Here is a 72,089-nt window from a genome sequence, read left to right on the forward strand (position 1 = left end):
CTCTCCAGGGACATACGAAAGTGGAAAGAGTTCATTCGGCCTCATCATCATCCACATAGATGATGGAAGAGAGAAGAAGAAGAAGACGAAGAAGATAATTTGAATAAAAAAGCTAAAGTCATACATGGAAGAAGTTACGATACTATTAATGGATGTTTCTGATCAAAGTGGTATTCGATTATTATTTACAGCTTTACTTACTCATATTTTTGTTGGGTGTGAAGAGGGCTTTTAGAGAAGATTCACTAAGGGCATGGAGGTAGTGTGTCGTGATAGGGGGGGACAAAAATACTGTTCGTTTTTTACTGTTAGGTTTGAAACTATGCGAAATGGCTCCAGCAACGTGCAAAAAAGCAAAATTATTACAACAGGAAACTTATTTGTTTCATTCATTGCAAGCAAACCTTTATGGTTCCAATAACTCAAAGTGAATTACGGAAGTGAAATATTTATATCATTTCTTCTTCTTGGTGGCTCTTATTGATATCGTCACATTGACAAATCGACAACAAGAACTATATCTATATGCACACATTACGCATCCGACCACCTCACCAACCTGGATGGCTGAGTGGTTGGCTCTACTATCCGCTTTCCAACAGTTCGACGCCGGAATCACGGCGTGGACATGGATGTTTTTCAATGTTTTAGGTGGCAGATGAATTTTATTCTTCCCGTGTGACACCACCGAACCGGTGATTGGAAGCTGAAGTGGCTTGGAAATTTTCAATTCAATTTTTGTTTCTGCAGAAGAGTTTCTGGATAGGGTAATAAATTAAAAATACCAAAACGTACATAAAATGAATAAAATTAGAAAAAAATACTGATACTGTACTATACGTTCACAAATAAAACTTTCGTAGGTGGGATCCATACAAAATAATAATAATAAACTCGTAATACTTCTAAAATAGCGAGGTACAGCATACCTTTTTACGTTCTGATCCACTAAAACGATATATATGGAAATTAATAAGAAATTGGTACACAACTGAAAGAACGAAACCAAACTACTACAATACCAGGAATTATGAGTTGTTAGTATTAAAAGAATGTCCACACAAAATGTCTTTCCAAACACAGACCTGTGGCCAAACGGCTGAGATAACTTGGAATAAGTGAACAATTTTATTTTTTATTTTGTATAAATGCATAAGACGATTTTAAAGAAAATCGTCTTATGCATTTATAAAAAGACTTTGGGCTGCAGGATAGCCTGTTTTCAATAAATGAAACAAAATGGAAAATCCTGATAATTATTATCCGATGATTAATTAAACATGAATAACAACTCTCCTAGATTTTCTGTTCTGTAAAATATCTTACACAACTATAATAACATATTCTAAGAAAACTACGTGCTTCAAGAAATTTCGTTTTGAGATATTAAGAAACTTTGAATTCTATTTGTTCATTTCCTGATATTTTTCAAAGTTACCATTAAAGATAATATAATCAATTCATATTCTAATTATATTCGTTACGCTAATTAGTTGACTCTGTTATTATTACAAACGACTTCCATTAAGTTAGCAAAAATACTGCTTTATCACGTTTTCGGATCAAATTCTTTAATCTGTAGGAGGAAGGAATAATTAATCATGTTAATAAAATTAGCAGAGTAAACTTCCTTAATAAGACTCAGTTTGCATGAGCATGTCATCCTTGAGGCCACAGGAGAGAAAGAAAAAATTTATTTTTCTGCAGCTAAAAAGATAAAAGTTTTCAAAGATACGTCATTAGATTTACTAATAGTCTGAAACGTATTAATTAAATTAATGGACTGCATCGGTGTGCGTGTGTGGTTCCCAGCTCTTATTCCATTAGCTGATATAAAGAGAGGTTTAGCAAAGGGGCATATTAACCATAGAAATTAGCTACTTTGTCTGGTTATTCTAATAATAGAATTGTATTAAGATATTTTGGTCTTTGAGAGAGAGAGAGAGAGAGAGAGAGAGAGAGAGAAAGAGCAAATGAGTAGTTGTAGGGCATAACATATTCTTACGTAATTCAAAGACAGAAGTTTTTCAAGACTTTTCAGATTCTGACAAGCAGGGTCAGTCAAGACTGTCAATATACCTATATCAATAAGCAAAATGATTGTGATGCCAGTAGAATTCTATACCAGCTTTTGTCTTTAACACCACTTGGAAAATCAATTGAATATGGAGGAGGAGGGCGCTCGAAAACCAAACCTGTAGTTCTTTCTAAACAGGAGCAAGAAATAATTAAAATGTTTTAAATGTTCGTAAAGGTGAAGTAATATTTGTATTTAATATAAGTATAGAATTAATAAAGCGTATTGTGTTCGTTTTAAATCTCTCTTTTGGTTTACGTGGTTTTGTTAAACTTTAATGTCTATAGGAGTATAATAGAAACATACATCGAAATAACAGAATTAAGACATTCTTTATAACGATCTTCGCTTATTTTAAAGAGTGAAAGAAATGCAGACCTGGCATGTCAATCAAATCAAATGAAAACTTATTAGGCCAAAAAGTACCTACCAATAATTATTTCTTCTTCTTTTTTATTTTAATAATTAAATATAAAAGAAAATATCTTGTTCGCTTTCACACATATGAATTATGTGTAAACTGCAATACGTGGTGCTTATAATTTCTGCTGCACAAAAAAGTCTGCAGCTGGAGTATGTTTTGAGTAAATTTGACCTTTTCACATAAATGACTTTCCTTCCTCCTGGTTCAAGTAATTTACAAAACAGTTGTATAAGCATAATGACAAAAAAAAAATGTTTCTGAATATCTCATATCGCGTCATTTTCCTTTTTATACTATGCATGCAGTTTAATTTTGTTAATAAAGAACAACACGCTGGTTGTTTTTTCTTGTGCTTGACTCCGGTTTCTAGATAAAAATTACCTTTCCTGCTTCCAAAAGCCATAAAATATTTCTTTACTCTTCCTTTACTCAATACTTGTTCTTTGAAGGTATTACTCTGTTCGTTTAATTGGCTGTGCTTGGCAAGGTTGCTTTGAATTATTGTACTTGGGAGTGCTGATATTTTATTATCTATAGTTTTCTAGATGACTGTTTAATTGTCTATTTAATTTCTTATTTTTGATACAGTATACTGTTATAAACTTTGCACATTAATACATTGCAAGTTTGTTCGGTTCAAAGAATTCGGTAGCAAGTGCTAAGTAAATAACAGTAATGACAACCTTAATAAAATGCTAATTTTAATTAAATCAAGGTATGTTGATGCGGTCTAATCCCACCGACATCGAATCTAAGGTTAGACCTTTTATGAAGAGAGTGTGATTAGCATGGATTGGGTTATGTTGTCTGGTACTTTGTTTGGAGTGTAGGCGTTGAGTGTTGCAGTCTCTGTGATGCATAGTGTTATCAGTTTTACTAAGTTGATAAAAATTCCACAGTTCGTGTTTCAGGATTCTGTACTTGTTTATATTATTATTATTTCGGGCAAATAACAATAATAATATTGTATTATTATTGTTATTTCGTCGACTTGGTCGACAGACTCGATGAGTCTGTCGATCAAGGAGTCGACAGACACATCGAGTGAGGCCCTAACATCATGTCAAGAACAACCATTCGACATTCGCACAGTATCTATCATACCTCGCCTTGAACTCAATCACAGTCACACCACCCATAACAGACTCTGGCAGCTTATTCCACTCATTCACCACTCTCCAAGTAAAAAACCTAGCTCTAACACCCTTGCTAACCACATTCATGCCCAGATTCCATGTATGGCCCCTAGTCCTCCCACCACCAGTCCTATTCTTAAAAATATCTTCTGAATTAATCTTATAGAAACCCTTCAGTAATTTGAATGTCTCAATCATATCACCCCTTTTCCGCCTATCAACCAATTTTTGCAACCCACAAATCTTCAATCTCTTCTCATAAGGTTCATTCCACAGACCTGCTATCATCTTGGTCACTCGCCTCTGGATCCTCTCCACCTCCTCCCCATCAAGAAGAAACTCTGGCTCCCATATCTGGGCACAGTAGTCTGGATGGGGTCTTATCAAGGCTCGATACAGAGGAACAATAACTTGTTTGTCTCTACTTGTTAAAGTATTTTTCATCAACCAAGTGATTTGATGAGCTGATTTAGCCATTTTTGCGATGTTCCCCCTAAACTTCAACTCTCTATCCACCAAAACTCCCAAATCACTCTCCTCATCAATCTCCGGGAGTACGGTTACACCAATGTGATATACTGCTGTTAATCTTTTCACCCCAAAATGCATAACTTACACTTTGCCACATTAAATCTACATCCATTTTCCTTAGCCCATTCCTCCAGACTATCCAAATCATCTTGCAAAATTTTGACATCCTGTACACTCACCATTGCTCTACCCAACTTTGCATCATCAGCAAACACTTCCTCTCAGATCCTTTCCTATATCGTTAATGAACAAATTGAAAAGTAGTCGTTCAAGAACAGAACCCTGAGGCACACCACTATTCACAAGCCGTCTTTTGGACTCTACTCCTGAATAAACCACTCTCTGATATCTCGCCATCAACCACCCTCTTACCCATCTCATCAACCCTATATTCATCCCCATATGCTGCAGTTTACTGATTAGAATTCCATGCGGTGTCCTGTCAAACTAGATGTGATTCTACTGGACCACTTCCAGTAGAATCACTGTAAACCCATTACCCTTATCCAGTTCAGCCGTCACTGTGTTATAAAACGTGAGCAAATTACTGAGGCATGATCTACCCTTCAAAAAACCATGTTGTCCCCCATACAGTATCAAATTTTTAACTATCCAATCCTGTATTTTTTTCTTGACTAATTTTTAGTAATTTCTCTGAGACCTTGACAACGATTCCTGATATGCTAATCGGTCGGTAATTTACAACAGCATTCTTGGAACCTCCTTTATGCAGTAGAACTATTTTCCCCTCTTTCCAACCCCTCGGCACTAACCCAGACCCGAGACTCAAATGAAATAAAATGGCCAAGGGCACTGACAATTCTTTAGACGCTTCACGTATGACACGAGCTGGTATACCATCCAATCCCACAGATGTATTGTCACTGAGATTTTGGAAAATAGACTACTCACCTCCACTTCATTCACCACAATTCCCGTATAATCTATTGGTTCATTCATTCCTGCAATGTCACTACCTGGATGATATATTCTTGCAAAATGCTCGCTCAGTAATTCAACTGTATCAACTGATTCGGTTGCCTCCCTACCATCGACATTCTTTAAAATCATCTGCCATATACATTTTTTCTTTTACTTGCAACATATCGAAAAAACTGTTTGGGATTCTCTTTAGCTAGCATGGCTAATGTTCTTTCATAATCCGTTTATGCTTTTTTTTTTACCACACTCGTTACCCTTCTGGCCTGCGCTTTATACCGTTCATGCGCCTGCCAGTCACCTTTCTCCTTAAATTCCCTCCATAGTTGTTTCCTTTTTTTTTTGCAGCTTAAGCTTAATGGTGTTATTCATCAATTTAACCAGTACTTGATTTATTATTCGGACTTTAGGTATGCAGTCAGCCATTGCTTCATGCAAACACTTCCTAATCGCCTCCCATGCACTATCAACATCTAGCCCTTGCAGTTTTACATGGCATGGCACTGATCCAATCAAACTCCTAAGCTTGTCATACTTACCAGCACGATAATTCCACATGTACCCTGTCTTAATTGTAAATTACACACCTTTAGCCACCTCCCAAGTCAAGACCCTATGATCGCTCTCACCAATTGGTGGCAACGTGGTCATATTCGTTAGAACCTTCATATCACGCAATTTGTTTCGCAAATTGCGTGATATGAAGTGTTTTTTTACGTTTTAGTTGGAATCATGCCTTTCATTTGGAAGAGATTTACTGGAATAATGCGGAATATGAAATGGTATCCATGACGGTGTAGTACGAGTTGTACAGGACATATGATTTGAGGTTAATTAATAAACAGTATCCGCGTTTCGTTGTTCTTTATTACAATTGAATTATGGCTTTAATCGTGATCGTGATTTGATCATGATTTTGATCTTTGATCTAACACCAGATTGAATCGATCTTTTACTAGAGAGCAGCATTGATATCTGTCTGTGTGTCCTGCTAGAAATGCGATATTATCTGAATATATATTGATATATTTGTATTCGTGTGGCCAATGCCGATGGCGTATGTGATGAACAGTGTAGGTGACTTAAAAACGCCTTCTCAGACTCAAAGTTTTATCTGTACATCCTGGATACGGTTTGTGTCTATTTTGATTATTTGTATTTTGCTTGAGAGAGAGTTTATGAACCAGGTATTTTATTTTCTCTGATTTCGAATGAGTATAATTTGGTCAGCAGTATGTAATGGAATGGTCAATTGTGTCAAAAAAGCTTTGATTAAGTCAAGAAGTATAACGATAGCGAATATATATATACGAGAGTGGCATGTAAAGTTCTCGGTCTCGACCGTAGATGGAAACACTATCGGCAAGATTTTTTTCTAAGTTTGTACATCTGTCATAAGCATACATGTGATATTGCAAGTCATTCTATCAAGTAGTTTGTTTTATACAGCTGTCTGAAGCAAAAGTGTTGTGTGTATCCCGTGAAATGGATAAAACTGAGTATCGGATGGTTACACAATTCTTTGTAAAAGAAGGTTTAACGCCTAGAGAAATTCATTCGAAGTTCATAAAAGTTTATTGGCACTCTTCTCCTTCGTTTTTGACAATTAAGAAATGGGCTGCCGAGTTTAAACGTGGTTGTTCCAGCCTTGAAGATGATCCACGTGAAGGACGTCCAAAAAGTGTAACAATGCCAGAAATAATTGATCAAGTGTACGATATGGTATTGGATGGCCGGCGAGTCAAAGTGCCTGCAATTTCTGCGATTATAAGCATTTCTAAAGAACGTCTAGTATATATTTTTCATAAAGAATCTCAAATGAAAAAGCATTCCGCAATATGAGTGCCGCACTAGCTCACAGCAGATCAAACACGCACTCGCATGAAAATCTCTGAACAATGCTAGGAGCGTTTTAACAAGAATAAAACTGATTTTGTGTGTCGAATTATTACTATGGATGAGACATGGATTCACCATGACATATCAGAATCCAAACAACAGTGAAACCAGTTGACAGAAGCTGTTGTTCAGCGCCAAAGAAGACAAAATCGGTTCCAAGAGCAGAAAAGGTCATGGCATCGGTGTTTTGGGATTCTAATTATCTTGAAAATGTTAAAACATTACGCTGGAATATTATTCCGATCTTTTAACCAGACCAGACGAAACAATTCGTGAGAAAAGACCCGGTTTACTGAAGAAAAAAACCGTCTTTCATCAGGAAAATTCACCTGCCCACAAAGGTGTTTTGCCAATGGAAAAATTAAGGTATATGCTCTATGAATTGTTGGAACATCCACCGTATTCCCCAGATTTGGCTCCCTCAGACTTCTGTCTCTTTCCAAAACTAACACTCTTCCTCGCTGGTCAGCGTTTTCTTCGAATCAAGAGGTGATTGCAACTGTAAAGGGGAATTTTGCAGATTTTAATGAGAATCACTACATGGGCAGGATAATGCCGCTGGAGCATCGCTGGTATAAATATATTTATAATAAATATTTTATTATAAATAAAAATAATTTTTAAAATATATATTCCTTTTTTCACTATTAGGCCAAGAACATTTCAGACTACTCTCGTATATGCACACCTACACACACAGAATATATAAAAAAAACTTTTGTTTATGATTTTGAAGATATCTTCCAATAACATAATGGTGCTTTCTATTTTCTAAAATCCATCTTCATTTTATGAGATCGTGTTGTATTTCTGTAAGTAGTTCTTGAATATATTGTGTGCTATCTTTCCAAGAGTTTTGGAGATAACTCTCAGTCTGGTATTCTATTATAGCAGTTTTAGTTGTTGTGAAATGATACTAGTCAAATATCATATTCATCCACCTCAGAAGGATAGGATGTATTTGTTCAAAGTGTATAAAAAGGTTTGGGAGTCTTATTTCGTTTATTCCTAGAATGGTATTTGGTTTAGTTACGAGAGAGCATCTTTCAGTTTCGTTTGGTTACGGGAGGAAAACTCATAGTTTGCTGTTGACTTTGTTTTAGTAATTTTGATGTTGCTGTTGGGAAATTATCTTTACTGAAGTTTTAATGTTTGTGATGGCATAGTTGAATGAATCTCAAAAATCTTGCGAAGTTTTTTTTTTTTTCGAGTTAAGATTTGTTCAGTGTAGAATATGTTTGCCTCCTATTAACCTGTGTTCTGTGAATTAAAAAAATAGTAGGCTTTTTGTGTTACGAATTTTTATTCTATTTATTGGTTTATGTGTATTTACTTAGTGTTTGTACAGATTGTTGCTGGCAACTTTTTTTAGTCTCTTCGAGAGAGAGAGAAAGAAAGAGAGAGAAAGAGAGAGAGAGAGAGAGAGAGAGAGAGAGAGAGAGAGAGAGAGAGAGAGAGAGAGAGAGAGAGAGAGAGAGTCTTTTTACTTGCTTCACAAACTAGGAAATGGGGAAATCTGAGGCTATTCTGAAGAAACGGTGAGTTTCTTGGACACTGATGATGGAACTATTATTGACCACTTGGGATGGAATGTAATCTTTGATATCATTTCAGAAATCGATGACCATCATAAATGGAAAATGATTTTACTGATATTTCTTGTAGACGCGTTCTAAGCTGAATTCCAAATAATTCGTTTTCTATTATTTTTTTCCTAAAGGAATAGCACCGGCTGATGTTTATAGGAAGGAGTTATACTGTGTGTACTATTTGCATAAATAACAGGGATTACTGCTGGTCAGTTCAGGTGCCCTAGATACGAAGCAAGAGATATTTAGGAAGAATTTCAACCTTTAACATCTTGTTAAATATGAAGAAAGGAAGTTGTTTTTTTTTTATTTCTATGGGGTTTCCTCCGTTCCTCAACAGTTCCATAGGATTGGTTGAGCCCTCCTAGTGAGGGATCAGTATGTATTTATGACTGTAAATCCGTATGTGTTCACTGGCCGGTTTGCCTGTTCTGAGAGACGAAAAATCCGAGTTTCCGGATAAAGAAATCCTCTACCTCCGTATGAGACCGGCTAACTCACTTTGTCGAAAGACACCATGTAAAGGTTCCTCACGTCATGGACGGGAATCGAACCCAGGTGTTTCCAACTAAAGGACTTCGTTTATACCTACTGAACTACAGAGGCTCTAAGAGAAAAAGATACTGACTATATACCGTATTTCTGCAGGTGCAGAGATGGTTTTTTTTTTAATCAATCTAACACAAGAATTGTTGTATGGGAGGAAGGATTGTTGGGAAGTCTGTTTCAGATCTAACGGCTTTCTGCACGAAATATCGAACAAAGTGGTTACACAATTACTTCTGATAGATAATCTGTTATCCCTCAGAAGTAATCATTCCTAAAGATATTTTTACTATATTTTTGAGTAATTTTGAGCTGGGTTATTCTGATACCATCATCTCGAATGCGCGTTCTCTGGTTAAAGTTAAATGCCTAAACAGATAGATGATATGCATTTGATTATCATTAATCGTATCCATCTACTCTTTCTAAGTTTATAATTCCTTGTTCATTCGCATTCAGAGCATCGTCTGTAGTTGTGATGCTGTTGGTGGGCGTTACTATATGTACATACAAAATGCAATAAAAGCATGAAATGACAATGTCTTCACTATTTACATGTAGAAAAGTATATAAAAAATTCTTTTGCGCTAAACATTTGTTTTCGTACTTTTTGATGTAAAGGTGCTTCTTCTTCTTCTTCTTCTTCTTCTTCTTCTTCTTCTTCTGCAGCTTCTCCCACTTAAGTGGGGTCACTGTTTGTTATGAGTCTCCTCCACACCTTCCTGTCTTGGGCTGTCACCACATCCAAGTTCTTCATCTTGAAGTCCTCTTCTACCAGCTCCCTCCATCTCTTCTTTGGCCGCCCACGCTTCCGCCTTCCTTGCACATCCATCTGCATGACCCTTCTTCCCACATATTCGTCCTCCCTCCTCATCACATGACCAAACCATCTCAACCTTGCCTCCTGTATTTTCGCTCCTAAGTTCGTAACTTTCACTGTTCCCCTGACATAGTCATTTCTCAGATGATCCTTTCTGGTCACACCGCACATCCACCTAAACATTCTCATCTCTGCTACTTCCATCCTGCTGATGTTATTTTTCCTCAGGGCCACAGTTTCTATAGCATATGTCATAGCTGGCCTCACTACTGTCCTATAAATTTTGCCTTTCAGATTGATCGGCACCCTCTTATCACATAACACTCCAGCCATCTCCCTCCAGTTCCTCCAACCTGCTTGTATCCTGCATCCCACTTCCTTCTCACCTCCTCCATCTTCTTCCACTGTCGAACCTAAGTATCTAAAGTCTCTCACCTTCCTGATGACATTTCCTTCCAGCTCCAGGTCTGTCTCCTTGCCACCGCCCACTGCGCAACACATACTGTATACTCTGTCTTACTTCTGCTCAGTCTCATACCTCTCTTCCAGTACTTTTCTCCATCTTTCCAGTTTAGTTTCCGCTTCTTCTCTTGTATCTACACACAGCAAGATGTCATCTGCATACAACATTGTCCAAGGTGCATCTTCTCTCACCTCCTCTGTTACCACCTCCATCACAATATTAAACAGAAACGGACTTAATGCTGACCCTTGATGCAAGCCAACTGTTACTTGAAAACTTTCTGTCTGTCCCAAACAGGTCCGAACACTTGTCTTCACATTTCTGTACATTTCCTGCACCAACCTGACATATTTCTCCGGCACCTTCTTCTCTCTCAGACACCTCCAGACTTCTTGCCTTGGCACTCTATCGTATGCTTTCTCCAGATCAATAAATACCAGATGTAGCTCCCTTTGTTTCTCTCGATATTTTTCCATCATCTGTCGTAACCCAAAGATAGCATCTGTTGTTGATCTACCAGGCATGAAGCCAAATTGTTCCTTTGCAATCTCCACCTCCTCCCTCAATCTACTATCAAGAACCCTTTCTAGGATCTTCATTGTGTGGGACATCAACTTTATTCCTCTGTAATTTTTACAGTCTTGTGCATCCCCTTTACCCTTGTAGATGGGAACAAGAGTACTCTCCCTCCATTCCTCGGGTATATTTTCCTGTTGGCAAACTTTCATGAACAGGTCCCACAGCAGGTCAATTCCCTCTTCCCCCAGTGCCTTCCATGCCTCCACTGGAATTCTGTCGGGGCCCACCGCTTTTCCATTCCTCATCCTCTTCATGGCCTCCGTCACTTCCATTCTACTGATGTTCTGCACCATCCCCTCAGAAGGCTGCCCATCTCCTCTGTGAGTCCTTGCATTTTCCTCATTCAGAAGTCCCTCAAAGTATATTTTCCATCTGTTTCTTATGTCCACATCCGTCCATAATACACTTCCTTCAGCATCTTTGATCTGCCTCACATGTAAGATGTCCTTAGCTGCTTTATTTCTACATTTCGCTAGTTGGTAAATTTTTCTCTGTCCTTCCTTTGTTTCTAATTGATCATACAGATCTTGATATGCCATGGCCTTCGCCTGTGCCACAACTCTCTTGGCTTCTTGCTTTCTCTCTTTGTACACCTCTCTGTCCTCTTCCACTCTTGACTCATCCCACTTCTGCTTTGCCTTCCTCTTAGCTGTCACTGCCACTTGTACATCATTATTCCACCACCAACCCTCCTTCTGCTCTCTAATCTTTCCAGATGCCTCACCAAGCACCTCGATTGCACAGCTCAGGATTACTTTTGAATTATGTTTCCACCAATCTTGTACACTTTCCAGTCCATCCGAAATCCTCTCTAACACTCTCTCCCTAAAACGATTCCTCACACTCTCTTCTTTTAAGCGAAACTACTTAATTGTCTTCATCCCATGGCAACCAGAAGTTCTTATCTTCGATCTTAATTTAAAGTCTGCGCACAGCAGTCGGTGTTGTTGTGCTACTTGATCTGTTGGAATTACCTTACAATTTGTCACAACCTTAAGATGTTTTCTTCTAGTCAAAATGTAGTCAATTTTTGAGCTGTTGTTACCACTTCTAAATGTTATCAAATGTTCTTCCCTCTTGAAGAAAAACGAGTTCACAATTGCCAGATCAAACGCTACTGCAAAGTCCACAACCCTCTCTCCTTCCTGGTTCATCATTCCCACTCCGTGGCCACCCTGCACCCTTTCGCAGTCTCTATTCTGTCTTCCTATGTGCCCGTTCAAGTCTCCTCCGACAATCACCATCTCATTTTAGGTAAAGGTGCTTCTAAAAACAATATAAACAATAATCTAAAACACATATACACCAAATGACGTAAAGGTACATTTGGTGTATATGAAATAAGCTGGTTTGGAAGAATGTGCTACGCCCTAATGTCTTTCAATATATCAAGAAAAAACAAATAGATGGAATTATAATATATGACTTTACTTAGAGTTCTAAATATTTGAGATGAAAACTTCTCATTTTTGACCTTTTTGTCGCAGTTATTATGCAGATTCAAAATCCGCATCCCTTTGAAAAATACGTATATTTTATGTTGACATATACATAAAGGCGCGTCACCTTACTATTTTTCTTCTGACGACAAAGGGTATTAAGCTACAAAATATGATTTCTGAATAATTTATCAGCTGGCATCTGTTCGAGGACATTCTTTGTTGTCGATGTCACAAACCTGACAGAGATGGATAGACAGAGTATAGAAAACCTTGACGCAAGTGGTCTACTAGAAAATTATCTTTCAAAAGTTTTTAATTTTTGAGTTTTCAAATGTATGATGCTAATATATCGTTAAATACTTTTAACTGCTTAAAGAGTCAAATAGATTTCGAACAATAATAATTTCCATGAGGTTCACATCGAATAACGTACCATACTTCTGCAACTACTTTATATTAAAACCGGTATAAAATATTATATTTTAATAGTGAATTCCCAGCATTTCAGTATTTTAAATAAATAATAAAAAATAATAATGTTTTAACAAATAAAATTCGTTAAAACGGTATTAATATTGTTCGAATTACCTAAGAAAATGAATTGGTATCATATATAAAATCTGTGAAAAGGTCAACAAATGTTTCTTAATTCAAAGCTAAAGCATTAAGAGCTTTACATAGAAAGCGTGAAGAAAAGGTTATCATTGCAAGATTTTAAAGATCTCTTTTTCAAAGAAATAAATAGGGTTCATTGTAGCACAAAGCTTTCCTTACCCATTACTTCTCGCATATTTCTTAAAATATGTTTGTAGCATTTTAGTTCATTACTTAATTTATTAATATTCAGCCTTTTCAATCTCTTACCACATTTCCTATTTTTTAGTTAAGGAAAACTATTCTGGACAGTTTGTAGAATACATGAAATTTTCGTTCCTATTTCCATTCTAAATTGATTTTGTTTTTGAACTGACGATACAATATAACATGAAATTATCTATAAACGGTCTCACTTTCTATAGTTTCTGATGTCATTAAATTCAACTGATATGATATGACATCCACTGAAGAATTACAGCATTTGTAATGAAGCAACAAAAATCTTTTTGTGTAGGATTTCTTCTCGGGATTGTTAAACTGAGTCTACAATTCCTACCAACAATATATCAGAGTGGGAGTTCATCGTTATTACTGTGGTTCCACTTTTCCACTGATTAAATTTCTTCTGTGAGTAGGTTTCGATTCCGTAGGTGAAATGAGATCTCGATGAACCTATAAGAAGTTTTGTCTTAGATTTTCTAATGAATTATTCAAATGTAACATTTGTGAAGTCTCCAAGGAGACATCTGTCATTCAGAAGTCTACAGGAGAAAATCCATTTCCGTGCTTCGCCTGAAATCAGAAATCATGTCGCTGATGCTGATTTTGCGCATTGATTGATTATATTCTTTCTCTCCCTTCTTCTACGATTCATTTCTTAACGCCTTCAGAAAATGCTACTAAATATTTGCAATAAGAGCTTTTCTGTGCTGGCAAACACATCATCTGATAAATGCTCAAAGCCAAAATAATTCACCAACTACATTCAGCGTAATACATTATTAGAGTCTTTCTTTTTCTTTTATCTGTTGGAATATGAGATATATGAAAGAACTAAGAATATGTGATAATCATACCTGCTATAAAAGTATCTCGTTAATCTGAGGTGTTAAAAAATACACAGTGAACGCAAATGATATGAACGGTTTCAAAAACATTTCAACAAAAATTAACATCATGAAGCAATTTTATGTGCCAGATTTTGTACATCTGAAAGTGTATTTGAGCTAAGCTTCCACGCATTTCCTGGGAATAATATTAACCAAATTGCCACGCCTGTGTAAAGCAGATAGAAAGCTTTCTTCTGTCTTAAGAAATTGTTTCGATTTTCTTATTATTTTTACAATTTAGTTCATTTTTTCAATAAGCAACTAACAAGCTCTTAAAAAAGCATATATTTGTTATTGAAATTCACGGTTTTTTTTTTCTTTTTTTTTGTTGTTGTTCTTGTTTATCTGAAAAAAGTGAATTTCAGGCAGTTTAATGTAAAAATAGTAATTAAAGATTAAGATAATAATAAGATGATAATAATAAGAATTAATCTAATTAATCTAATTAAAGATTAAGATAATAATAAGATGATAATAATAAGAATTTATCTAATTAATCTAATTAAAGATTAAGATAATAAGAAGATAATAATAAGAGCAGTATTTAAGGAAACATGAAATCGCCTATTTTTACGGGGACAGGAGATTCAGGAATGTTATGCGGCATTCCTCTGACTGTTATGATTGTATTGGTCATAACAGTCAGATAGGTCATCAGGGTGCAAAAGCAGAGTCCGATAATGGAAAAACGGAAATTTATATATAGAGAGGAATCTGATCATATTACAGTTTTGGAGAAACGAATGAAACTCGAACTAAATGAGTATAACAAATAGTAGAACCCAAGGAATTAAACAAATAAACGATTAAGATTTACTTCCTGGAATTCTTGCTAAGGAGGAAATAGCTCATGTTTTGATAGCCCTGTTGTCTTAAGAATAAGCTAACTAAACTCTACATATTTACAAGGTGTTACTTTCATTAATACTTATTTTAATAACACGCAAGCAAAGCGGAATTCTGTGTATCCTCTATTCAGTAATGCTATTTTATTTCTCTAAATACACGATAAATCATTTTTTCCATCTTGTCTTGTTTCCACTAATGTCTATATGAAGTCTACATTTTACAAATTAGTAAAGCAATAAATGCATTATTAATCAAAATCTTTGTTTTTGGACAAATTACCTCGCTGTGCTCCTTTGTTATTATCTATATCAGTAGACTGTGAAGTTGGTACAAAAGCTTAAGTAAATTTATTTGCGAAATTTTGATTTCAAGAATGGAGTTCAACATATTCTCTACTCCTTATTACTTACTATTATAATAACGGAATTAACTCACGTAAAATATTCTTTATTAGTAGAATTTTCGCGTGAGTATCACAGGCATCATTAGTTCAAGTACAAAGGTTAATTAGAGAATAACTGATATATTCACAAAGCGCCACCTAAGTAGCTAAGATTAAATTTCTTAAATTTATTAAAAAAAAAAAATAATAATAAATATATATATATGTGTGTGTGTGTGTATGTGTGTGTGTGTGTACAATACAAAAGTTAGGAAAGATTTGCTGATATATAGAGTACTACTCCCACAAGGGGGAAAGACGTAGATCATCGGATCTATTTAGGTTAGGAAAGCGAACTAACTTTTCACATGTTTCTTTGTAAAACTGTTCCATGAGGAACCGACTTTTGTGAGTGAGTTTTGTCATTCACAAAAGTCGGTTCTATATATATATATATATATATATATATATATATCCATTAGTTCTCACTGACTTTTTGGATTGGAAACATTGACCAAAGTTGATGAATAAGCTGGTTTATTTTATTCAAAATAAAATATACTTTAATTTACGATTAGTCTCGGAATTGCTGGTATTTTATTATTCTGAAAATTACTTCCTGTACTAAATTCGTATCCTGAAGACATTTAAATGAATATTTCAATTTAAACAAAACCAAAAGGAAAATAATATTGTACACTTTTTGCTTACCTTTAGTTCACTATTTGTACATCAGTCTTACAGCTAAATCAGTCTTTTACAGCCAACCGCCAATGGGATGATCGAATTGCATTCTAATCATACTGTCGATTATACAAAGAGACATGCATTAAAAGCATTCTGTTTGTGACAGAACAGATGTTGCTTACACCGCAAAGTTTCGCTGTTCATAGAAAAGCGATAATAGCTGGTTTATTTTTATATTTTTACTGCATGAAGATTATCAGCGAACATCTTCATGCAGTACAACAGACTATCATTGAGAAGGAAGCAATTCCAACCTGATTTTAAAATCAATATGCACACTTTCATATGAATTGGCGATTAAAAGTTCTCTTGTCAGATTTTAAAGCAAAAATTAAGTAGAACTATTGTCTAGTTTAGTAATAATAATAATAATAATAATAATAATAATAATAATAATAATAATAATAATAATAATAATAATAATTTTTTTTCTCAGATAAATTACATACGTTATATGAACATAAATGTGCATAATAAATACTTCCTAGTACATAAAGTTTTTTTTAAATAATAATAATATTTTTATATAAAGTTTTTTTTTATATAACAATCATAATAATAATTTACAATTATATTGTTCAGAGTTACATAAGTTGTATAATATTACATGTTGTGGTTTACTATTTTTTTTTTCAAGTTTGAAAAGGTGTGATTATACAACAGTATTTACACATATGCAATCTGAATATTATGTGTCCTTATTTTCACATTTGTTACAGTTATTATATACATTACATACATTTGTTACAATTATTATATACATTACATTCATTTGTTTACATATGATACATTACTTTACATTTGTTTACATGTGATATTTACATTACGTACATTGGTTTACATATAATACATACATTTTTTTTCTTGTGATACGTACATTACATGCATTTCGTCACATATGATACATCTTGGATGAGAACTAATTTTTTTCCCTTTCATCTTGGAAGCTTAAATGTAAGCTTATCTGAGGATGACACCAGTTGGTTATTATGAATTGTTTTTTTTTTTTGCTGTGTTAGGATGCTACGGAATCTATGAATGAGAAATTCGCGCGCGCGCACTCACACGCACACGCACGCACGCACAGACACATGCGCGCGCGCACCTCCCCCCCCCCCCCCACAATAAATTGGAATGTAATGATGCATCGCTGAACTGGAAGCCTGAGCGAATATATTGTGTTTCATTAAGTTTGTATGGTATTTTGGGTGCGTGTTTCTTGTTCGTAGTATGTCCTTAGAGCTCTTTTCAGGCTATTGTATTTGTAAGGTTTCTGTATTCAAAAGGTAATTTGTTTATCATGTCTGGGATGTAGAAGTTTCGCGTGGCCTTTCCGTAGTGATTATTGTATTTATATGTGATATAATTAGTAGTCTGAGGTCTTGTTATACGGTATGTATTTCTAACTGTCCTGTAGTTGGCATCGAAATAATGTTTTAGCAAGGCTGCATAGTGACATAAATGTTTTGCTGTCAGTATTTTGTGTTCTGACATTGCAATGTTTATAAGGTCGTAATTTTCTCTTTGTTCCCAAAAGATCAGTTTTGTCATTTTGTACTGTAGCGACATTAATCTATTTAATTTGTAGGGTGCACAGAAAGCATACGTTGTTATAGCGTATCTTAGTATATTTTGGCATAGTGCTTTGTATATTAGTGTTTTTAGGCGTATGAGAACTATGTCCTTTAATCTGTAGAGTTTGCCACTTATTGTTCGGAGTTTGTGTAGATGGTTTATGTGGCTATTCCAGTTCATATCTGCATCGAGGTAAATTCCAAGGTATCGTATTGTTTCAACCTGAGTGATTGTAGTGGTTTTGCTGTTCTGTGTGTTTTTTGTGTTGGAAAGTGGATGTTGGATGGTTATATATTTGTTATCAACTGGTCGAGTCGCAGCAATTTCAAACACTTTGAGTCGCCGGTCATCCGTTATCATATCGTGCACTTTTCAAGGCTAATCATATGTGACATTCGCAGTGAAATTGATACGAACAACGCAATTGACTCGATTCGCATGCAGAACGAAAAACTCTTCAGTGGCGATACAAAGATGACACGGAAATTTATCATGACAAATAAAAAAACGAACAAGAGAAAGCTGATTATAGAAGTCTATCCAATAGTGAGGAAACAATTGTTGAGAATCAGTGTAAAAATGCTGTGGAGAATTTGCCATTGTGCAGACTATGTAAGCATTCTGAGGCTTTAAATGCAATAAATTTCATCACCACACACGAGACTGCAGGGGGAAAAAACCACCTCTCCATTCTGCTCTAAAGTATATAAGTTCAGCGAGTGTCCACGAAATAAGACCGAAATGAACTGCATAAATTGCCAAAATCACAACAAGAATGCCAAAACCAAAAACAAACACATGGCACTAAGCAAAGACTGCCTATAGACAGCTGAAAATTCGAAATACAGTATAGATTATGGAAAGCAACAATAAAGCTAGCAGAAACAGCACTACTTTCCTGCCATGCCTTCAAATAAATCTTCAACGCTCTACAAAGGCTGTAAATAACTTAACAGAACTCATAAATAGAAAAAATATAGGGCTAGCATTAATTCAAGAGCCCTACAATATCAACAACAAAATATGCGGCTTTACAAATTTTCCAAAGGAAAGAAAGAGAGCTGCAATACTCGTGGTCAACCCTGAAGTTGAGGCAATATTAATTTCTTAGCACAGCAACAAGCACTTGGTACTTATCGAAATTACGTACAAAGGAATTAAAACTTTTGCTGCATATATCTAAACTATCACACTGACATAAAATACGATTTATAGAAAATGGGCAACATCTTGGATTTTACCATAAAACACGACCTAATTCTTGGAATAGATAGCAACGCCCATTCAGTTTTATGGTTTAACGAAAGCACAAACAATAGCGGTAAATTTTTGGAAGAGTTCATAGCATCAAATTCCCTACACATACTAAACGACGACAGTAACACTCCGTCATTTGAAAACGCCAGAGGAAGCAGATTCATCGATCTAACAATGGCAAATAACGCTACTTTACCACGGGATTCTGAATGGAAATACGAAGGGGAAAGCTGTTCTGGCCACTGCATAATAATTTTCATTATCAGTAACAAAAATGTAAACGGAATAGATAACACAAACCATCGCATTAACATCAAGTACTTCACCAATAAAACCAACCTAGATATATTTATAAAAGCATTAAAAAGAGAATTATCACGCCTAATCTCAGAAAATCACTTTAATGCGAACAGCAGCTCAGTTTTGACAAAGACCTAGCCATCTGGGCATCAGCACAAATCGATATAGACTTCCTTGCTTCTGCGCTTTCATCAGGTCTGATAAAATCCAACAACCAAGAAGCTAAACATCGATGGAAGAAAATCAGTAACTTGGTGTAACGACGAACTAACAGTCTTAAGAAACCGTATAACGCACTCAGACGACTATATCAAAGAACATACACTAAACTCAAAGATAAACCGACAAAAACTAAATTCAACACCTTAGAATCATACGTATAATTAAAGAATACAGGACAATATCTTCGAAGCAGGTTGCGTTATTGCAGCTCTAACACCGCTTTGCCTGAAAATACAATAATTATCTCTTATATATGACGTCACTTCCGGAAGATATAATGAAAGTTACAACATCGATCCAAATTGCTACGAACGCCCGCTTTACTGCAGTAGGTGGCCTCACCCGGCAAAGAGAACATATATTAAGGAGAAGGAAAGTTCCGAAAGCGACGATTTTCAAATATACACTGACGGCAGCAAAACCGAAGGGAACATTGGTTGTTCTTTTATTGCATACAAGAGACAGTCCATTATACATGACAGTTGCTGTAGGCTGCATCCTCTCTGTTCCAACAACCAAGCAGAACAACTTGCTATAGTTCAGTCACTTACATATCTCCGGGAATTAGAAATCAACACCTCTCATCAAAAGACAGCAACAATTTACAGTGATAGTAGAAGCACTATAGACGGCATAAAAAACCAAGACAACTATATAGCATTAAGAAAACAGGCAAGAATTGTGGTTCGAATCTCACTCTAGAGGGATGGGAAATCAAGTTCTGCTGGGTGAATGACCATACTGGGTAGCAGTAAACGAGAGAGAGGATCAGCTGGCTAAAGTGGATCCAAAAACCTTAGTTCGAAAAGGGCGAATAAACAAAAATGCTGTGTATACAGGATTATATATGTTATTCACTACCGTGGTAAACTTAACGAGAAAAATGCTGGGGAAGAAGTGATTGATGTTGTGGATGAAAGAAAAGAAAACACTCAAACTTATTTATTTTTATTTTTTTTTAATATTTATGAAGTTATAAAACTTCCCAACATCCCAATGATTACATTTTAAACGGACCAACGGCGAATGAATCGTGGGAAACCGCTGGTTACAATGTTCAGATAACTTTTTTTATACATATATACAAACGAAATGCGTGGGACATTTCGTTTGTTTTATTGCGTATATATAACAGGGTACCCCACTATACACCTCGGCAGAACGAAATTCATAACCAGAGAAAAACTTGCTCTTTTGGCAGGATATGAAAAAATTGTAAAGAGGGAAAACACGATCCAGCACAAATGGTGGCTGGGGTAATTGCATATCGTGTTTCCTCTATGATATTTTTTTAAATAATGGATAAGCCACTACATCAATCTATTATTTTATCAATAATAAATTTGGTAACATCATCGTAACTTTTATATCAAGAGTCTAATGGATGATCTGCAACAATAATTGTAATGTCTAATGTGATGATCTGTACCAAAAGAACGTGGCGGAGAGAAATAATACTCTCCGCCACGTTCTTTCAAGCAATCGTTGTCATATTTCTATTCATGACATTCTACATTTTTATTCATTTAAATAAATGATCTAACTGAATAACAAACTGAAGACAACCACTACATTATCTGCTCACTAGAAAATCTCAGCAACACAAAGAAAATTCAAATTCTTATGCTCAACTATAGAGAAAGGTTAACTTTTAATTTCCATCCCTGGGAAACGTCTTCTCAGAGGGTAATCTTGAGATTAATGGTGCAGTGAAAGGCGATATGGCGGTTCACATGCGTGGACTCAGGAAACTTTCAACGAGTAATTTCCTTCTGAAACTAAAATTTATTACCGGTTACATTTTTTGCGTTATGCAGGAATGAATTCTGAATACTTTCCTTACGAAACTGGAAATATCGTGTCAATTGGTAACTTTTTCCCCCAATAAAAAAAAAAAAAAAAATAAATAAATAAAACGTTTTAATGGTTTTGCAGATTAAAAACGCAACACAGATTATTTATTATCTTAGATAATTGAATATCATTCAAAGCATTGTGCATAAGCTACTAAATACGAACAGAATCCAGTTGTTGACATTTTTTTTTTCAAGAGTGTCTTTCCACATTTAAATGACGTGCAGAAAAATCTAATCTGTTATTTCTCACATAACCACAAGTGACACCATTAACACTTCACTAGCTGCATCTGCACGATTTCTTCCTTAAGAAGGACATTTGGTCAAACTGATTTGCATTTGACACATGACAAATATTCCTAATTCTAGAATTTCCCACGTTATGATCTATTCTTTGCCGAAATTCTCCTACCATAATTGTTGCTTCCATTTTGTCTCTTTCTACTGTCTTTAACATAAATTATATGTAATTAAACCAGATTACTCTCCACGGGCTGAATGCATGAAATTTGCCAACTATATTCAAATAACACACTAGTTAAGTCTTCTATGCTTCTACCTCTCGCGTTACATTTGATGAAATGTAACGCGAGAGGCAGAAGGTTTACCTCCAAGATTTACCTCCTGCATTGATCTTTTCTGTCTCCTTTTCACAGTAATGTATAGATGATTAAAGAAAATCACCTCCAACTATACTACGAACAGCCCACTTTATGTCTCCAGAAAGACAGAAATCAGCCTTCGATATCAGGCCTTTTGGTTCAGAAAGTATCTTTCAAAAGACTCTTCTCATAATTTCCACTCAAAAATTAGCAACCATTGTACATTGAATAGTCAATGATACACACAACATCATGGAAACTCCGAATGTATCCAGTCTAAATATGAAAACAAAAATGAGATACGTTGTTCATCAAACTATCGCCCTGTTAACCTCCACGAAATCATGTAAAATAATGGAGAACATTCATCACAACCACCTTCTTTCTATCTGGAAGCAGACCAATTAATTAGTAATAGCAGATATGAATCCTGCCATTTTCGTTCCCCAGTTGACTTCCTGGGATCCTTTTACACATCTGTAGACACAAGTCACACAAAGTACTGAAGAAACTCATGAAGAAACGCAGGGAGCGAGTACTCATGTACTCACTTCCTGCCTCAATTCCAGGTTATTTCAGGCACCATCCCAGGGCATTTAATCTTGTTTGATATACAGACCTTCTTGCCAAGCTACTGTCTTATGGTTTATTTTCATTCTTCCGTGATAGGGTCTCCAATTTTCTTATTGATCATTCATTACGAGTCATGAAGGATGGTTCTTCTTTTCTAATTCCTCTATCATTGTTGGGGGGCTCCAGATCCATGTGCTTGCGTTCTCAGTCTTCCTACTACTACTACTACACATTACCGATCGTTCCTCACTGACAGTCTGATCCATAATTTTTGCTAATTACAGTATGCCCTATTCATCTTTTTCATTTGATTAGTTGTGAGGTTCTGAAATTATTCAGTCTTCATGATAGTAGAACGAGGCCAATCTAATTAATTCCAAACCTGCATCACATAGTCTTGCATATGTTTTATAATAAAGGTCTCACTTCACTCCCCCATTATTTACATATAATTTCTCATCTTTATATTTCACTTTTTCTGTCTCTGTTCATTTCAGCAACTTCCACAAACCACTTTCTCCGTTGAATTAGGGATAGGAGACGCTATGCAAATTCTGTACTGCAACTCCCTTATTTTCTGCATGGGTAGCCGAAACTGTGGTTATATTTAACGAGAGTTTCGTTGGTTAAATATATCTGCCAGCGTTGGCTTCCCCAAGCATTCGAAGAGAGAAAAGTATTGGAAAAGGCGCTGGATTTAGATGCATTTGACAGAAGATAGTTCGTGGGTACCCGACAGATGGCTCACTCGAACTCCAAAATTGTTAGTGAACTTGGAATTTCTCGTACGACAATTTCAAGAGTGTTCCGGGATTACGAAAAAAAAAAAAAAAAGCACATGTACAAACTGTAAAGGGCAACCAGTCTTTGATCGTGTAACGGTACGATATCGGACAGTACGCCTTTCCTAGGCTAATGAACATAGAAATTGGACGATTGAAAATTGAGGACGTGTGATCTGCAGCGATGAATCGCGATTTAAACTTCATAGCCAATGATCATAGGCTTCGCCGTCTGACTCGTATCGTACGAACCGATAGCGGTCAGACATTATAGCAGATATATCAGATCATCTCCTATCTGAACGTGGGTTCCAGCCGGAAATCATTGCTAGGACCTTGCAACGTTCACTTCACCGTCTCGACTTCGGGAGCCGAGCCCTATGAAAGACCCAAGTGTAACAGTACGATAGCGGACTGAACGACGTGCCTAGGCTGGTGAACATCGAAACTTGACAATTGAAAATTGGCGACGTGTAGTCTGGAGTGAAGAATTGCAATTTATTCTTCATAGCGCCGATGGGAAGACTAAGGATATGGCACCAATGTACAAGCTGGTGGTGGCTTAGTGATAGCTTGGAGTGTATTCAGTTGGACGTCTTTGAGAAATTGCGGCTACCAGCAAGACAGCTGTTCATCTCACAGGTCCAGGCAGGCTACTGCTTGCTTCCAGGAGCATTCTGTTGACTTTAAAATAATGAAGTGCCCACCTAGAAGCCATTATTTAAATACCATCGAAATTCTTTGGGATACCGTCGAGCAGAGTGTTCGGGTCCCTGTCCTATCACCGCCGAACTTGAGTGAATTCCAGACAGCTCTGGAGGATGCATGGGGTCGCCGAAACATTTTTGCAAGCCTGTGGATTCCTTTTCTCGTCGTGTGGCGGCCGTTATCGGGGTCCGAGGGAGGGGGGGTTCCACACATTACTAGCTATTCTTAATTCAATGGCACTTAAGTGTATTAAACAAAAATTAACAAAGATAAACAGAAGAAAAATCGATATTTTATGACTAAGTAAAGCCAGACTAAAGTTTGAAAAAAAAAGCAAACAGTTTTTTCTAATAATAGTATACGCTACATCGCTTATGATGAGTTATCATGCACTGTAACTCAATCAGTTATTAGGCTTATGCACCCTACCCTTATTTGCATGTACTCATTCAGTTATTATCGAAAACAAGGAAAACCCAATACCTCTCCTTGCAAAATCTCTAACGGAACTCCATACCAGGAAGATACTGATAAAGGATGTCCGAACCACATCCTTCTTCAGGCATGACGAAGCTTTCCCTATTTTGAAGTCACATTGAATGCTTTGGATATTTCTTAAAGTCCACTGTTTGATACGCTGTTGCTGAATTTTTGAAATAATGCACTAAGGTGGTTAAACATTGCAGGCTTTTATCTAATCGTAATATATAATTCAAGGGGTTACGAAGATTCCCGAAGTTACTCAAACATCTGATTTCCCTTCTCATACGGTAAAAAAGAATAAAAAAGAATAATACCGAGCGCTAGGTAACTTTGCTGCTTCTGCTTCCCTAAAGAGCAACTTGGCGATGGGAAATGCACAGCAGGTTTGCCCTTATGGCCGAGAGAAAAGCAATAAACTGAATCTGCCTTCCTGCCTTGGGAGTCGTTATCGCACGAAATGAGATAGCAGGGATAAAAGAGGAGAAAATCGAGGGTTATTGTTATTCTAGGTCTAACAATTCGTACACGAAATTGCATTAAACATTACTTCAGCTTACTTTATAATATAAATCCAGTAAAAGCTTTTTATAGAAATAATCAGGGATTACTGAAAGGAACAGCAAAATTGTATATCAGCTTTCTTGATTCAGTTATGTTTCTTTAGGAGACATGGAAAGGAAGGCCACTAGCTTATATTCAATATCGAAGGTGTGCTCTTGTCCATTGCAAGAGGGATGTAAATATTAGGCGCTTCTAGAAATGTGTCAATTCGAGAGAAATATCAAGCATATCGCAACTGCCTTTCATCGAAACCTCAGTCTTCTTTTTCTGACAGTACATTTCTGCATGAAATACAAGCAAATTATCAGCACACCTTAAAAACTGATTTCCAAAAGAGCTATAAATACAAAAGGTGAAATACACTATGAAGAAATCGCATTCTGGCCCTTTGTCGTAGTTACAAAAGACATTGGCTAAAACATTGCCCACCTGTTTTCATCCTTTTGAATGAAAATAGGTGTGCAATGTTGTCATGCATTTGAATGATTCTCTTAGATCGTAACTCTCTCTCTCCCTCTTTCACACACACACACACACACACACACACACACACACACACACACACACACACACACACACACACACACACACACACACACACACACACACACACACACACACACACACACACACACACACACACACACACACACACACACACACACACACACACACACACACAAACACACACACACACACACACACACAAAATCAATCTTGTGATTCTTATTTCTTTCTCTTTGTATCTTGCGTTGTTGAGGTTGGTGAATCGATTCCTCACATTCTACTTTCAAACAGTCAATGCCTCCTTTAATATTTCTTCACAAGGAAATCAAAAATATCTCATTTAATATGAATAAAAAATTCTCCAGTTCCGAATGAGATTTCTCCCAGTATTCTCCCAGTGTTCAATATCGGATTTCATTCTTGTTTTCTGTCAACCTGTTTTCGTTCAAACGTAGGTTGTGCCTGTACTAAAAATTAAACACTGATTACTTTCGTTATTTTTTCACCTTTTTATTCATAAATATTTGCTCATCGTGTCGAGTCGTGAGCTACTTCGCTATGATTATTAAAAAAAAAAAAAAGGAACCACAACGTAAATGACGAAAGTATTTCCAACAGATATGATATTCAAGGAGAACAGCATTGTATAATTATGACTATATATCTGGCAATGCTTAATAAAAAGTATACAAAAGAAATCCTTAATAGTAAGTGTTAAGTAAAACACTCGTAAACAATGTTAATTTTTGAATTATATACGCATGCCATTTACTTCCCACAATGGGAATAAATTTAATATATCATATCTGTTTAGATTTGGATCATGTGAAACAGAATAAACTCTTACATGACAGCATATTCTTCATGGAAAGCAAGACTTTGTGACTCTCTCTCTCTCTCTCTTTCTATTGCGCGCGCACGCACGCACGCACGCACGCACGCGCGCGCGCACACACACACACACACACACACACACATAGTATCTGTACGCAAAAATATTAACCATATTAAACATATGTTTGCGTATAGATACTCCTAATTAATTTAAAATTAATTACGAGTATCTCACGCATTTATACGAGTATGTATATCAAATAGCATGTCTTCAAATGCAATGTGTAAATCTATGACTCAGAGATTGTCAGAAATACTTCAGTTTCGTTGATTTCGCTGAATATTTTGCAATTTTTCATGATTATTATCGAAAATGTTATTTCAATCTCTGCCATTTATGAGGTTATTTGGTTTCATCAACTTTAGAACTTGTTACGCAGGAGGAGACAGTCTCTTTTAAATTATAATTTAGGATAATTCCATTGCGAGTGCAGTTAATTAACTTTAATCCGTTCAGATCAACAGGTGACTGAAGAAATCGTTTGAAAACGATCTCCTTTAAATAAAAACAATGCATTGTGTAACTACCGAGAGTCAGCGAGGCCTGTCCTTTGAGATCAGAAGCAAATTTGACTGCCGTGTTATGATTTGTACATTTTTTGGGTGAAATTATTCAGTAAATAATAATAATAATAATAATAATAATAATAATAATAATAATAATAAAGCATATTGTTTTTAAATGTATTTCTCTGGAATTCGACACAAGCTCCAGCTATCTTTTTTTTTTTTTTGAGAAAATCAAAAGAAAAATATTCTTGCAACGTTTGAGATATTTTAATAGTTTCTGAGATAAATGTCGCATCGATTTCTTAACCTTAGAAATCTGCTGTTTGAAACTGCATTCAGATTATTTATGAATTTTTATTTATTTTTTACTCTCACTGATTTGACATTTATTTATTTTTATATATCCTTATTTTTAGTTTTGCAGTCAAATATTGGGCATTATTTTGATAAAAAAATCCATTACAAGCTTTAATACTTACTGCAATAACTCTTTCCGAAAGGTAAGAAGCTTAGCAAATGTAAAAAAATCAGTAACTTCATTTGGCATGTGGTATTACATAGTACATACAGCTCTTTTTTTTTTCTTTTTTTAAAGAATTACATTTCTTTAATTTGAATTTCTTTTTCCCCCTTCCTATTTCTGTTTTCTTATGATTCATGTTTCGCTTCCATAGAATACAGTTCATTTGGAGAGGACATTAATAACAATATAGTTCATTTAGTTGATATCTGCAATAGAAATAGTGAGCTTAAAGATACATTATTAGCTCTGCCATTTTCACTTTAATAAAATTGTATTTGAATGACAATCTGATTCTTTCTCATATAATAAAGTATATTTCGGGTATTTTTTAAATTATTTACTTGTTCTAATATTTTATTATCTAAAATCGGAATACAGCAAACCTATTAGCATTATGACTGCTTTATACGATGCCATTGACCATTGTGTTAACTTTATAGAACATATAATAAATTGTTTGAAATAACAACTGGAGTAAGTCCAGGGTGTGTGTCTCTCCTATCACCTTTTCTATTTGAGATTCTATTATTTTTAGTTTTATGTTACAGATAGTCTTTAAATAATTTTTGATTATCAAAACTCAGCAAGGGAAGAATTAAGGATTAAAACGGTCTGGAATTTTATGATTCTACTTAGAATAATGTGAAAGAAATGAATTCTTTATTGTTGCAACGGATGATGTTGAGAGTCAAATAGGTTTAATTATCAATAATGAGAAAATAAAAGTAATAAAAATAGGCTATAAAGATGAATCCTCTGCCTTTCTTAAAGATTGTGCTGTAGAGCAAGTTTTTCCCTTCAATTATCTTGGTAGCTGATATCGGGGAAGTGAGAAATAAAGAAGGCGTAGATTAAGGATTGCTTAAGGAGTGTTCAAAATTATGGAAAGTTTGGAAAGACAGAATAATATCAATAAATACAAATTCTAAAATATACAATAGTCTGGCTATTTCTGTTTTGTGTTGTTAAGCTGAACCCTGGACAATGTGTAAGCTATAATAGGATAGACTTGATGCTATTGATGCACAATATTTAAGGAGTATTTTGTAAGATGGTTTGTCTTCTTGAATAATGATGAGATACGTGTAGCAGCGGTCATCCACTTCTTAGCTCTATATAAACTAATGGATACACGACATTCATTTGGTCAACAATATTACATTGTCTGATCCAGAAGGTGTTAAGAAAAGCAATAGGCCTTCAAATAGATGGCTTGACAACATCAAACAAGATCTGAACAGAATTGGCATTCAGCAGCATAAAGCGGCAATAGACCCAAGGCAGACACATATTAAGTAAAAAGATGTTCAATCAGGTCAGTCCTCCATGAATGCTGGTTGCTTGACAAACTTGTATGATCCATGTATATATACATTTGCGTTTTGCTTCTTTTATTATTAATTGAAGATGACAGTTTGGTCATCTGCAATGGAAAATATGTCTATCTTTGTGTGTGTGTGTGTGTGTGTGTGTGTGTGTGTGTGTGTGTGTGTGTGTGTGTGTGTGTGTGTGTGTGTGTGTGTGTGTGTGTGTGTGTGTGTGTGTGTGTGTGTGTGTGTGTGTGTGTGTGTGTGTGTGTGTGTCCGATTACTTCTATTGGATTACAAGTAGTTCTGTGGTTTTCATATGTCTTATTATATAAAAGTCTTCTTCCTACGCATTAGGCTTTACTGGCATGATGAAAAACCCACACAACTACTTGTAATCCAATAGAAGTAATCGAACACACACACACACACACACACACACACACACACACACACACACACACACACACACACACACACACACACACACACACACACACACACACACACACACACACACACACGCACGCACGCACGCACGCACGCGCACGCACGCACGCACGCGCACGCACGCACGCACGCACGCACGCACGCACACACACACGAGATAGACATTTGAACGTTTTCCCCGGATTTTCATATTTGTGATCTTTTATTAATTTACCTAACTCAGCATTTTAATTTTTATACTGTTTTATAAACGCTTGGATTAGAGTTTTGGAAACTTTTTTCTACTAGTTCTACATACTATCGTTTCCCATTCTATTATTCATTAAAAACTGCCTAAAAAGCTGAAGTGGGTTACTTGTTTTTAGATTTCCTATATCCCTGTATAGTTTCGTTGTATGTTTTTTTCTTTTCATAGCTGACTTACATCCCAGTAAATTCATCATTCTTATATTATTATAAGTTACAACATGTAGTAATTTGCACCCACTTCTAGCTTCTTCGAATTTGCCTATGTCTGATTTGAACTTTGCATCCTATTCCAGAATTCAAATCTCCTGCAAGCAATAAATAATCACACTTATTTTATTTCTTCTTCTTCTTTACCCTCTTCATTGCATTAAATACCGTTTGGTGTTATGTTGATTATAGTTTATACTTTGGTTCATATATTTTCATTACAACAATTTACTATCATTATTTTGCTTTATACTTAGTGTACGATAACGATATATTTAAAAATAATTGTCCTCTTGTTTCCTCCATTTTTATTCCATTTAGGTTTGTGTAAAGTTGACGTTTCTTTGTCGCCTTCTTGCTTATCTTCATTTCATGTCACTGTACATTTCTTTATATTTAGCTTTATTTAGTTGTTTATGCAGTTTATTTATCCTTTTGCACGATACTTCTTATGTTGCATTTTGCAATTTTCTTCATATATTCCTTTTCCAACTCCGTTTACATTTTCTCCCTAAGTCATGATCGTTTTGACGCTAATCTGTCAAACGTTTTTGGATTGTGCCTCGCGATTAATGAAAATTTCCACAAATTTGCAACAAATTTTATACAAGCAAGAGGTAACTAATACTGAATTCATAAGAGACTAATGATACTGCGAAACTGCGTACGATTCACGTCATTTTACGAATATGGGATAACCTAACTGTTATGAGATGTCATGCATTAAATATCCAAGATCTGCTTGCGCCAGGTTTTAACGAAACACGACCAAACCTGATGTAAAATTATGTTTTCTTCCTTCTCAACTGATTAGGATTTTTGTTTCTAAATATTTCTGCTAATTCTTTGACGAATAAAGTTGTAATAATATAGACTATTTCTGTACGCTGCCGTGGTACTTGATTGTTCTATATATACCATTGGTCTTTTTTTTTTTTTTTAACTTCCATTATATCTAAAAATACGCGAATTTCTCGTAACTGGTTTGTGTCTTCATAACAAATTCCACATGAACTATTGTTTCATGAATTCCCACCGTTTTTAGGTAGTAAAGCGTGAGGAGCCTTTTATTTTTTTTAATTTATACATAATGTATCTGATGTGTTAAGTACAACTGCATACTTACTAATATCGCACAGAGAAGAAAACAACTGTACAGGTGAAAACTCAGAGTGACGCAAGGGATTAGTTAATACATCTACAGTTGAAGCCGAAGTGGTAGATAATGAACCATCATTAATGTATTTTTCATCATCACACTGGAAATAAATAAATAAATAAATAAATAAATAAACTTTCTCCGGATGAATTTCAGGAATCGAAATATCATTCATATACAGAGATGCCAATCCATTGTCTGGAAATCTAGAATTGCATAAAAATTCTATCTAAAAAAATCAGAAACATAAGTAATTAAAAATACAAAATGAAAACTTTCTGTTCTCATTTTGTATTTTGTAATTTCATTTCCTTGAAAAGAAATGCAGCTCTGTGATCATCCACTATATTCTTGTCTACTTGCTGCTAGAAGGATTATCTTTCTTTGTAGAAAACTGAGAAACGAAGTGAATTTGTTTCTTTACGAATTCATTTTTATACTACGAAAGGAGTACGAAAGGAATCTATCACTCCTGTTAATGAAAGATGGAAGGAGGGTTTTCTTACATCACTAATTTCTACTCACTCTACTCACTATCAGTTTTTCTACTAGACAAAAAAAAAAAGAAATAATTCCTATTCTAAGAAAAAATTTAACATACTCAGCGCATCCACATATAAACATAGACCAGAGCAATTTCATTAAATGCAGTATAAAATAAAATAAAATAACACGCGTTCAAAATACATGTCTTCGTCTTTGACTAACTTATTGTGCTGTATAGAGAACGAGGATGGGTCTGTAAAAATTAACGAGCTAAAGAGTTACAAGAGAGAATGAATAAATATTCTCGCTTGTATTAGAATTTCATAAAAAAATACTCTTTCTATTTACCGCAATTGTTGGTATTATATAAAAAATCTCTAGAGTAGAGAAATGACCGTTTTCGTTTACAAAGTAAGAGGAAAGGGCATATCCACCACTAATTAAAGCAAGCAAATCTAGTTGATATAAAGGAGCAAATCTGATAAAAGAGAAAAAATATCAATAGTATATATATATATATATATATATATGTGTGTGCTGATTTGTTGAATAATTCCTAATATTAATAAACGAACTCAATAACATATCACGATTTTACTAAGTTGATGTGTTTACGAAATCACTGCTTTGTTGTTTTTATATTTTTAAACTTCGTGATTTAAAAATAAAGATTATTATACGTACATGGCTCAGTTTGAACAATTCTGTTCACTTATACTAATGCAAAACCGTATTATAAAATAGATAACAATTGATGTGCACTAAAGTTCATTTTTTTTTTAATTTTTTCGCAAGCAAAACAATCTTTATTATGTAAATTAAATTCGATCACCATGAACGCTAAGAGATGGTAGCGTGCACTAGTAAAAGTAAAACCTTTTCCTTCCAAAAATTAGTCTCTCTCTCTCACTCAGAAAGACAGGCAAACGAAATCTTTCTTGCAACTGATTTTTATTCCACAAAAATACACAAACCGTTTGTATATATTGTATATATACAAATTGTATATGTTCTCCGTTTGGAGAATATATACAATTAACAGACATGCCGAACCTCCTAAATTTGGTAAACTAATTTTTTATTCAAGCCAACTTTTTCAGTTGCTGGCTATATAGAGAGGTTTGTAATGTTCTTATTACCTACCAGTCAGCTTAAATCTTCTAGTTTTTCTCCTCACAATCCACTGATTATCTTTAGGAATTTGCTGCAGTTCTTTTGATAGAATATCACTTGCTTATTTTATTTATGCATTTTTTCAAAGAAGAATGGTCCAATGATAAACGAAGCTGTAATCTAGCACCAGACAGTAATTTGAGCGAATGCAAAGGAATTTGTTGGATTGCATGCGGGTTTTCGGTAGCCCATACCCGTCAATTGTGGGTATTCACAGCTCCGTTCAGGTGAAAGTGGGTCTCATCTACCTACAAAGTCATCCACGATCACGCAGCGTCCAACTCCACTCCAGTAAGAAATGTTAAGGAAAGTGCTGCGGCGCAACTCCTGTGTCAAGGTTATCTTGAATTGGTAGCAATGCAGAATCTTCCGCAGAATGTTTCCAGACAGCTGTGTAAGACACTCCATGTATCTTAATATAGCACATGCACTGCAGAAACCAATGCTATTATTCATGGCCTGTTCCACAACGGCATTAGCAACTTCATGCACTTGTTGTGGACTGATTCGTTTGCGATCTCTGCAGGGCCGAACTTCCAACGATCCCGTTTTTTCAAAACGACTAACCATTCTTAGCAGAGGAGAGATAGTAGCCCTTATCGATATTTGTTTCAGGCGACGAAATTCGCAGAGAACCGCTACTGCATTGCAATAGTTTAGGTAGGACAGCTTCACGAGCAAAGCACATTGGCAAGCTTAGTGCCATCACTGTGGACGTTATTAGCAATTGAAGGGAGAAATGAATTGAAAGGAAAAATTCCCAGTCCAACTTGCACCTGCTGATTTGCGTGGTATGCAAATTCCATGTATTTGTTGTTTCAAAAAAAGTGGTTACAAAATTCACCACCAGGGAGTGGTGAATTTTGTAACCAATAGGCCACAGAAAAATTCTTAAAACAACGCTTTAAACTTTTAGAGATTTTCACAAAATGCTTCAGATATTCTTAGGAAATATTTTTAAGGAGTTTTACCCGTATTTTGAAAACATTAAAATGTCCTAATTAACATTAGTAGAACGCGAGCCTTCATATTAGTAAAATAGTTTATTTTTAAACAGTATCGGTTCCTTTATTGTGACTTCTAAATATCTCTGATTTACGAGTATAATTTGAAGAAAATATGTCTCAGCATACTGCACTCTTACACTTGCAAGAAGAAGAGAAAATGTGATATTACAAGTGTGCAAGACACTGTCGATAACAAGAATGCTGTAGTCCAGATAACGCTTTTCTTGCTTTTCGATACCACAAGGCAACAAGATTGATGAATTCTTCACTAGAAAACGCTTTATTTTATATGCCTTTGAAAATCTACTTGTCAGAAAAATAGAAAAGGATAAAAGGAAAGGCCTTTACAGAACATGGCATCTTCGTTCGTCGTGAGTTAAAAAGTAATGTCATTTAAAGCGAGCTATTTTTCTTCCCGTTTTTGTTCTCTCTCCCTTTCTTTGTTTTTTAAATTCACTAAAGTGAAGCTAAAATAGTCGAAAAATATAGTGAGGGGATGAGTGTGATAAGCATGTAATTCAAACGCATGCAGGGTACTTAAACATAATAATACAACTGTTGTAATATTAATAAATTCTCCACGAACACATCTTTCTCGGGCGGTTTCTATCCTCTATTGGAAGAAAGTTTCACTCAAATTCTTCGCTCCACTCTTATTCTTCATCTTAAACTTTTTTTATATCACTGGGCTCCACTATCTCTTTAACCTCATCCTCCAAAGATCTCTTGTTTTCCCTGAAGCTCACTTCCATCACTGAAGCACCATTCGGATATCATCTTTGTAGAGTTCTAATTCAACAGACCTGTCCATTGCCACTTGCATCTTTTAATCACTGCTATAATATCTTCGACAATAGTCCACTAAATATTTAACCCCTAAAACCCGTTTAATATTTTGAAATTATCACAATTCTGATCTCATGCACGTTATCCAGAACACTGCGAATGTTTTTGTTTTTAAAGTGCTGTTTCTGAGAAGCTACTTGTAAATTTCTATTCCGTACTCAGATATCTCATTTATTTTCAACTTCCCAAACGCACTATGCTCTATTGGGTAATAGAGCATGGTGCCTTTTCATTACCCAACGCCTTTTCATTACCAAAATATACTATTTGGGTAATGAAAAGGCATTGGAAGATATAGAAGATATTTAATAAAACCTCGCCACTAATGAATTAGCACTCACTTCCCCCCATAATCAATATCCCAAAGTAAGATATTAAGGATATTAGTTTCTGCCCACATTAAGGTTTCATAGCCTTTGTAAATGAAAGCCAGACCGGCAAACTTCATGACAAACTGATTCTGACGAAATAGTTATTATTTCAATAGGCTTCATATCAATAAATGAGTGATAAAAGAAGGCTAATATAGTGACATCGCACAATCGCTTATGAATTCGACAATTTCATATCACAGGCGTCACATGAAATGAATCCATCAGTCAATCATACTTTTACCTAGTCCTGAATTTTGGCACAAAAATGGTAAGCCAAAACAAATTGTTTTGGCCTTTTATAAAGATCGGAAATACCAAATTTCATCAAAACCACTCCAGCAAAGCGGCCTTGCTATACACCGCTTCTTGCATTTCAAGTGGTATGAAGGAACACAGAAACAAAGCGATGCTTACTTGCATCATGGGGAAATCCTCCTGAAAATACTTAAGAAACATCAAATTAAAGCACACATTGAAAAGTACTGAAAGGATTCTGCTTTTAGCTTGATATCTCCCGTAATACTTGTAATTAATTGTATTCTGACTAGAACGAACTTGGAAATTTGAAGAAAAGCATGCTGTTTCTTAATTAATGTACATCAAGTTGTATAAAAAATTTTGCAAATACATCCCTATTTGTCATATTAAGTGTGTAGTTCTTTAATACAAATTTAACAGATTTTGAATATAAAGTAATCAAAATTAATTTAATTATTTTTAAATTATAGATTTTTTAAAGTAATTTTCGTCTGCTGAACAAGGTCGTGATAATTATCACATAATCACAGGGTTACTGATCTACAGGTAAGGACAACCTTTACTGTTAAGGAATTTCCAGCTTAACAGGTAACGATAACAGTTAAATAAAAATAATCCAATTAACAGGTTTTATTTAACTGTTATCTGTTAAAGGTAACAGTTAATAAAATATCTATCCTATACTGCTGCTACTCTTATAGCTGGCATCTACTCTACAGCATAGAGGTAAGCGTATATTCAGCCTTTTCAACTTATTTAGATAATTTGCCATCTAACTATTAACCAACTGGACTAACATCGGCTCTCTCGAAAACAATGCAGAGGGTCATGAACAGTCAACTTCACTATCTGGAGGTCCATCAATAGCCACCAATAAATATCTTGTCACTGTAGGCCACTGCAGGTTTCTTGCACTTCAGCATGCCCTTTGGATATGTGTCATGGAAAAGTCTTTAGAAATCTGCGCTGTTGCTACGATAATGTCACCAGGTTTTGCACAGAGGCTTGTTCAGAAAATAGCATGATTTGGTCTATCTTCCACTTTTTGATTTTTTTTAATATGAATCCAACCCAAGAAATGTGACAACCCTCTCACGATATAAATCAGCTCCGAGAGAGATTCAAAAATTATTTTCGCCTGAAATAAGATCCTCATTCCCAAAGCCATTCTGAATTTCTGCTCGCTAAAGAAGTGCGACTGTTCTTAAAAAGTCTTATTCACCGTGACATATATCTTGGAAATATACTTGTCTCCAGCTCCTGCACTGGTCACCATGTAAGAATCATACTATAACACTCTCATACATGAGTACTGTGGGTGGGCTGTGTGGATTAATGAGAACCCTGCTCTTCATCCAGATATGAAATGTTTAGACCACTTCAGATTTCCAATATTTACAGTCAGTCTCATACCGTACAATTAAAATTCACGCATCATCTGGAGGTATTCACAAATAACTATATCCGCAGTTTGATTCTAACCCACAGTCGACTGAAAACAGATGCGCTATCTTCAGGTGCTGCAATAAAAATTAATATATTATAATCTACTAATTTTTACCTTCATCAGTCTTTAAACAACGTGGTTTTCTTTTCGCTCAAAAGGCCGCCTTTCACTTTTGCAGCTTTGAACTCTGTACAAATCTTTAATAAGCTCAAACTTAGAATACTGTTTTCAATTTTGTTGTGACGCACCAAAATCCTTCCTCATAATTCTTATTGCTGTTCAGAAAAGGGCAGTTTTTTATGACTTCACGTCACCCGCTGTCTCGTATATGGTCTTTATAATTTTTTCAACAGGCGCTTCTGGATACTGTTCTGGAAGTGCCTTTGAACTAAAATCCACCATTTCCCGTTTTCCACTATGCTTATTAAAAAAAAAAAGGGGGGGGTGGCTGCTCCATATCCTTTTATAGTTTCACTTGCAAATCCACTGAATCCAATTCTCTTTCGTTCTATCCGTTTCTATTTCCTGGAAATCCACAAAAACAACGGAGTAATAATTGCTTCTCGAAAGAACTACATCCTCGGGCTATTCAAGATAACCGTCAGTACATTCATCTTTCTAGATTGCTTTGCTTTTCATGCCCTTTCCAACTAAGAAAATGTTTGTCTTACAAGACAACGAAATTTACCTAGGGAAAATTTACGTAGAAAAAATTGAGAAATATCTGAAGTAGGATTTGCATAGCAGCATTTTACAACAACGATAGTACTAACTATCTTTGTCTAATGAAGAAGGTAGCTGAAGCTCTTGTGGGCAAAATTGTTGTACGACAAGCACTCTAATAGAAAAAGACGTATACGTTTAAAATAAATTTTATTTGTGTTAATTTCTTAAATGAATTGTAATCAAAAGTTAAGTTGTTATTCGAACTGAACTAATTTATTTACTAGTTTGAATGAGTTTTGCATGAAGTGGTCAAAATGAACACGAGTAAATTTTGAACGTATTTACTTTCAAAATTTTGAGCACGTGATGCTCGATATTTACGAATTTGGTGAACACCATGTTGAAGAATTGGTTATTCTACTGCACTCTTTATTTAATTATATGTTAAAACCAGGCTGCCTTTTGAAATATCTCACGAAACTTTCGTTATTTATATTTTGAAAGGATTACTGAAAAAAGAGAGCCAAAAGGGTTCACTTCGGCGATGCAAGATTACTCAAATTAAGTGGATATTGAATCCAACATTATTTCAAAGCCGAATAGAGAACCTACAAGAGTTTTGTGCCGAATATAGAAACTATAACAGTTTCGGGCGGATCCAAGCGTAAGCAAACCTTTCATGACAGGAAACATTTCACTTTTGAAAGGATGTTTTAAAGGTCATCTAAATTATCATTTTGATTTCGTAATGCTGCGCACATAATATAATGCAGTATAACCTAATATAAATACAAAATAAAGTTTGAAATTTGTGTGTATTACATAATTTCTTCTTCATGTTGAATCGCACCAAATCCCCTGCACTTTCATTTTTGTTGCATTGTTGCTGACTTTTGTTGCATTCTGCTCTAAGTTCTTTCGCACACTCAGCGTCTCCATCAGTGCTGACATTTCGTTCCTCTTTTCCGACCCTTGTAATTGTTTTCGTGTGATTGTTTCTAAATTGTTTTTCGGATTTTTTTTTTTTTTGTTTCACTATCAATGTTGCTATTTTTGCTGCCTGAGATGAACTTTTCAATTTCGTCACATGTTCCAGTTGATTACGTGACCTGAAACATTCCTCGTTTTCCTTCTTTCTTTATATTGCTTAGAGGTTAGAAATTTAACTTGAATTTTCGTGAAACTAAGTAGTGTAATATCTGTTTATCTGCTTTCCTTGGATGTCGTATATTGATTACTTCTCGTTTGTAACTGTTTCAAATGTGCGTTCGCTTCTCATCTCTCCAGTAGTTTCTGATTCAGACGAAACCTAATTACGAAAGCGTTTTGCTATGTAGTCAGTGAACAAATTATGCAAATCATACATTTCTGTTGGACGATATGAAATGAATCTAAAGAGTGCCTTCACCGAAATATAACCATTTATTAAAGAACACGTGACTACGAGAGTTGATACATTGAAAATGGGTCACTTCATGTCCAATTGTCAAATTCAAAGTTAAATTGAAGCCCATATTTATGTATTTTGAAGTAGGTGAGTTACATTATACTTTAGATGGAAAATTTATTCTTATTATTTATTATTTTTATTTTTTAGATTTTTCTTTCCATCTCTGAATTACCGCAACAATATTTAATCTACGAAACCATAAAATTTTTACAGTTTTTTAAATCATTCACAGCTTATTCCCAGATTGCGCAATTTATGAAATTTTCGATGCTCCAAGTGTTTAACTTCTGATTTCTTATTTACATTTTTAGACATGCTAACTGATTTAAAGTGCTCAGAATGCACTATTTCCCCATTTGTAATCTCCCCTGTAGGTTAAATAATACAGAAGTCTGATTTTTTAAGCGTGTTATATATATATATATATATATGTGTGTGTGTGTGTGTGTGTTCGTGTGTGTCCCAAATCATCTTAATTAAAGCAGTTTTAAGTCTTCCTATTAAAATTTTGTCTGAAAATTTGAAAAAAAAATAATAATAAAAATAAAAACTGCTGACTATGATTCCCAAAAAAGTAATGTCTAGAGAAATAAAATTTTGAAATGTTTATGAAATATGGGAGACTAAATAAAAAATAAATGCATGCTTAAGAAATTATCATTATATACAGATACTCAAAGCATCGAATGTCTAATTATATGAACACTAATTTAATCTATAACTTAGCTGTTTTTTTTTAATTCCTCCTTGTATATATATATGTATGTATGTGTGTGTGTGTGTGTATATATGTATGTATGTGTGTGTGTGTATATATATATGTATGTATGTGTGTGTGTATATATATATGTATGTATGTGTGTGTGTATATATATATGTATGTATGTGTGTGTGTATATATATATGTATGTACTGTATGTGTGTGTGTATATGGTAACAAATATGCTAAAATAATGTGGTCATTGAGAGTTATTTGGATTTGGTCTGGTTTCATAATTAAATATAGTAACAATTTGATCAAGGATATGATCAATGAAGTAGGATATCAAGCCGTCTTCTGCGACGGTAAATTTGACTAACTAGAGGACTATTATTAAGTGGAGAGCGGCAATTATTTTCATTATCTTGCTAAGTAGAAATGGTTAAAATAGAAAAAAAAAAAGAAATATATATATATATATATTTATGATGATTTGTTTTATTAACTCGGAATTGGGATATATTCATATTTATATACTGACTGAGATCCGAGAATTAGAACAAACAATTAAATTTATTAAATACGCAACATGTTTCATCGGAGTGGCCGACTTCTTCAGGCGTGAGAGAACACAGAAAGCAATTAAAACACTATAAAGAAGTATTGAGTTGCTATAAAACTATAAATTCGACTATAAAACATAGTTAACTTTGAACTGCAGCTACAGCCCGTGTTAAAGTTCTATTGTAGGACACCTGTGCGCGTGTGGCTTCACGAGTGCGCCAATATCTGAGAGCAGAGCTGAATGAGTCCGGTAAATTGTTGTAGCTAAGGTTACTGTTTATATGAAGAGGGTCCATGACAATTTCTCTAGACTCGACTATGCGGCGTTCTACCTCGTCGTGGCATATGTGAAGGTTTTAAGTTGTTGTCCAGTTTATCTCATGTTGGCGGCCTTCATTATTTGTGTTTACTGAAAACAGGACATGGCTTGAGAGGGCACTAGCTCTGGTTATTTTGTAAGCAATGTCTCTTCGGTGTTCTTCGAGACGTAGAAGGATGGATTTTTCCGTTTGGCCATAGTATGGTTTTCCGCAGTCACATGTGATTTCGTACACACCTGGGAATTGTAGATGGTTATGAGCTTGTTCATGTTTGCTTAAACTTGATCTTTTAGTTTGGGAAGAGTAGAAAAGCACGTTTATATGTTAAACTTTCGCAAAATTTTTCTTTGTTTCTTGGAGAGCGTGCTGATGTATGGCAAGGAGATATAACCTTTGGGGTCGTCTTGTGTTTCGATTTGGCGATATAGTTGTTTATTGATAGTTTTTGAAGAGTAGCCATTGTTTATGAAGGTATCCTTTTAAGATGTTGTAATTCATTTTTTAGTTCTTCTTCATCTGGCAGTACAGATCTGGCACAATGCGCTAGAGTTGAGACGATACCTATCTTCTGTGCCGGATAGTGATATGAGGATGCATGTATCTGTCTGTGTGCGTAGGTTTTCTAAAGATGGAGATTTTTATAGTGTCAGATGTCTTAGTAAGTTTTACGTCCAGAAAAGGTAGAGATCCATTTTCTTCAATTTTCCATGATTAATTTGATGTCTTGGTGAAAAGTGTGAAGATTGTCAATATCGTGTTCCCAGATAAGGAATATGTCATCAATATATCTAAGCCAAATTTTGGCTTAAATGTAGCAGAGGAGATTATCTTTTGTTCGAAGTCCTCGAAAAAGATGTTGGCTAGTAATGGAGTGAGGGGACTGCAAGTTGCTAATCCTTTATTCTGTTTGTAAATTTTTCTTTCAAATTCAAAGTATCCACAGTTAACACAATGAGATAGCAGAGAAAAAATCTTCTTTGAAATCTTGTTGCTTAAAATGTTGAGAACTTCTTGAGTTGGAATGTTTGTGAAGAGAGCTACTACGTCAAAGCTCACCAGGATGTCAAAAAACTAGAGTTTTATATTCCTAATATTAGAGACTAAGTCTGTTAAGTTTTTTATATAAGAAGAAGATTTTCCTGCAAAACCTTTTAAGGATGATGCCAGAAGAATTTTGGGAAAGTTTAACAAAACGTGCTTCTCTACTCTTCCCAAACTAAGATCAAGTTTAAGCAAATACAAAAAGGCTCACATCTACAATTCCCAGGTGTGTACAAAATCACATGTGACTGCGGAAAACCATACTATGGCCAAACGGAAAAATCCATCCTTCTACGTCTCGAAGAACACCGAAGAGACATTGCTTACAAAATAACCAGAGCTAGTGCCCTCTCAAGCCATGTCCTGTTTTCGGTAAACACAAATAACGAAGGCCGCCAACATGAGATAAACTGGACAACAACTTCAAACCTTCACATATATGCCACGACGAGGTAGAACGCCGCATAGTCGAGTCTAGAGAAATTGTCATGGACCCTCTTCATATAGACAGTAAACCTTAGCTACAACAATTTACCGGACTCATTCAGCTCTGCTGTCAGATATTGGTGCACTCGTGAAGCCACACGCGCACAGGAGAACGTTAACACGGACTGTACCTCCAGTTCAAAGTTAACTGTGTTCTATAGTCGAATTATAGTTTTATAGTGAGTCAATGCTTCTTTATAGTGTTTTATTTGCTTTCTATGTTCTCTCACGCCTGAAGAAGTCTGAGGAAACATGTTGCGTATTTAATAAATTTAATTGTTTGTTCTAATTCTCAGATCTCAGTCAGTATATAAATATGAATATATATATATAAATATGAATATATATATATAAATATGAATATATATATATATATAAATATGAATATATATATATATATATGAATATATATATATATATATATATATAAATATGAATATATATATATATATATATATATATATATATATAAATATGAATATATATATATATATATATATAAATATGAATATATATATATATATATATAAATATGAATATATATATATATATAAATATGAATATATATATATATATATATAAATATGAATATATATATATATATATATATATATATATATATATATATATATATATATATATATATATATATATATATATATATATATATATATATATATATATATATATATATATATATATATATATATATATATATATATATATATATATATATATATATATATATATATGACAGAATGATCATTGACTCGGTTAACATACATAGTTTTATGAAAAAATTGAATGACTAGAACCGAGATTTAAGTAAAAAGGTTTTAATATAAACACACTACTAGTTTCGGCCTGTAACAGCCTTCTTCAGGTGATATTATAAAAGAAAAAACACTAAACATTGAGGATTAAAAGACTATGAACAACATAGACAGTTTTTATACAAAATTAGCATGAAAACGTTGTAGTTATTTTTAAAGCTGTTCTTTCGTTTGTTGCTTTGTGGAAGAGTGCGTGCTTGCTGCATCACGTGAACGCCAGTACATAATTACAGCTGAATGACTATCTGGGAGGTTGTAGCTCAAGTTGTTATTTAGATGAACAGGATTGAAGATGATTTCTCTAGATTCCACAATTTTTCTCTCTATTTCGTCACTGCAACGGAAGATGTTAGTAGATTTTTCCCAGCAGACTTTGTGACTTTGGTTATCATCATTAGGATTAGCCGAGAAAAGGATATGACTTGATAAGGCACCCGCTCGCTGTCTCTTGTAAGTAATGTCTCTCATGTGTTCTTCCATACGCATATCGACAGATTTGTCTGTCTGCCCAAAATAAGGAATATCGCAATCACATAATATTTTATATACACCAGGGTATTTGAGTTGATGATGACAAAGTTTTGGGTGGTTAATTAAGGAACGGAGTAAATAGCAGGAAATGTAAAAAAAAAAACATTAAAAAAAGCTAAAAGATGACTTACTGCTAGTATGTGAGTCTACCAACTCGATTGCAAAATTTAATAACTGAAAATAAATGAATTTACAATTACTTATATTTATCTATTTAAAAAAAAAATCTTTAATTGTAGATTGTTTTTCCTTTTCGTTTTTTTTTTTTGGCATAGCGCCAGATTGCTTTGCATTGAGTTCAATGTTTGACTGTTTTTTTACTATCGTGTTCAAAGTGGACACGGAGAGTCCAAGATCTTTTGCTGAATACAAACGTGTTCCGGCATGCCAATCTACACGTCGCAGAATTGCCATATTTTCTTCTACCGAAATACATTTTCTGTCTTTCATGGATAATCCACCACTGCAACTTGAAAGCAACTTTCATACGCTAAATTATGTAGCAGAAATTCTGCAATATGAATTCATAGTGTGATTGAAAAATCACGGTATCGCTCATCACTACATTACTTCTGCAAGTGTGCAGGTCACCATGATGGCGGAAGCGAAACTACAGCCGAAAGTTACGCCATCTGAGAACAGAAATGAGCAGATTTCCGCAAGAAATCGATTCGAAAATCAGTATTGCCACCCGAGGAAAAAACTCAAATCACGGAAGATAACGTCCACATCAAGTTGTTAATGGCGGGAAAAAAATATAGCGTAAGAGTAGAAGAATAGGCCTTAAGACGGGACCAACGGAAAATGACATAAATGGCAGGAAAACGTAAATTGCGTAATATATATACGCAATTTACTTAATACGTAATATATATATATATATATATATATATATATATATATATATATATATATATATATATATATATATATATATATATATATATATATATATATATATATATCAGGTATCTCAAGGAAAGAATTATATAAAATAACAGAGACATGATTAAATTACATCCATAGGTCTAGTATAAAAGACAGTAGTACATTTTAAAACAGGAATGCGTGCTGGAGTTCCAATTGAAGTTGACTACGTGCGTCAGCTGTCACGAGTGCGCCAATACTGGACAGTGGCAATGTGTGCGTCAGGAAGATTGTAGCTAAGGCTGTTGTTAATATGGGATGAATCAAGGGATATTTCTCTAGATTCGATAATCTTTCTTTCGAGTTCATCATAACACACATGGATATTAGAAATTTGCGGCCAGTCTACGAGGTATCGGCGGCCTTCATCCGAGTTAATAGAGAAGAGGACGTGGCTAGAGAGAGCTCTGGCCCTTAGACTTAGACTTAGACTTCTCTTAGACTTGCCGGAAACTTCTAATATCCATGTGTGTTATGATGAACTCGAAAGAAAGATTATCGAATCTAGAGAAATATCCCTCTATTCATCCCATATTAGCAACAGCCTTAGCTACAATCTTTCTGACGTACACATTGCTACTGTCCAGTATTGGCGCACTCGTGACAGCTCACGCACGTAATCAACTTCGATTGGAATTCCAGCTCGGATTCCTGTTTTAAAATGTACTATTGTCTTTTTTATACTAGATATGTCTTTTATACTAGATATGTTGATGTAATTTTATCATCTCTGTTATTTTCTATAATTCTTTGCGTGTGATACCTGAAGAAGTTGATTTATTCAACGAAACTAGTACTGTCTTAACATTAAACCCTTTATTCTTTTTCATTCTCGGTATATAGTCATTCAAACTAATTATATATATATATATATATATATATATATATATATATATATATATATATATATATATATATATATATATATATATATATATATATATATATATATATATATATATATATATATATAGTCATATATCTGTGGTTGTAAAATGCATGTTTTCTCTTTATCGTAAGGTAAGGACGTTTTATTCTTACCTGGTTGGGGGAAAAATAACGAAAAAAAAAAATATATATATATAAACATAAGTCTGAGCGCGGTTATTAGTTGGAAGGGGACCAATCATTCGATGCTGTTGACACACTCTCCCTCGATGAGTCTTTGGACTCCCTGGAGGTGTCAAATAATAATAATAATAATAATAATAATTTTTAAAATGTTGCATTATACTTTTCCACTAAGCTGGTCACATTTACTTGCTTCATGCACCTCAGGAGGTCCTGAAAAAATAATGCTCTGATAAGTGTATACTGAACACAATGAAAGATACTATAAAAAATTGCTGGTTTCTTTATTTTCAAAAGGCAGCCTAGAGATGAAAATAACACTCTAGTATTAGAAATAGACGAATTTTACATTATAGCCGGCTGTCAAGAATAACACAAAAATTTCAAAATTTTATTTGGTCCTTTAAATTACTGTTTTTTGGGCTTCAATTTCGCTGTTTTTATTATTTCGCAATTATGAGACAATATTTTTCATAGAAGAAACACTTGGATCAAGGTGATTTTGGACACACATTCTGCTGCATGTATAAATGAGACACAAAAATATCGAACTTGTGTATTCGGAATATAGTAGTATGGCCTATAAAGTCGAGCACAAAATAGGGGAAGAGGGTACTCGAACCCCACCCCCCAGCTCAAAATAATAATAAAAAAAAACATTTGGAAGCCATCCTAAAAGTTTGTCTGAAAATATAAATGCAGACTCTTATAATTAAAATGGCTGTAAATATCAAAATTATTAATAAGGAAAAAAATACTGAAATGAGTTGTTATTAATTTTAAAAACCGACGAAGTTGTAAAAATTCGTGGATCACTCAAATAACAATGGCCATAATTAACATGATGTTCAGAAAAATCTATATAAAAAATCTTCTATCTAAACGGTGAGAAAGTAACAGGCTTGCGTCAATATTCAAAATTATGCGGCTTCAGCTTCCTGATGAATTTAATTTGGAATGACCTAAATGTTTACCGTTGTAGCGAGCCGTTTGCAGTACTTCATATAGCAGTCAGATTCATTATAAATATGGAGAGATACGGAGAGAGAGAGAGAGAGAGAGAGAGGGAGAGAGAGAGAGGGAGAGAGAGAGAGAGAAAGAAAGAAAAGAATATTCTATAGGTCACCTATAGAATATTCTATAGAATACATTTTATCCAAACACGTATACACTGTACTTACAGTGTGTATGTATATTTCTGTGGGGATGGTGCAACTTTTTGCAGCACTCCCACGATTTCAAGCCACGAACAGCCACTGTATAGGTGTAATAATCATCAATTTTGCTATCATTTTTCTGAATGATATGTAAAATTTCAAGAGAGTATTTGGTTTCATTTTGATAGTACACGTGAACTTTACATTTTTGGTTAACGTTTTTAACAGTGATTCAAGAAAGTATAAGAAGGAGCTGTCTTTGTAATTAGAATAACGTAGAGATTTTTCTCCCTGACGAATGAACGGAAGAAAATTACACAAAACACATACAACAAAACGTTATCGATTTTATCATAGCCCACCATTCATTTAAAATATTCTGGAGATGCAAAATTCTAAAGCGGATCTCCGGTAGTCTCTTAAATAATTTACTTAAATTATTGACCTAAACTCGACTACTAACAACAACAACATACGATGGAAAATAATTATCTGTCGCTAACTTCGCTAACTTTGCGATGCAAACATGATGTTATGACACTGTTCATTACTTTTTTAATCTACGGGAATACAGGGATCTTTGCTTCTTTTCAGCATCACAGTTGATTCCGGTGGAAAGAGTGAAGCAAACAAAGTCGAAGCCAGAATGACACGTCAGAAATTGGGTCTATTCACCAGCTTGATAAGATGCTCATCTTGTTAGGCTTCAATTCAATGGAAGAAAGTTTATTTTATTGTTTATTATTATTATTATTTTTTTCAATTTTAGCTTTGACGTTAAGCAACAACCGATAGGAAGCAGGAAAGATATCCGTCACTCCAAGCAAGCCTAGACACGATCTTTTTCCGAAAATATAAACTGTAGAGCTAAGAAATGTTATTGAATCAGAGTTCTTTAAAGAACATATGGTGCTTCTTCGATTTTTTTAAAAAAAATCTTTCGAGTGATGACCGTTACAGACTGTTCAATCCTTTCTTTTCCTGGTTTGCTGCAAGATGTGTTGTAATAATGGATGTTAAAATCTCCTTCTGTTGGCCAAAATTGCCTTAATGAATGAGGACATTATTATAAATGCGAACTACAATTTAAAGAAAAATATCTGAAAGCAAATGTTGTAATAATAGGTTTATCAGTATAAAGACAGAGATGGGTATTTGTTTAACGAGATTTACGAAGAAGAAAATCGCAAATTGTAAACTATGAAGCAACTGCTTAGATCATATTCACCTGTTTCGGGATTACATCTCGATAAATAACGGTGGCAGTCTTATCACATTACTTAATTATAAGATTGCTTGCTAAAATAAATAAATAAGAAAGTTATAAAATGTTTTTTAGAAGCCATAATTTCTTAATTCGATTTGCTGCCTGATACTTATTCAAGTTGATTGTATACTGCATGTTAGTGTTATTATATTCATGTTAATAGTAATTATTTCATTAATATATTGGTAGAGACTTCACAAAAGTGAACGATTAGCTAATCATTTAACATGCATGTATAGCATGTTACTAACCACCACCACCACCGAGCAGAACGGCTCATATTCCGAAGAAAAGCATTCACCGACAACGCCCCTCACCGGGCCATGCAGGAAAACACTTTCCACGGAGACTCAAATTGCTCCCTTAAGGCAAAAACCTTAAGAGAGTGAACTTATAATAGTTCCAACCGGTTTCGACCTTTATTGAGGTGAAAGAAAGTAAAGACCTTTCTAAAAATTAGGACGATCGCTAGACCACTGCATAGTGGCCGAAAGACCGTCCAACTCAGCGTTGTTCCACTCAGTGACAGGCGCACCCCGTCACCGAGAAGAACTTCTCAGCGTTGGCTCTAACCAGTGGCAGGCTCACCCCACCACCATCCAGAGCCATAATCTCAGCAGTGGCCCTACTCAGAGACAGGCAAAAACCTATCCCCCAGCAGAGCCTCTCAAGGCCTTCCCCCACCAGTTCCGACCCCTACGAGGTGGGTGAGAGTAAACCCATCATCGGCCTATTGAAAAATAAAGGGGTCAGAGTGTCCCCGAAGAGAAGCAAAAGAGGGGTAAGGAAGTGACAGAGAGGTCAAGGTGGGGTGCAGGAGGGGGGAGGGGAGGGGAAGAGGAGAGGAAGCGGAATAGGATGGGGAGGTGGGGGTAGGGAAAAAGAAGAAAAATAGGCCTCAGCTCATTATTCGCATCTTGCTAGCTTAAAGCTATCAAATCATATCTCTTCACCCTCCTCTAAGATCTGCCTCAAAAAAAAAAGGAACAAAAGGACCAAAAGGACCACGCAGGTAATCGGTGCCCAGGTGACCCGCCCCTTCAGGGAAGCCCGCCTCGAGTAGGCCTGCGCTGCCTGGGTTTTTCCTCCGAACTACCTCCGTGGGAGACCAGGGAGCAAAACAGACCTCGGGGGGGGGGACGCAGAGACCAAGGAAATAACTCGGAGTGGAGCTACTGCTGCAGATGGAGATCTTAAAGCAGCAGCAGGCAGAACTTGATGGTGTTGTTTCTGACATTACACAGGATTGGAGGTGAACACCACTTGATCTTAAATGTGATGACACCCAGAGCCTCTCTTTCGAGATGTAAAAATCTCCTTAAGCAGCCATAAAACATGTAGAGGACGATCCGAGAGAGATCCAACAGACTGGGAGGATTAGCATAGTTGGAAAATTTAATTCTAACCTTCCAGATGTGGTATTTAAATTCATTGATGATAAATATTAGTAACTTCTGCCTGTTGTTGGCTGGTGGAGCGAACTGCAGAAGATCACTTGCTCCTGCAGTAGGAGGGGGATGCGGAGCACGTCGCTTAGCCTACTCCAGATGAAGATGGAAATGGGACACACGTAGAAAGCGTGCTCTACGGTGTCCGGGCTCCGGCAGAAGCTACATAATGGGTTCCAGTTGTTGTTGAACCACCACTTATTCACATTGACTGGATAGTGTCCATAGGCTATCCTCAAGGCCAGGTCCTTTCTCGACGGGTAACCTCGATGTTTAGAGAGGTGGCCGAAGAGGATGTCGTTGTTGTTGATTCCTAAATCCGGAACGTCAGTACGAAGGATGTTAAGGAGCTGATCGTACCACATCTTGCTGTTCCGGATCCTGGCAGTGTTGACACCCGACGAGCGGAGTTGTTGTACTAGCTGGCAAAGTCTGTTGTAATCCTCTGGAACAATATCCGTCTTGGGACCCTGGTGGGCTGGGATCCCAAAAAGGGGAAGGATAGCTGCAGAGATGGTTGGTCTGTAGTATCCTGCTAAGATGGAAGGCGGTATTGCTTAGGTATTTGATGTTAAGGACGGGGAGGCCGAAGCCCCCCAGCTTCTCCGGAAGTTGAAGGATCTTCATGTCAACCTCCTGGCGTAGACTGCCCCAGAAGAACTTCAAGGGTTTCCTGTAAAGCCGAAGTTCTTGATCTTCGCTGATGTTTGTTATATTCACGACGTGCTGGTACATAGGGCACAAGATGGTCTTGATGATAGTAGCCCTGGAGGAGAGCGACAGCTGTCCGTTTGTCCAGTCCTTGAGACGCTCGTCTGTGGTGTTGATAAGTTGTTGAACGTCGAGCACGGGCTCTGCTGCAAATGGGACCCCCCGGATGGTGAGGGGGTCTCCTGTAGGGACGAGACCCATGGGGATGTTGTTTAGGTCCCAGACTCCATACGTCTTGATCTTAGTTTTGTCGGGGTTGGGTGTTAACCCCGACACTTCGAACCTCTCTAAGATGTTGAAGAAGTTCTGTATGGAGTCGCTGTCCCTGAGGGTGCCCACCACGTCGTCCGCATATGCAATTACTTTGGAGTCATCCGTGGTGAGCGGTAGTGGAATCCCTCTCACAGCACGTGAGCTGTTGACTGCCCATAGAAATGGTTCAAGGGCTAGTGCAAAGAGCAGCGGACTGAGGGGACACCCTTGTTTGACCCCTTTCTGGATGTTAATGGGGTCCGAAAGGTGTCCGTTGACGAGGAGGCAGGTGGAGTTGTTCATGTAGCTTCCTCTGATGATGGAAAACAGTCCACTGCTGACCCCGACTTTCTGCAGGATGTTAAACAGAAAGGAGTGCCGGACGCTGTCGAACGCTCGGTTGAGATCGATGGTCAACAGTGCCATTGAGTACATCTTAAGGTTGACCAGACGTAGCAGTTCTCGGATGAGGATGAGATTAAACTCCATCGATCGGCCAGGAACACCATACACTTGTGTGCTGTTGATGACGTATCTCATCCCCAGCTTCAGTCCGTCGTTGAGAACACGGGCGAGGATCTTGTAGTCCGTGTTCGACAGACTGATGGGCCTCCAGTTTTTGATGTTGGCTGGATCCCTGTTGGCTTTGGGGATGAATACTGTATGGCATTCCACGAGCTCTCGCGGCACGTTCCATGTGTTGAGAAAGTTGTTGAATAGTGCCACGAGAATGGGGAAGATGTAGTCCCAGGCTTCTTGATAGAGTTCTGTGCTTAGTCCGTCTGGCCCAGGCACTTTCTTCGTACGACACTGCTTGAAGGCTGATGTCACTTCGACCGCTGTAATTGGTGCATCCAACCCTGCTTGGATGTGCACAGGGAAGGGGTCAATATTCCAACAGGAGTAATCCTGGGGGGTACTGTTTTCCTGGTAAAGGTTGTTGTAATACCCCCAGAAGGCTTTCAGGATGTCGGGTGTTGTGGTGTAGGTACCCGCCTTCAGCGATGGTGGTGATGGTTCGCTCCTGTCGAAAATTGACGTAGTGCCTGTTGTAGAAAGCAGCCGATTGCCTGTCTTCCGAGCGGAGGCGGAGTCGGATCTTGGTGTTCTTTTCTTCCACCTGCTTCTGTCTCTCCGCTTCAATGTCGAGATTAATGTCACGGATAGGGTTGTGACATGGAAAGCCTTGGCGTTGGCTGGCCACGAACCAGCTTCTTTCCTTGTATAGATCACGAAGCCGAGATCTTCTGTGGAAGGCACGTTCTAGGCCCAATTTTATCATGTTTTCTTTGATGTTAGATTTTAGTTGTGCCCACGCGTCCCAGTCCCAGCCAGCGGTGCTCCAAGTGGAGCACAGTTGGTTAAGCTTAGCCGAGAACAAGTACGGGAAGTCTGGTGGTAACTTCCAGGGGCCCGGACCAACTTCTACTGCTTCTAGTGGATGATACGTGAGCACAACCATTTTGTGGTCCGAGATGGTATAATTAATTTGAACGTACCTTATAGCTTCGGATCTGGAGACAAGGGAAGGTGACAAGTAGAACCGGTCGAGCCGTGTGCCGATACCTTGGCCTGTCCACGTATAATCCCGACAGTAGGGATTGTGAGCCCTCCAGATATCCGTCAGCTGGAGATTCCTGAGGTGAATTCCCAGTTGCCTGTAGCCAGCAGTACCTGTATTGGGATTACCCCCCACTTTATCGTAGGCCAGGTCCGCCACGCAGTTAAAGTCCCCCATCAGGATGACGTGATGGGCGCCATATAAGTAAGTGTAAAGTGACTGGAAGAAAGTCGATCTTGATGTTGGATCTGCCACGGCGTAGATGTTAATGTACCTAGTAGTACAGCCCCGGTACTTCCAGTCGATGGCGAGAACTCTCCCTTCTGCGTCCCTCTGGATGTTATGGAAGGCTCCGAGGAGGGGGAGGGGGGGGCTAGCATAAGTACCCCGACTCCGGCGCTGTTTCTGTTGCCTAAGCTCCAAAACGATGTTACGGGGTACTTATGGCTTAGTTCCTGCATGTCCTTGTAATGGAAAAAGTGTGTTTCCTGCAGGAACAAAAGCCGGATGTTGAACGCTAGCATGAGCTTCCACACCTCCTCTTGTTTAGATGGTGAGCGGAGCTCTCTGATGTTGAGCGAGGCAACACAGAAAGGGGGTGACGGCATTATAATGTTTTACGTTATTATACCCGGCCTAGATCCTTGATTCGAAGTTGCTTGACATATTTTCTTAAGGCTTCAATTTGTCGGGGGGAAGGTAGTATATCCCGCACCCTGCAGACCGGCTTCCAGTTCTGCACACGAGCTCGAGAGGACCTCGAACTCGTGACGACTGTTCTTAATCTTGAAGCTTGCTAATTGATTGTTCACTATTTGATGGTCAAAGCAGTTGAACTGGGAGCCGGTGTGTTTGCTAATTTTAAAGTTAATGCTCTCCTCATGGCGGGAAGGGGTTTCCACCTCCATTTCAAACTCAGATGTTGTTGAGTCCGTGCTTTTTCTGAAGCGGCTTCGGTGTTTTTTCCCCATTTTAGGGGAAGCCTGTTCCTTCCTTTTCTTAGGAGGTTCTTTGGGGGGTGGAAGTTGATGTTTCCCTTCCTCTGTCTTCTGTTCTTCTGCAGGGTGGGCGCTGACTATTGCAGGGGAAATCTTAGAAGCGTCTACAGACGAAACCTCTTCCGATGTTGTTGAGGGGGGGGGGGATAGCTGGTGGAGTGTTATCCTTAGCTTCATCTGTACCCTCGGTTGTTCGTTGCTCCTCCGTTGGTGGTAGTGGTACGGTGGAAATGACCGATGGGGGGACTGTTTCCTCAACTGATGTTGTTGCTGGGAGGGGAAACAGTATCTTCTGCTGTTGATGGTGCAGGACGTTTCGTAATTTTCCCTAGAACTGTTTGAGAGAATGTTTTCTCCCCGATGGTGTTGGGGAGTACCGGAAATTCACCGGCGTCTCGAGCAGGCTGCGGGTTCAACGGTTCGATCGGTGCCCCTGCCCGATCTGCAAATGTGCGCAGAGGACACGATGTTATTTTGTGCTCTGTATTGGAGCACTTTCGGCAGGGGTGTGGGCACTGGCTGGAGATGTGCCCGACGCCGACGCAGTTGAAACACTTGGCTCGGGGGCAGTCACTACCCAGAGGTTCAGTCGAGCCACATCGCAAACACTGTCTTTGTACCCCGGGATAATTAACCATGACACGCGACGTGCCGATGGTAACGAGGTTGGACACTGGCTGTCGCATGTCCATGGTAAAGGTGACTTCGCCGGAGTACCAGGCGGGGTCCTCCTTAGAGACGCTCTTCTTTATATTACTCACTTTCCCCCATTTACTGAAAGTTTGTACGAGCACGTCTTCTCCGGCTTCTAAATATTCCATAGGGAAGCGGTCGATCTTAATTTGACGTACTTGCAACCCCACCATGGTAGGAGTCACCTGCTTCCCTTGGGCGGGGAAATCCTTCAGAAGTTGATCTCTCGAAGCTAAGTTCTTTACTACTATAAGAAATCGTCCTCCTCCATACGGGGTGAAGGAGTAGATGTTAGAAACTCCTATTATCTCCTTAAGGGCTGTAGATAATGCTCTAGGATCCTCCATTCCTGGAATCTCCACTCGTAATGTCCTGGTCCTGGGGGGGGGGGATTACTCTACTCATCATTAGTCTCTGCGTTCTAAAAAAAAGAGAAAAATTAAGAGTCCTAAGACTCTGAAAGAAAATCCCGTAGTGCGTATAAACGCACTACCAGCAAGTTAGTACTAAAAATGCAAAAGGTTAGTACAACAAACTAAACAACAAATATAAATAACAAAATATTAGTAACAAATTCAACAATGAATAAATACTATCCTGATACGCTGAAGATAACACTCAGAAATATCAATATTTTAGTAATACAGAGCTTATAAGTATTTTACCAGAACAAGTTACCATAAGGTGTTTTAACCTTATTAAATAAAAATCTCTGGATGAGATATAAATGTAGAAAGTATTTTACCTTGGGTATAATAAATGTTAAAGATACGAAGCTATTTTAAACCTAGTTTTACTCAATTTCTCAAGTAAGCAAAGAGACTGTTTGCTTACTTGTTTACTGTCTGTTTGCTTACTTGTTTACTGTCTGTTTGCTTACTTGTTTACTGTCTGTTTGCTTACTTGGGGAATGGAGTAAAACCAGGTTTAAAATAGCTTGGTATCTTTAAGATTTATTATACCCAAGGTAAAATACTTTCTACACACACATTATATATATATATATATACAGGGTGTTCGGGATAAATTTGACATATTTATAATTAATTATATTTTTCCGTAAGTTACATGTATTAACACACACTTCTCTTCATTTAAAAGTTTGGACCCTTCTTCATTCATATACAAGATGTCAGAAAGGATGGATAGCTGGAACCCACCTGAATCATGGAAGAGAATAACTTGTATCATGATGATTCGTGCCCGCCATCAAAATAAGGATATTACGACTGCTGCCCAATGCTCCCTGAATACAGTAAAAACAATCAGGCATGAACTAGAGACTTGCAATGGTGACTAACTACGAGGATGTAGCAAGAAGAAAGATCCCTAGCAGACGATCTGATTGCGTTCGTACAGCAGAATTCCTCGCAAATCTGCAGGAACAGGTGTTGAAGAACCCTGGCATTGGAATTCGGGCTTTGTTCGTGGAGTTGCTAACTGTAGTCAAGCCCTGGATAACAAGGGTAGCCAATGGTAGGCCGTATGTATGGCAGCAGGATTCGGCCCCTTGCCACACCTCTGGGAAAAGTCAAAAATGGTTGTCTGAAAATTTCTACGACTTCACCAGTCCAAATGTTTGGCCTCCAAACTCCCCAGACCTTAACCCCATGGATTATTTTGTATGGGTCGCAGTTGAAAAAGACACCAATCGCACTTCCAGTAATACAAAAGCCCAGTTAATGGATAAAATTAAAACAGTTTTTGCGGCCCTTCCCAGGGAGACTGTAGCATCAGCTTGTTCGAGGTTCCGAAGCAGAATTGAAGCTGTGATCTATGCTAATGGTGGTTATTTTGAGTAAATCTTGTTGATAGTATTGTAATTAACTCTGCCTGTAATGTTTTTTTGTCAATTCATTAAATTTAATAGATACAAAGAAGATTTTCTTTTTTCTTACGAAACTGTCAAATTTATCCCGAACACCCTGTATATATATATATATGTAATTAAAAGGAAGTCTGAGTTACGTGAAAAGTATGTGCATACTCTGCACATAATATTTTAATTATTACATCTGTATGGTAATATCAAATCACATCAAGTGGTTTATACTTGCCTATTTTCTATACTAGTATGCTAACATATGGATGTTTTTCTAAAGTGTTTCCAATAATGAGTTACAATTTTAGAAACTTATTTGTGTTGTTATAAATAATAATAACGATAATAATTTTTAATATTGATAAACACTTTATTATCTCTCAAATAAATTACACGTACTTGCTTACACTCTGTAACATTCAAATAATAATACTTTATTTTGAATAAAGTATTATCTGAATCTACGGGTGGTTCAGTAGACATTAAGTAATAATTTTATAATTTGCAATAACGTGCAAATCATATATAATAATCATCTCTTGTTATTATTAATAATAATCCCAGTAATAATTTACAATCATAGTATTATTACACAAGTTAAATAATATTACATGTTGCAGTTCACATTTTTTTTTAAGTTTGACAAAGTGTGATTATACACGGTATTTACATATATACAATTAAATATATATTTCCTATTTCGTACAAACCTACATTACACAGTGAATTCTTTATTTACAAACATTTTTTTAAATAACTATAATGTTCTATTACATTATATTTTCATGGTACATCGTAATATTATTATTCATACTGTAATTATTCATATTTCATACGTATATTATATAATAATAATATTACAAATGTATATCCTTTTTTTTTAACAAGATATCATTTTCAAACGAGTATGATTAAGTAAATATGATTAGCAGTTTTATTTCGCCACGCAATCATGGAACATTTACGACGTCCCTAATTTAATTTCAGCAATTATAATTCAACTACTTAATTCATTTACGCGAAGCGTAATGTTGCCCGTCTCGTTTCCATGAAACACCCTTTGGGCTTCTCCTTCTGAAATGCTAATCCTTGCATAGAATAAAGTGCTTAAGTGGGCGTGTTAAATTCTTGTCGCAAGGATTAAATCCTCCCCTTAAGGGTGGAACATGCGTTGTATGGTATTTAGAAAATGATGAGAGTGAATGCTGCACGTAACCGTTAAGTTGAGCTTCGAAAATCATTGTTGTGCTAACATTTAATTATTAAAGCGGGTTAAACCACTTACTTTGTAAACACGATATTGGTTTTACCATTCTTGTTCATATGCTGTTCGATGTTGTGATAATTTTTTATGGAATTAATTTGGATTTTTTAAATCTAATACGGATTAAAATTTAATACGGACGTAATCCAAATGAATACCATTTAGATTATACCCAAATGAATACCATTTGGATTATATAGATACAAATTATAGTGTTTAATTATTTTAACCGTATTATATTTAGCATAAGGACTGAATGTGATGAGGAAGCAATTTAGGTGACACATCTCTCACCACAGATATGGGTTATTTTAAACATGATGCAATTTTTTCAGACATTCCGTAAATATATATAGATGTCTGTTTCTTCTAACAAATTAACATAATTATCTCGTGAACATTCTGTTAAGTCTTTCACAGCTCCAAATATTGCTATCGAATCTTCTGCTATTTAGAAGAAAAGAAAAACAATTTGATGTTTTGGAAGAAACCTTTAAATCAAAAAAGTTTATTTTTCTGTAATATATCTAAATTGTGTTTCTTAAAGAGAATGTATTAGAAAATGTATAGAATGTAATATAATATAATGTATTAAAAAGAACCTATTAGAAAATATTTAACTTTTTTAATATTTATTTATTTAAATAAATAAATTAAATATTCTATATGGAATCATTTTGTGCACAATGTCTTGCTATCTTTCATGAGTTGTTCTATTAAAATTTTAGAAGAATGACTTTAAATAAAAGCAGAATAGGGATAGGGAAAGAAATGAGAAATAGTGGAACAGGGAAAGAAATGAGAAATAGTGGAACAGGGAAATAAGAGAAATAAAAGAAATAAGTAATAGAGACAAAAATGTACGATGTATGGATGTAAGGAATTGGATGCGATGATAAAGTTATAGAAAACAGTTTTTGATATTTGAAATATAGGCACAGGACCGTACACTTTTCTCGAGACGCAGAGTTCTCCGGAGTCTCTCCTGGCAGAGTTTGAACCTCCTTAAATTGCTCCTGTTTTTTCCGAGCCCCCAGCTAGAACCTTGTGTGCCTGTGCATAAGTACAGCCCTGTACAGGAATATAACAGAGATATTTAAGATTAATAGAATCCGAGATTAAGAGATATAGTGCTAGGCGACTTAACTTTTATAAAACTTACTTTTGTTTTATAATGCATTTCTAATACGAAATCGCAGCTCTAACATGATTTAAATCAGATGGCGTATGTTCCAACGTAAGATTTTAATAAAAGGAAAAGTTTAATCGGATGAAAATTCTGTGCATTCTTATTTTGATTGGTGATCGCTGTATTGAAACCGTATCAGCTAAACAACTGTCACTATTTCCGGTGCTGTTGGCTATAGTATTCTTGCCTGTTTCTAATACCTAGAAAAAAAAAAAAAAAAAAAAAAATGAATGAATGAATGTACGGAGCGCTGAGACGTGATGAATGACAACATCCATTTCGTTAAAACCTTCCTGTTCATTTTACATTTTATTTAATTATTTATTTTTAATGTCACCTTCACGAAAAGTATTCGAATAGGTTTCCTTAAAATCTTGTAGTATACTACTGCGTGGGAGACAGACAAGGGTTACATAACCGCTTCTGGGGGTAAAAGGGATCTGGAGGCCAAACGGTTCTATCATTTAAGTGCGTGTTTAATGGTCATATCACACTGGACGATGAAAGTCACCCAGTACATTCGAAGAATGTTATTTTCTCAAGGTTGGTCCCAAATTTATTATTTAAGGATAAATGCTTGAATCACTGAACGTTATTCTCTTATCCATAAGCACTTATCGCATGTGGACATTTCTGCTATCGATGCTTTAAAGCATTCTTTCTATTACATACTGAAACTGCACTATATATGTACATAAATTAATGAGATATTGTCTACTGCATTCAAATAACTAATAGATGTGCTGTCTGCGTCAGAAATAAACTACTTTGTGTTTTAAAGTGTTTTAAAATTCAACTGAGCGGTGAATCTGGATGCATCAAAATTGCATTATGAACTGGCTTGGAAACGCGTACTTTTATCCATTGCCTCTAAAATATTATGCATACTTTAAACTTTAACATAGCATAGAGAGGAATAAAAGATTGAAATACTGAATTTATTTTATTAATGACCCACTTGTTTCTCTCACTTTTGCCCAATGAGTGATTTCGTCTACTTACGAGTAGCTGCTTACTTGGATGCATACTCAGAGTCTGCGATTTAACTACGGTAATTTTCTCTCTATCACGGTATTAAGTCTAATGCCATCTTCCTTCCTTTTCTGGTGTGTGTTGAACAGTATAGAGTTCATTTTGGCAGTTCATTCGATGACACTCTATTAACATGATGAATCTATTTCTTTCTATATTTATTTATTGGTCGTAAATAGATCCTTGTTGTAGTTATAAATTACTAGTTCTGCTATTATTATTATTATTATTATTATTATTATTATTATTATTTATATAATTAAAAAATTATATAAACAAAATAAATTATTATACAAAAAATTCTGAATAATCTTCATTGTTAACATTAGAAGAACATGTGTTATAAATACATAATATAAAGGCAAAAAAAGCTATCAAAAATTTTAGTTGAAATTCAATGTAGAAAATATAGCACTTAGTGCTGAATTCTGTAAAATTATAAGTTGCAATGTGACTCAAGATGTCTATTATATGTGTAAATATTTTAGCAATCATAAAAAAATATTATCATTAAAAATTATTATTATTATTATTATTATTATTATTATTATTATTATTATTATTATTATTATTATTATTATTATTATTGATATTTCTTTAATCCAGTTTAATGTAACTGCCTGTTCTTTAAAAAAATAGTTTATGAAAAATTATATAGAGATTCTTGAGTCATACATGGAATTGGATTCCAAGTCTTTCTACCTGAAAATTATCTCTTTACCTGGCCTATAATTTATTAACAATCATATATATCTTACTTTATACCTGTTGTTATAATTGTGATTACAATTTCAAGTAAAAATGCAAATGATCTTTGTGATCATTTGTATTTTTTACTTGAGTTCTTAAAAGGTATTTCTGGTTTTAAATTTCATTTTACAAAATATTTTGTTTTGGGGATATTTCTAATTTCCAGCTTTCGAATTCTCTCTTTCTTCACTTTTTGTTCCATTCCAAAAGAGACGAGTAATTACTAAAATGATGATGATGATGATAATAATAATAATCGATCCGTCAATATATGCATAGAGTTACCTCACCGCATTGCAGAATGCCAAAAATATCACAGTAAGTACAGATGGTCACAGGGAAGCTGTTTTTATGTTTTTGCCAGCACTTCGATGAAGGCTAATCTATCACTTCTGAAGGGATTGCATGTCGCATTCATAACTGTTGAAAGTAAACAGCTGTAAATGGGATAGTTATCGGAACGCACATGCCGCTTTGGGAAGAGAGCAAGGACTTGGGGTGAACGTGAGTCGGAAGCAAAACACATTTGGAAAACAAAGGAATGTGATCCGAAATTGGAGAGCATGCAGTTCATATTATTATTATTAGACACCTCCAGGGAGTCCAAAGACTCATACAGGGAGAGTGTGCCAACAGCATCGAACGATTGAACTCCTTCCAACTACTAACCGCGCTCAAACTTACTTAACTGAGCCATTAGTAGCAGAGGCTCTACCAATCGACCAGCCTTTGATATTATTTAGAGAAAAAGATCTGAATGAGCATACGAAATCATTTAAGGTTCGGCTGATATTAAACTAATAATCTATAATAATTAAATAAAATATTGAACTAATAAACTAATAATATAATTTTAATTGAATAAATGATATTGAACTGAAATTACCAGTCCTCTCCAAGGAAGTTTTCGATTATTGTTTCAGATTTCTTTTTCTACAAGAAATACTTTTTGTGCTTAATATGCAGTATATACTGTCGCCTTTAAAATGAACTCATATAATAAAACTATAAAATTGCTTTCAATTTGATAAGAACGCATAAAAATGAAAGCGGTATTTATTCACAATCTTATGTGTGTGTGCGTTATGATCCATCGAGTCGTTTCCGACTCCTGGTGACTCCACGAACATACACATAGTATTCATAATACCAATTATTAAAAACGAAAAAGTATTAATTTCATCGATGTATTATATTAATTTCAAATAAAACCCAACTCAAAGAAAGTACACCTCTTATTTAAGGCATCTTATTTTTTTAACATTAAAATTTATATTTGTTAGTGCTAATAATTTTAATATGTAATTGAAGAATTTTAAATTCATAATAATTAGAATATATCTTTTATTCTATTAAGAGAGGGCTAACTGCGAATACCGTATTGCATAACTAGCATTAACACACTTTATATTAAGCAATTATGAGGTAAGTATTGCTCATTTCTGCTCTTAATGATTCAATGCAAAACACTTTATTTATTTCAAAAGACTTATTATTGTTGTTGCTATCCATATGTGCTGCGTTTATTTGAGAGTAGTACCTTCCCTATCTATATTCTCTGATCTGTAGTTCTCTTTTGAGTCTTTAAACCTTAAAATTCCTCTGACTTCTTTCACAAAATGTCGTCTCCACTTTCTCGTCAGGGTGTATATATATAATGTCGTTGTAAGGTAACCTTAATCAGTAATTTTACAAAAAGTTATCTTCTTTAAAAAAGAACTGAGTTAATGTGTCTTTAACTGAGAACATAACTTAATGCGTGAAATTCTTTAAATTATATTCATCAATGCACGACATATCAAAAATGCAATTACTGGATAAGCATGAAGCGTCACGTCATTTTTTTTTCAAATTAACTTTAATTTTCGATATATCAGGAGGCGTTTCAGTCACACAAATAAATCTCCTTGCTCGCGCATTAGTCGACTTTATCAATGAGGACTTTACTTTCTAAATATTCTCTAGAGTATCATAAAGTACTGAAACATGTTGGGGAAATGCGGAATCCATGATAGAAAGCCATTAGACTGGGAAAATTATGGTATTTCGGAAGACGAGTAGCACGAGGCTCATTTCTAGGAGTAAAGATATGTGTTTCTAAACGCTATTGTGATTGTATATCAACTTTGTGCACGTATGAATTTTTTATGAATTCAGTGAATGGACTTGATATAAAATTTATTTCCTAAAAAATTAACAATTCTCATTACATGTATATGCGTTTAAGCAAGTCAAAAATCCTCGACTCCATCTGTCTCTCATCCCTTTCTTTATCCTAGATGTCTTTTTTTTTTTTTTATTTAGAATGAACATAAATTTCTTATGTTTATATAACAGCATTCTTCTGAGATACTTAGAGAATGTCAGATCATTAACCTTGTGCTCATAAATCCTAGAAAACTGGTGATTTTCTTAACTTTCGTGCATCTTATATGTCAACTTAAATTTGGGATCAACAATACATCTATTGGTTATATCACGTTTCTTTCCTTCCATTTTGATTTCAATACGTTAATCCAAATGTTTTTTCAGCGAGATGATCAATAATCTGAAAAGAAGAGATCTTTCCACTTCTTTCTATCGTTGTTCTGCTCTTTATGATTTATGGTTTCTTCTCTTGTTCCGACTCTTCCTATTCAGAAAATGAGTAGAATCATATTTATGTTCAGTACTGACCATATCTGGTGGAATATTAGTAAAGAAAGAATGCTTAATATTAAATTATATTTCTCTTATCAAAACGCTTTCTGCGTCTTTCGAAAAGCAGGATCCGCGGCACATTAGCAACGAAGATACTGAGGTAAATGGCAACTTGCTTATTATTATTCGTAATGAATGTTTATTTTTTTGATCATCTAACTAGAGTAATTATTTAGACAATAGATCAAGTGTTAACTAATAAATATTTATTAAACCTACTAGTTTCATCAAACTTTAGCTGTTGGCATCTTCAGGGTACAAGCACTTAGGTTAAAAAACATTACACAAATATGAATAACTGTAAAATTCTAACGATTATAGCTATAAACAGTTTATTTAGGTTTAATAAATATTTATTAGTTAACACTTGATCTATTGTCCAAATAATTACTCATGTTTATTATTATTTGTTTCAAGAACTACATTAGTAGTTCAGTTGTAATAATAGGGGGTTTGCAGCGCTGTCAGTCTCAAGTGAATACATTTTAAAGGTATTTAGAAACCAAAGTCAGTTAAGAAATGATTTTTTTTTAAAATCGGGATACGATCACTGTGTATTATCTTCAGCTTAAAATTTTTAAAATTGTCCTACTACCAAAAAATATAATTTGACTTTTTTTATTTAAAGGAGGGGCCAGTAGATTTTAAAGTTTTTTTTTAGTTTAGAATGAACATAAATCGCCATTTATTTTTTAATATTTTAAAAGCTCTGTAGAGGATAATGAATCCTGCATGATAAAAAAAAAAATCCATTTTATCCGCCCATTTTATGCTTCATCGTTTTTTAAGATGGCTTTCTATCAAGGAACCATTAAATATGAACGACAGCATGCTAACCCTTAAGTAAGCCATTGCCAAAGGATAATTAGTAATATTGCACATTTCAACCTATCTGAATGACTGAAATTAAGTTCAAGAAGGGGAAAAAATTCGATATTTAATTAACTGCCTTGAAGAATATCGTATTTCATTTTTAAGAGAAAACATATAATGAAGGAAGACGAAAAAATTTAACCTTTGCATTAAATAAATAAATAAATAAATAAACAATCGAAAATAATTCATCAAAACAGACTACGCTTGTTATCTTTACTTCAAATATTTACTTTTAATTGAATAGTCGACTTAAAATGAGGATGTTTAATTATTATTATTATTATTATTATTATTATTATTATTATTATTATTATTATTATTATTATTATTATTAACATAAATCTGATCATATACTGGCTAACGAAAAACTCCATACACCTGAACTCAGAAAAGACAAAATTAATGATATTCAGAAATCCACTGACTCGACCAGTTGATAACAAATATATAACCATCCAACATCCACTCTCCAACATAAAAAATACACAGATCAACAAAACCACTACATTCACTCAGGTTGAAACAATACGATACCTTGGAATTTACTTCGATGCAGATATGAACTGGAATAGCCACATAAACCATCTACACAACAAACTCCGAACAATAAGTGGCAAACTCTATAGGTTAAAAGACATTGTTCCCATACGCCTAAAAACACTAATATACAAAGCACTATGCCAAAATATACTAAGATACGCTATAACAACGTATGCTTTCTGTGCACCCTACAAATTAAATAGATTAATGTCGCTACAGTACAAAATGACAAAACTGATATTTTGGGAACAAAGAGAAAATAACGACCTTATATACATTGCGATGTCAGAACACAAAATACTGACAGCAAAACATTTATGTCACTATTGAGCTTCGCTAAAACATTACTTAAGCCAACTACAGGACAGTCAGAAATACATACCGTATAACAAGACTACTAATTATATCACATATAAATACAATCACTACGGAAAGGCCACGCGAAACTTCTACATCCCAGACATGATAAACAAATTACCTTTTAGATAAAGAAACCTTACAAACTACAATAGCCTGAAAAGAGCTCTAAGGACATACTATGAACAAGAAACACACACCTAAAATACCATTCGCATGAATACATTCCAAGTTATGTGTGTGTGTGTGCGTGCGCGCGCGCGCGCGCACACACACACACGAATTTCTCAATCATAGATTTCGTAGCTTCCCACCACAGCAAAGAAAAAAAAAAACAATAAATAATAACCAACCGGTGTCATCCTCAGATAAGCTTACATATAAACTTCGAGAATGAAAGCAGAGAAATTAGTTCTCATCCAAGATGTATCATATGCAACCAAGTGCATGTAATGTACGTATCACATGCAAACCAAAGTATGTAATGCATGTATTATATGTAAACAAACGTATGTAATGTAAGTATCATATGCAAACAAATGTAAGTAATGTATCATATGTAATGAAATGTATGTAATAACTGTAACAAAAGTATGCAATATACAGTGATTATATCCATTGATATTGTATATACAGAGTGTAAAATTACAAAGAAACATCTGTAATAATCATCATTATGAATATTATAATAATATATGTTGTAAACAGTTATTGTTATTATTATTATTTTAAAAAAAACTTTATCTACGAGAAAGTATTTGTTATGCATAATTGTCTTCATATAATGTATGTAATTTATCTGAGAAATAATAAAATGTTAAAAAAAAAATAAGTATATTGTTATTATTGTTATTATTATTATTAATTTGAATTCTCGATAAGCAAGTAATTAAATTTAATTACACTGAGAAACTTTTCAATTTTGGATAGGATAGTTTTAAATATCTGGAGCTCATTTAGCAGTGATTGAATCATTATTCATTCCTTAGAGAGCAATGAAGAATTCCTTCATGAATAAGGAAACCGAAAGGCAGCGCCTCAAACGAGAATCGATGATAAATGAACCCCACTCTAATCAGTGGGACGAAAGATAGAGTCAGAAACCACTTGTTCTGCCACAGCATACCCCAGGATTCTCGGCAGCGTAATAAAATTATTGCTCAACTTGTCGATAGGGTTCGTAAACAACCATAGATTTTAATTTCTTCGTTCAGTATCCAATATTAAATCCGCTGAAATAATCAGAGGTGGGAACCGTGAGGATACATTTGTTTCTATTCATGCAACCGCATCTTGCACCCATCTACCTCAGATGAATTGCATTCGGGCCAGTAGTTATAAGTCAGAAATATTTTTTGTTGTTTTCTTGGAGATAAAAGTGGCACGTTCTCCTCCTCAGTGTAATAAAGTTTTTCTACTTATCATATTGTCTTCTTTGCTTTTCACTGACAAGTTGACTATGCTGTTGGATAAGATAAATACAATTCTGAGTTTGTAGCTGCACATTCTATTTTCAAGTTATGGGAATTTTCTCTTCTATCACATATTGAACGACACAATGGCTTGATAACAACAATAATGATGATGAGCCTGTCTTTTCATCCACTACAGAGTGAAAGCATAGTCGACTGTCCCATTGCGGGAGGTTTGGGTCTACTTCTCCCATGGTGACCCAGTCCATCTTGGGAGAGTGCTTATACACTTGAATGAATGTATGAAAGTGGAAGACAATCACAAACATCCATGCCTGGGCGGGATTCGAACCCGTAGCTTCTTGGCTGGAGAGCGAATATTATTGTCTTGCTGTTGTTATGCCGGCCAACCAGGCCGGCATAACAACAGCAAGACAATAATATTTTAAGGGAACATTAATACTTGTGGATTATATCGCCCATAAAGAGGAATATGAAAATATTTTGAAAATTAATAAAGAAAAAATTCCGAAGCTGATATAACTTTTTGCACTGTTTCTTACGGTTTGTATTCTCTACTCTGTATACAGAGATACGCGTTGGTTTCGAATATTTGGTTCTTACAGGACTGTCCGAAATATTGCGAATTCGGAATATCCTTCTGAAAGCTATAAAACAGTACTGTGATTCAGTTGTATTCTAAGTAAAAGAATTAATAAAAAGGAAATAACGGAAAATAGCCATGGTACGAGGGTGGTCTGTAAAGTTCCCGGCATAACAATGAAAAAACGAATTTATAATTTCAAATTTTTTGTTCAACATAATCTCCATTAAGACTAATACATTTATTCCAGTGATGCTTCAGCCCATTATCCAGTCCCTGTAGTGGTTCTTAGTAAGATCTGCAAAATACTCCTCTATAGCTGCAATCATTCGAAGAAAAACGCTGACCAGCGAGGAAGAGTTTTAGTTTTGGGAAAAGATAGAAATCAGAGGGAGCCAAATCTGGGGAATAGGGTGGATGTTCCAACAATTCATAGTGCAGATCCCTTAATTTTTCCATTTTTTCATCTAGTCTGGCTAAAAGATCGGAATGATATTCGCCGGTTATTCTTTTACCATTTTCAAGATAATTAATAAACAAAATGCTTTTAGTATCCCAAAACACCGATGCCATGACCTTTCCTGCTGATGGAACCGATGTGTCATTTGGTGCTGAACAACCGACTCTGTAAACTGTTTTGACTATTCTTTGGATTCTGCTGTGTCATGGTGAATCCAAGTCTCATCCATGGTAATAAATCGACGCACAAAATCAGTTTTATTCTGATTAAATTGCTCCAAGCACTGTTCAGAGATTTTCACGCGAGTGCGTTTTTGATCTGCTGTGAGCAAGCGCGCCACCCATCTTGCGCAACGCTTTTTCATTTGCAATTCTTCATGCAAAATATACCCTACACGTTCTTTTGAAATGCCCATAGTCTCAGCAATTTTACGCACTTTGACTCGCCGGTCATCCAATAACATATCGTGCACTTCATCAATGATTTCTGGTGTTGTTACACTTTTTGGACTTTCTTCATGTGGATCATCTTCAAGGCGGGTACGGCCACGTTTAAATTCGGCATATCATTTCTTAATAGTCGAAAACGAAGGAGAAGAATGCCCATATGTGGCGGCCAGTACATAAGCACAGCAACACTGCAGCACCCCCCCCCCCCAAAGGAAAAATTAAAAAATTAAATTTTTTTTGTGTTTCTAAATAATAATAATGCTTACATTATATAAATGAAATATATAAATTATATCAATTTATTTAAATTATATTTATATAAATTATAACATTATATAAATGTTAAAGGTTACATCTTATGTTTCGACATTGATTGAATAGTTAATAATTGGATTTGTTCGATTAACGCTTTAGATTACGAAACAAATGCACTGCGATCTAACGCAGTGTTGCAATTCAGTTGCAATTGGCCGACCGTGAATTATCACGGTCGGCCAATTGCAACTGAACTCGCCGATATTCGTATGAACTTGTCACTGCACGTAACAAGTGAATCCGACACTGTTCTCTGAGCAGTGTCGTTACAGATAAATTGTATACTTGCACGCGTTACTTCTGTGAGATACGAAACTTTCATGATTGGTGTGTGTTCGTGGTGAGGGTGAAATATTTTTAATAAAGGAATTATTAATATGTAAATTTATTTATTAATAAATTGGTTACTGATTAAGAAAAAAAGAATTATTATTTTTATTATTTTGTATATGCAACACCCCACTTAAAATTTTCATCGGCCGCCACTGGTGCCCATAAATTTTTATCAACTTCGAATGAATTTCTTTGAGTGTTAAACCTTCTTTTACAAAGAATTTTATAACCGCACAATATATTCAATTTTATCCATTTCAAGGGATACAGACAACTATTTGTTCCTTTGCATCAGACATCTGTATAAAACAAACTAATTAACATTATGACTTGCAATTTCACATAGATGCTTATGTCAGATGTAACAAGTTAGAAAAAGAAATCTTGCTGATTGCTTGCCATCTATCGTCGAGGCCGAGAACTTTTCAGACCACCCTCGTAAATCACCTTTTCAATAGTTCAATACTAAGGCAACTCGTTATGAAAGTTATGTGAGTTCCATACTCTCGTACTGTTTGTGAAAATTTTAAACTTTGTCAAACAACAGACATATTTTTACTTTCTTTTTCCTGCTTTTTTGTGAAGTATTTTTTTCACTCGAATTTTTCCCTCCTTCTCTCCTACAGGTTTCAGAAGAGAAACGAACCTTATCGTTTGTGTTTTGTGTGTTTATGTATATTTCTTCCTCTGCGGTGCTTAAGTATTGAACACACTGGGGTTTATATCTGCGAAATAACTTTGAAGATGTTCTATTTAGGAATATTCAGTTTTCATTAATCCGAGAGAGAGAGAGAGAGAGAGAGAGAGAGAAAGAGAATTAAAGAGAAATTCAGCATGTTAAAAATTATACTTTACATCTTACCACTTCTATGAAATTGTGAATAAGTGTTTCTATTAAAACCTATGAACACTTAACTTTTTGACGGTGTTTCAGGAAAGAAAGAAAGAGAGAAGTAAACGAAATTTTTCCTAAAGTAGCAAAAAATGTTATCGTCTTTCTGAATTGCATGAGTGAGTGCGTGCAACTTCTATTACTTCAGTAAGACAGTGCTTTCCGATCGATCGATGGTCTAATCACATTTCCCTTCATCAGTGATCTTCTCTGTTAGCGTTGACGGTACATCGCGTGCATTTTCTTGCACACATTTTCGCTCTCGTGAGATGACATTTTCATGCCCTTCTTTTCACGGTTGGTCTCTTGAGTATTTTTGACACATTTCTGCTTTCATCTTCACGATAATTTAAAGCAATATGCTTGCGAATAGACAACTTACAACACAAGGACAGGTTTATTTATTTATTTCTGTTCTTTTCAGTTAGCGACATCTCCTTGACTTTTTTTTTATTGAGTTCGGAAATATAAATTTCAATCACATATCAAAAGAACCGACACAGGATATAATTTCATTTTCTCTTCATTCTCATATGGTACCTGATCACACTCATGATTTTTTACTCTCAAATTAAAATCAGGTAGTCCAATTTTTTCCATTTATTCTCCTTCTAATACTAATACTACTACTAATAATAACAATCGGCTTTACTTATAGGACCTTGAGGCTTACGACCTGCTTTAATGTTTATCGTAACAATAATTTTTATGATAAGATGACCAGTTTTATTACTAGATACACATCCGCGGTTATAAAGTGTAAAGTGCATGTTTTCTCTTTATCATAAGGTAAGGACGTTTTATTCTTGCCTAGTTGTGGAAAAAATAAAGAAGAAAACATATTTTCGCAGATAAGCCCTGCTATCTCCGTATTCTGCTTCTGTTGTGTACTTTGCAGAATCTAAACGAATTGAATTTTATTTAATCTATTTAATTATCTGTATACTTATTACTTTTATGAGAACTATTTAATGAAGCATGTAGGTTATATGATGCACCTTGAGCGGTAGCTATAAAGATACGAGTGATACAAGCAAAATAGTAAGTCATGTTTCTTTCTATCTTTTTTCCTCCCTTCAAGCACATGTTGAAATTTGTAGTTATTTTCTTTTTTTTTTTAATTTAAATATTCCTTATAAATTTGATAAGACTTAGGCACTCAAGTTTCGAATAAATAATAAATTATTCATTCCGAACTAAGTTCGTGTTTTGCATCTGATTACGAAAAACTGTTCCATTAATAACCACGGCTTTGCTTAATCGAAAATCATTTAAAAATATAAAATTGATAAATAAATACTCATCTCGTTCAACATTTTAGTGAGTGGGAGACATTTTTTATGTCCTTCTCACCCATGAAAGATTATTAGCAAACCTATAATACATATCTACCGTGGATAAGCTAAAGATTTTTTGTTCAATTTTTTTAATGAAAATTTCTATATTCTTGCAAGATTTATTTATTTTTACATAGTCTGGAAACCCTGATCTAGAGACCAAACATGGAACTTTTTCAAGTCTCCTCGGGCAATGAAATTCATCTTCCACCTAAACACACTCAAACAATCTATGCCCACGACCCTCGACGTTTTAGCTGGCGAGCGGGTATGCTAACCACTCTACCAACCAGGCAGGCACACATGAAACATTTAAAAAAAAAAAAGATCTTCAGTAGCACTATTGATATGATTCAATATGTAAAAAGACATATGCTCCAAGATCGGTTCTGTATCTGGCGCTATAGTTTTAGCAATTGAAAATTTGATTGGTCGATTATGCAATAGGAAAAATTGGAAAAGAATTTAAAATAAATATCCTGGAATCTTTCACTGCTATTTTTGATCAAACTTTTCCTAAATATATTTGATAAATAAGAAGTACACTAATCTTAGCAGTATATTTATTATTGTTGACACAATTTTCGAAGCCAATATTCTGTTTATATAAAGATGTTTCAAATATAATTAAACTATATAATTTGACTAGTAATAGTTTCTGCAGTATAGTATGTGTGTGTGTTTAACATTTTAAACAGTAACAGGTAATATCACCAGTCTAATAAAGGACTTTTTTTGCGCTTGGCCAATTTATGGGTATGAGTAGGGTGTCATCTGCGTACTGACAGCTATCACTATAAATGTAGGTTGGTTAGATCGTTTATAAAAAACATTGAAAGGGCGTGGCTATAGAATTTCCCGTTGTGGAATGCCGCAGTTAATTGCAATTCTTTTGCTGCAAGTGTGATTTTTTTTAATTATTTAATATTGGTTCTAAAAAACAGAATCAACATTCAATAATTTTACATACAACTTTACATAACAGAGAAATTCTGGAATTTCTGAAATTGTGGGAATTTTATTCTTATGCCAACCGCTTCGAGTTTTTCTTAAAAAATAATAATAAAAAAAACAGAATTGTGTGCTCTCTGGTTTTAAAATCTTTATAGAAGTCAATAGTTAATGAAAACGCAAAGTATTTTTTCGTCCAGAGATGAGTTAATTACGTCAAAGAGATCATCCAGTAACTTAGTCGTTTTTTTATTTTTAAGAAATCCTATTGAGCGTTGGTTATTATATGTTGCATTACTCAAGATACTTGTACAGTTTAGGATTTCCATTATTATTATTTTTTATATTACTGACAGCGAGCAGGCCTGTAATTGTTAATTCCGTCGTATTTTCGCTTTGATATAAAGGAACCATCACTGCTGTTTTTAGCGCTAGTTGTATTTTGCATTTCTGAAAAATTATGTTTAGCAGTTTTAGTATAACTTGCGATGCAGCCAAGTTGTGCATTTTTATATCTCCTGTTTATGTTTGATCAAATCCAGGTGATGTTTTAATGTTTATATTTGAGATAGCCGTATTCATATCTATCTGTGTTATTATCTGCGAGAACCAAATATTCCAATTTACTTCCGGATAAAGTTGGTGCTTGGCTTTCCAAGATCGAGTATATTTCTCCCTCATTTGTAATTTGTTCCTTGAAAGATAGTTAAATTTTACCGCGAGTTGCTTGTAACTTAAGCGGTGCTTGGAAATATTCTGGATAATAATCGTTGATATAAAAGGACATGGTGTTTTATTGAATATTTGATTTAATTTTACTCTATTGATGTAATAATTACTTTTAATGCAGCGTATATTGGGGGTTTTTTTCTATTCTATATTCGCTTTTTTAAGTTTTTCTTACAGAGATTTCTTTTCAGTTGATGCCATAAATGGTCTCCTTTGTTAATTTTAAGTAATATATTGTTGTTTAACTATGAAAGTGAATCCCTTTTTCATCCTAATCTTTATTTTCCGTATCGTTTTCTTGTATATATGACGCACCGATGTGGCGAAAGAGTCGTACAGTTCTTCCGAATTATCGAAATGCGTTATAAGACGTCATGAAGGAATTCTAATTTCTTCATCTACAATGTTCTACATAGTTACTATTTAAAAAAAAAATGGTCTGATGTGAGTAACGCCATGGAGGTTTGTTTCTCCAGTACTGTGATGTGTAATGATGTAATGTAGTCTGCTAGTTTTGCTTTAACAGTTGCTGGTAAAAGTCTTATATCTGACGCTAACACTAATGTGGTCTAGACAGGATTATACAATAATTTCATTTATCATTTTCTCTCTTCTTGGATAAGATAAAATGGTTGTTGTTGAGAAAATGTTGGATATTATATATAAATAAGGGATAGTTATTGTTTATTTTTATTACCGGTTTCTACTTCATCTTAGAATAGTTTGAGATTTTATAATACAGTTCAGTTTAAACTTTGTCCTTCGATGCAGTTCTCTAGTTTCAGGCAAATGTTTTATGCTTTCTGGTATTTCAAGATCTTTCTTTAGAAGAACAACTTATATTCAATGTCGTTGGTCTAATTTTTTACTACCGTTAATTAATCTTTCTTTAGCTTGTTGCGAAGCAAGACGGACGATGAAATGAGCGTGGGATATTTTCTTTTATTTACGATTCG

The sequence above is a fragment of the Typopeltis vanoorti genome, chromosome 9 (genome assembly GCF_054136105.1).
Source record: "Typopeltis vanoorti isolate ZY-2024b chromosome 9, IOZ_Tvanoo_1.0, whole genome shotgun sequence".
Classification (NCBI taxonomy): domain Eukaryota; kingdom Metazoa; phylum Arthropoda; class Arachnida; order Uropygi; family Thelyphonidae; genus Typopeltis; species Typopeltis vanoorti.